Below are 72,089 nucleotides of genomic sequence, written 5' to 3'. Positions count from 1 at the left end.
CTTTTTCCATTGTCCAGTACCTCTGATCCTGTGCACATGTGATTTTTCTTATATAAACCAACAGTTTTATCTCATTCCTTTATCCAGATCCTACAACTTTACTCCTGTTTACCTCTGTGACAATGACAGGTAGGAAATGAATATTTAATGGTTATTGAACTGGACAGCATCCTAAATAAGGAATCTTTGAAATAATGTGGAATTAGTGGGAATGTACTGAATGACAAGGAAGTCTTCTACTGTAGTCTTGGCTCTGAAATTTCCTAGGTTGTGACTTAGAACTGAACAGTTACTTGCATACTCACTAAATGAACCTTTACAATCTTATTGATATAATATGCAGACTGGGCCTAGGGTTACTTAGGGTATTGTGACTTTAAGCATAGCAAAAAGAGAAGGAAACCAGAGAATTCCTGGAATTGGTTTGCATGAAACAGAAAAATCAGTGAGTGTAAAAGAAGATTTAAGGGTAAGAGATTTTTTGACAGCTGGTGCTGTTAAACACTAGTGTTGCTAACCCTCTATGAGCAGGGTTGCCTTGGCTGATCTGGCTTAATCAACAGCTGTATCCTACTTAATGGTCATTTAGGAACCCTCTTGGTACTAGAGTTTACAGTTAAAACTGGGCCTTCGAAACAGAAAAAATGAGTCTGTGTTATGTCCCTAGGACAAAAGAGCAGCTGTGTCCTCCAGACAAACACTTTAAATATAGTGATAGTGCCAGGACTGCTTGTAAAGAGTTATCACCTGTGCCCAAAGGGTCTGAGGTAGATGGGTAATCACTAGTTAATGGGTAGGATTCTCTGCTACATAATAAGTTCCTGGAAAGAATACCTTACATAGTCAAACTCTGCCCACATTTAGTAGAATATTTTCTTCATGTTAAAAGTCATTCATAAAAGTTGTCAATATATTATTTTTATTGATTATGTGGGAATTTCATTAACTTACATTACACACCTTTTCCATTGTTCCCAGGTTCAAATTCCTACCTATGTGCCACACCAATTTTTTTTTCTTTAAATACATCAATTAAAGTATGTATAGTTGATATACTCGTTGGAACATGATCAGAGTCTCAGTGTCAAGTCCCTTAAAGAAAACTAATTTCATCCTTGGTATGGCACCACCAAGAAGAAGCCATCAGTCCTGAAAAGCTCTATAATTTATCACCTTGATCACAATTTTTTTATGTATTTATTCATTATGATTTTTTCACCTTGTATACTGTCTGCTGCCCAGTCCCTCTACTCCTTCCAGCCTCACCCACCCTTCTTCTTCTACCTGTCTAACCTCTCTATATTTCCTTGATAAGTGATGTCCTCCTCACCCTTTTTTTAAATTTTATTTTTTCTTATCAGTTACATTTTATTAACTCTGTATCCCAGCCATGTCCCAATCCCTCATTCCCTTCCAATCCCTCCCTTCTCCCCTCCCTCATCTCCACAGTGACCCTTTCCAAGTCCACTGATGGGGGGGACCTCCTCCCCATTCATCTGATATATCAGGTATTTTCAGGACTGGCTGCAAAGCCCTCCTCTGTGGCCTAACAGGACTGCTCCTCTCTTGGGAGTGGGGAGGTCAAAGAGCCAGTCATTGAGTTCCTGTTAGAAATAGTCCTTGTTCCCCTCACTTTGAGAAACCAATTGGTTACTGAGCCACCACAGGCTACATCTGAGCGGAGGTTCTAGGTTATATCCATACATGGTCCTTGGTTGAATGTCAGTCTCAGAAAAGACCCTGTGCCCAGATATATTTGGTCCTTGTGGAGCTCCTATCCTTTCCCCATCATACTAACTTCCCTTCTTTCTTATGATTCCCTGTACACTGCCAATGGTTTGGTCATGAGTCTTTGCTTTGAAAACACTGCTAGTTAGAGTCTTTCAGATGCGCTCAGTAGACTCCTGTCATACTTTCAATGCACATCCCATCTGTCTTTCTAAACTTGGATTGATCATCTTACCCCATGTCTGCTCTCTTGATTATCTTTTTTAGGTGTAAAGATTTCATTATGTTTATCATATCTTATAGGTCTATATAAGTGAGTATATACCGTGTTTTTCTTTTTCCTTCTGGGATATTTCACTCAGAATGATCTTTTCTAGATCCCACCATTTGCCTGCAAATTTCATGATTTCCTCCTTTTTGATTGCTGAGTAGTAGTATTCCATTGTGCAAAAATACCACAATTTCTGTACCCATTCCTCCATTGATGGACATCTGGGTTGTCTCCAGGTTCTGGCTATTACAAATAAAGCTGCTATAAATATGGTTGAGCAAGTATCCCTTTTGTGAACTTGAGCAAACTTTGGGTATATACCTAGCAGTGGTATAGCTGGGTCTTGAGGAAGCACTATTCCTAGTTGTCTGAGAAAGCGCCAGATTGATTTCCAGAGTGGTTGTACCAGTTTACATTCCCACCAACAGTGGAGGAAGGTTCCCCTTTCTCCACAACCTCTCCAGCATGTTTTGTCACTTGAGTTTTTCATCTTGGCCATTCTGATGGGTATAAGGTGATATCTCAGGGTTGTTTTGAATTGCATTTCTCTGATGGCTAATGAGGATGAGCATTTCTTTAAGTGTTTGTCTGCCATTCGATATTACCCTGTCTAGAATTCTCTGTTTAGCTCTGTTCCCCATTTTTTAAATTGGGTTACTTGGTTTGCTGTTTTTCAGCTTCTTTAGTTCTTTGTATATACTGGATATTAGTCCTCTGTCAGATAAAGGGTTAGTGAAGATTCTTTCCCAATATGTAGGCAGTCATTTTGTTTTGATGACATTGTCCTTTGCTTTACAGAAGCTTTTCAGTTTCATGAGGTCCCATTTATTGATTGTTGCTCTTAGAGCCTGTGCTGTTGGTATTCTGTTCAGGAAGTTGTCTCCTGTGCCAATGAGTTCTAGGCTGTTCCCCACTTTTTCTTCTAAGAGATTTAGAGTATCTGGTTTTATGTTGAGGACTTTGTTCCACTTGAACTTTAGTTTTGTGCAGGGTGATAAATATAGATCTATTTTCATTTTTCTGCATGTGGACATCCAGTTGGACCAGCACCATTTGTTGAAGATGCTATTTTTTTTCATTGAATGGTTTTGGCTTCTTTGTCAAAAATCAAGTATTCATAGGTGTGTGGGTTTATTTCTTGGTCTTCTATGTGGTTCCATTGATCCTCCTTTCTGTTTTTATGCCAATACCATGCAGTTTTTATTACTATTGCTCTGTAGTACAACTTGAGATCGGGGATGGAGATACCTCCAGATGATCTGTTGTTGTACAGGATTGTTTTGGAGATTCTGGGTTTTTTGTTTCTCCATCTGAAGCTAAGAATCTTTTTTTTCGAGGTTTGTAAAGAATTGAGTTGGTATTTTGATGGGAATTGCATTTAATCTGTAGATTGCTTTTGGCAGGATGGCCATTTTCACAATGTGAATCCTACCAATCCATGAGCACCCTCCTCACCCTTTTATCTGACCCTAGCTTATCAGGTCTCACCAAGGCTGCCTGCATCATCTTTCTCTACACCCTGATTCTCAGGGCATTGTTCTCTTTGTGTCCTCAATTCTCTCTACTTTGGACACACTTCCATCCTCCTATCCTTCAGGCTTCCCAGAGCTCTGAGGGGATGGAGAATTCCATAGGGAAATTTCATTTAGAACTGTTTGGTTTGTTTTTTGGTAAATCTCTGCATAGTATCGGACGGTGGTTCTATGTATGTAATCCCATTTGATGCAGAAGGAAGCATCACTGGATCTAAGAACATGGCACTGATCTATCAGTTGAGGACAGAGTGAAACATATTTTAATAACAACAGCCTGGTTTGCTTGAAAATTTCCATAGGATGCCCTGGCTCAACAACTCAATTAACTTCCATCCGATCTCCCTATTTGTAGACTGGTACTTTTACAAGAGATGGCCTATAGGAACTTTATCCCATACTATTAGGAGACCTACTAATGAGTAAATACACACCATAATTGTCTTTTTTGGTTTTAGTTACTAAACCCAGGATGAATTTTCCTGTTTCCATTCATTTGCCTGAAATTATCATGATCTCATTTTCTTAACTGAATAATATTCTGTTATTGAAATATTCCACAATTTCCCCAAATTAGATTGTTTGTCCTGTTCTTTAGACCTTGGAAGTTGCTGGGACTTTACTCATTTTATTGAATGACAAACTATCAGGACAACTATGTTCATTTAGCCTTGAATTCCCATCATCTTCTTCCTTTTCCTAGTGATTTGAATTGTAAAGTTGCTTGAAGCTCATCTATTTACATGAGGAAATATCAGGAATAGTTATGATGTTTGGCCTTGTTAGATAAAATAATTCCTATAAGAGTTATGACTGGGAGGATATGCTTCGAATATGGTATGACAATGATAGTGAACAGACAGAGTAGACTCTCATCTCTTCTTCTCTGTCACTTTATATCTTTGTTTCTGTTGGTCTTGATCTCTCTATTTCTGAATTGGTCTTCCTAGCTCTTTCTCTCATTGTCTCTCTCTGTTTCTCTCTGTCTGCTGAATGTGGTTCAGTATGAAAAGCTCTCAGTTCTGGTAAAGGAGTATAACAAGATAATTTCTTGCTGACATGAAATCCTGGATGGTCTCTGTAAAAATATAAGAAAGGACCCAATTAAATGCTTTCTTTTTTCAAGGGATTGCCTTGGTCAGGGAACTTTTTCATAATAAGTATTTCACTGATTGAGGACATATTTGAACATTTAATGAATAATAACAGAATCTGTGATAATGTGAGAGTCACATTATTCCTACCCACGTGTCACAGTATTATTTTTTCCTTCAAAATACATTAATTTTAGTAAGTGTTGTTCATATACTCTTTGGAACATGATCAAAGTCTCAGCACCATGTCCCTTAAAGAAAACTAAGTTCTTCCATGTCCCACCCTGGCACCACCACCAAGAAGAAGCCATCAGTCCTGAAGAGCTCTATGCTTCATTACCTTGATCACACTTTTCTTATGTATTTATTTATTATGATTTTTTCACTTTGTTTCCCCTCCATTCCTACTCCCTCTTCTACTTCCAGTCCCACCCATTTCCTTCTTTTATCACTGTGCCCTCTCTCTATTTCCCTGATAAGGAAGATCCTCCTCCAAGTTCAATTTGACCTAGTTCATTAGATATCATCTAGGCTGGCTGCATCATCTTCCTCTAAGTCCTTATTCACAGGACATTGTTCTACTTGTGTCCTCAATTCCCACTGCTTATGACACTCTTCATGCCTCCTCTTCTGCAGGCTTCCCAGATCTCTGAGAAGAAGGATAATTTCAAAGTGAAATCTCAATTAGAGCTGTGAGTTAAAAGGTCTCTCTTTGCATAATATCTGATTGTAGGTCTCTGTATGCAATCCGATTTGATGCAGAAGGAAGCATCAGTTTGGATGCAAGAACATGATACTGATCTATCTTTTGAGGGCAGAGGGCAACATATTTTAATAACAGCAGCCTGGGTTGGCTGAAAATTTTAGTAGGATGCCCTTGCAAATAATTGATACCCAAAGACTGATTTGGTCACAATTGGTGACCCATTACCACTTCATCACCCACTATTAGGACCCCACCTAAGAGTGAATATATACCATAATTTTCTTTTGCTATTTTAGTTACTTCACCCAGGATGTTTTTTCCTGGTTCCATTCATTTGCCTGAAAATATCATGATGTCATTTTCTTAGATGAATAATACTCCATTATGGGAATATTCCACTTTTTCCTCAAAGGAGTTTGTCAGTCCTGTTATTTAGTTCATGGAATTTGCTGGGACTTTAATCAGTGTATTGAATAAAAAACTATCAGGATAACTCTATCCTTTTAGCCCAGAAGTCCATCTATTTTATTCTACTTCCTGGTGATTTGAATTGCACTGTCCTTTTGAAGCTCATCTATTTACATATGGAGTCCCCAGTAAGGAAATGTCTGGAAGGGTTAAAAGTTATGTCCTCGTTTGATAATATACTTCCAATTGGAATTACATTGTAGGAGAATATGTAGGAATATAATATGCCAATGAAAGTGACCTGCCATAATTGAGTCTCTATCTCTCGGTTTGTATCACTTTATATCTTTGTTTCTGTTGGTCTTGGTCTCTGTATTTCTGAATCTGTCTCTCTAGCTCCTTCTCTCTCTGTCCTCTCAGTCCCCCTTTATCTACCTGCAGCTTGTGGTTTACTATGAAAAGCTCTCATATCTGTTGTAGGAATACATCAAGATGACTGCTTGCTGACATTACATTCTGGATGGTCTCTGTAAAAATATAAGCATGTATCCAATTAAACACTTTTTGTTCAGAGAGTTGCTTTGGTCAGGGAGCATTTTCACAGTAGGTAATTCACTGACTGAGGACATATATATGCATTTAACAAATAATAATGGAATCTGTGCTATAGTGATGGACACATAACTTTATTAATGACCACTTGAAAGAAATATGTGACATTTTTCCTGAACTAAGAGTCTTAGGCAAAGGAACTGTCATCTCTTGGTTGTGTACTTTCAGCTGCCCAGGTTTAGGCATGTAGGGCTGCTCAAGCAGGCTGTCCACTTGGTCCTTTTAATAACTGAATCCTTAATCTCTTACTGGATTTTACCTGTTACATGACATCATTCTCCCTATCAGCCAATCAACACCTGAAAGGACCTTGAGGATTCATGGAGATGGGTTAACAAACTTTCCTCAGTTTCAAGTATCTTTAATACTGTTTACTTCTGTGACAATGTCAGGTAGTAAATGAAACTTTAATGTTAATTTAACTGGACAGTTTCCTAAGTAGGGAAGCTAAATTGTGATGTAGGATTGAGGAGAATGTAACAAATGACAAGATGGTCTCCTACTGTGCTCTTGGATCTGAAATTTCCTAGGTTGTGATTTTGAACTGAGGCAGTTACTGGTTTACTCAATAAATGTACCTTAACATTCTTTTTGATATAATAGGCTGGCAGGGTCTAGAGTTCCCTGGGGTATTGAGTTTTTAAGAGCAGGGAAAACAGAAGGAAAACAGACAATTCCTATGACTCATTTAGCTAAAAAAGGGAAAGATTGTGTATGTAAAATGAGAACTCAGAGGCAATATCTTATTTGATAGCTGGTGCTGTTCCACAGTAGTGTTGTCAACCCTTTATGAGCTGGATTGCCTTGGACAACCTCGCTGGACTGGCAGATGTGTCATGCTCAGTGTTCAGTGAGGTCCCTCCTGGTCCTGAGGATTCTAGTTCAAACTGTGCCTTCAGGACAGAGAAATGGGTTCGTCTTATATTAGAACACAGGAGCAACAGTGTTTCTTGCCCTGTTACTCCAGACACACACTCTAAACATAGTCCTAGTGTCAGGACTGCTTATTCACAGCTGCCACCTGACTTCAGTGGTCTGAAGTAGCTGGGTAACCACTAGTTCATGTCTAGGATTCTCTGCTACGTATTTAGTTCCTGATAAGCAAACACTGCCCTCCTTTAGTGGAACTTATTCTCCATGATGGAGTCCTCATAAAAGTTGTCAACATATCATTTTTATTGATGATGTGGGAATTTCATGTAACATACATTACACTCTTTTTCCATTGCTCCCAGATTCAAATTCCTACCTATGTGTCACACTATTTTTTTCTTTAAAGTACATTAATTGAAATATATATTGTTCATATACTCATTGAAACATGATCAGAATCTCAGTGCCATGTCCCTTAATTAAGACTGAATTCATACTTGCTGTAAGCTGGTACCACATCCAAGAAGATTCCATCAGTCCTGAGGAGCTTTATAATTCATAGTGATGTCATACCATAATCATGTTGTAATACCATTTTTATACCATAATAGCATGGAGATGTCAAAATACCACTGTGAAGTCATAATACCATTGTGATGTCATCATAGTATTGAGATGTCCTAATATAATTTTAAAGTCATACTGTTGTGAAGTCATAATAGCATTGCAATGTCATAATTGCATTGTGATATCATAACAGAATCATGTCATAAGAGCATTGTGATGTCATCATAGCTTTGTGTTGTCATAATAGCAAAGTGAATTCATAACATTGAACTGTTGTAATAATATTGTGATGTTATCATAACATTGTGATGACATAGTAGCATTGGGATGTCATAATAGCACTATAATGTGATAATAGCATTGTGAAGTCATAACACCACTGTGATACATAATAGCATTATGATGTCATCATAGCATTGTGATGTCCTAATATCATTACAATGTCAAACCTTGGTGAAGTCATAATTGCATTGTAAAGTCATAATTTCCTTGTGATGTCATAAAACAGCCATGTCATAATAGTATAGTGATGTCATCATATCATTGTTATGTCATAATACCATTGTGATGAAATAATTGAATTGTGATGTATTCATAACATTGAGATGTCATAATAGCATTGTGATGTCATAATAGCATATTGATCTCATAAAAATTGTTGTGTCTTAATAGCATTATGATGTCATAATAACCTATTGACATAATAATGTGATTGTGATGGCATGATGGATTTTGATGTGATGATGACATTCTGATGTCATAATTGCATTGAAAATTCATCATAGCATTGAGATGTCATCATTACACTGTGATATCATAATTCCATTGTAATTACATAGTAGCATTGTGATGTCATGATCCTTTTGTGAAGTCTTACCACCATTCTGTAGTCATAATAGCATTGTGAAGTTATAATAATATTGAGATGTCATATCATTGTCATGTTATAATACCATTGTAGGTCACAATAGCATTATGATATCATTATAGCACTCTGATGCCATCATAGCATTGTAATATTTTAATATCATTGTGAAGTCATACCTCTGTGATATCAAAATTCCATTATGATGTCAAAATTCCACTGTGATGTCATACCACAATCATGTCTTAATATAATATTGATATCATAATAGCGTTAGGATGTCATAATGAACTTGATGTCATGATGCCATTGTGATGTCATGATGTCATAATGATGTCATCAAAGCATTGTGATGTACTAATATTGTGAAGTCATATAGTTATAAAGTCATAAAATTGTAATATAAAGTTATTGTAACATAAAAAAGTGATAGCATTGTAATGCCATAATTTTATTGTGATGTCATTCTGACATTATGATGTCATAATAGCACTGTGATATCATAATAATATTGTGATGTCATAATTGCATTTAATGCCATTCCATTGTGATATCATAATACATTTTTGTAGTCATAATAACATTGTAATTTCATAATACCATTTTGAGGTGATATTAGGATTGTGATGTCATAATAGCATTGAGATGTCATAATAGTATTGAGATATACTATCATTGTGACATCATCACACAATCATGGCATAATAGCATTATGATATAAAAACATTGGGATGTCATGATGAATTTTGATGCTATGATGCCTTTTTGATGTCATAATAACATTGAGATGTCATCATAGCATTGCTGTGTCCTAATATCATGTGAAGTCATACTACTTTGAAGTCATAATAACATTTTGATGTCAAAATTCCATTGTTATTATCATACACCAATCAGGTCATAATACCACTGTGAATTCATAATACTATTGTGATGTCATAAGAGCCTTGTGTTGTCATAACACTATTTTGAGGTCATAATAGCATTGTGATGTCATAACATGATGTCAAAATTCAGCTGTGATGTCCTACCATAATGATTTCGTAAAAGCATTGTGATGTCAGAATAGCATTGAAATATCATGATGAATTTTGATTTCTTCATGCCATTGTGATGTCTTAATAGTATTGTGATGTCATCATAGCATTGTGATGTCCTAATATCTTTGTGGAGTTGTACTGTTGTGAAGCCATAATAGCATTTTTGATGTCAAAATTCTAACGTGATATCATACCACAAGATATCATAATACCATGGTGATGTTATAAGAGAATTGTAAAGAAAAGTAGCATTGTGAAGTCGTAAAATTGTTGTGATAGCATAATAACAGTGATTTAATCATAGCAGTGAGACATCCTAATATCATTGAAGTCATAATAGCATTGTAATATAATTCCATTGTGGTGTAATAATACCATTGTAATGCCATCAATATTCATAACACCATTGTGATTTCATAACTCCATTGAAATGTCATATAGCATGTCATAATAGCATGACATAATAGTGATGTCATAATAGCATTTATATGTCATAGCATTGTGATATCATAATGCTATCATTTGTGGTGTCATAAGAGCATTGCGAAGTAATAATACCTTTGGGATGCCATAATACCATTTTGAGGTATTAGCATTCTGATGTCATAATGGCATTATGATGTCATGATAGTATTGTGATGTTATAATAACATTATAATTTCCTAACAGCTTTGTGGTGTCATTATAGCATTATAGTGTCATACCACTGGGATGTCATAATACATTTTTGAATTTATAATTGAATTTTGATGTCATAATACAATTTTGAGATCATGATAGCATTCTGATGTCATCATAGCATTGAGATGTCTCAATATCATTATATAGTCATACTTTTGTGTAATAGTAATAGTAGAATTTTAATGTTATAATTTCATTGTGATGTCATAACACCACATTTCATAATAGCATTTTGTTGTCATCATAATATTGTGAGGTCATAATAACATTGTTATATCATAATAGCATTCAGATGAAATACCATGGAATGTCATAGTAGCGTTGTGATGTCATAATAGCATAGTGATGTCCTAATAGAATTGTGATGTCATAATAGAAGTGTGATGTTAAAATATCATTATAATGAAAATTCCAACTTCCTAATCATGTTCTAATAGCATTGTAGTGTCATAATAACATTGGAAGATCATGATGAATTGTGCTTTCATGATGCCATCGTGATGTCACCATAGCATTGTGAAGTCATAATGTTGTGAAGTCATAATAGCATTTTGATGTAATAATTTTGTTGTCAAACCACAATCCTGTCGTAATCTATTGTGATGTCATAATGTCATGGCGATATTAATACCATAATACCATTTTGAACTTGTAATACCATTGTAATGTCATAATAGCATTGTGTGCTTATACCAGCAATGTGATAGCATAATAACATTTTGAGTCCATCATATAATTATGAAGTCATAATAGCTTTGTAATGTCATAATTCAATTATGATATCATATCACAATCATATTGTAATAGCATTGTTATCTAGTGTTAATATTGTGATGTCATAATAGCATTGTCATGTCATAAAAGCATTGTCATGTCATAATAAACTTGTGAAATCATAATAAATTAGGATATTATTATATTGTGAAATCATTGAGATGTCAAAAAAGCTTTGTGATAATGTAATAGCATTATGATTTCCTATCACTATGATGTCATAATGGCATTGAGATATAATAGCATTGTGAAGAAATAATAGCATTTTGATGTCATGCTAGTATTGTGATGTCAAAATACCATTATGATGTCATATCATTTTTGTCATAATAAGTTTTAGTTGTCATACCATTGTCATGTCATATCATTGTGATGTCATAATAGTATTTAGATGTCAAACCATTGGGATGTCATAATAACATTGTGCTGTCATCATGGCATTGTGTTATCATAACAACATTGTGATGTCAGAATAATATTGAGATATCAAAATACATTTGTGATGTCATAATAGCATTGTGATGGCACATCATTGTGATGGCATAATAGCATTAGGATAGCATAATAGCACTGTGAAGTCATAATTGCACTGTCTTTTCATAATACCATTTTGATGTCATAACACCATTGTGATGTTATGTTATTGTAATGTCTAAATAGTATTGTGATGTTATAAAAGCATTGTTATGTCAAAATTCCATTGTGATATCCTACATCAATCATGTCATAATAGGATTTTGATGTCATAATAGCATTGGGATATCATGATGAATTTTGATGGCATGATGACATTGTGATGTCATGATGCCATTGTGAAGTCATAAAAGTATTCTGATGTCATCATAGCATTGTGAAGTCATACTGTTATGATGTCATAATAGAATTTGATGTTAAAATTCCACTGTGATGTCATACCACAATCATGTTGTAATATCATTGTGATGTCATAATACCATTGTGAACTCATAATAATTTTGTTTTGTCATAATACCATTGTGATTTCATAATAGTATATTGATGTCATAATAGCATTGTTATGTCATCATACCATTGTGATATCATAACACCATTTTGAATGGCATTAAACCCTTTTGAGGTCATAATAGCATTGTGATGCCATAATAGAATTATGACATCATAATAACATAATGATATCATAATAGCATTGTGATGTCATAATGCCATTTTGATATTATAGTACAATTTTACAGTAATATTAGTATTGTGATGTCATATGCCATATTGTAATGGCATAATATTTTGACGTTAAAATCTGTTGTGATGTCATACCACAATTATATTGTAATAGCATTGTAATGTCACATGTATTGGACATTGCACATGCAGATTTTACCTAATAGTTTTCATAATTTCATAATTATTATTGTATTGAAATAAAAGAAGCCATTTATTGGACATAAAGTGGGAAATGTTGGTAAAATGTTCTTTTGAAATATATGCACCTTATTCTCCTTCATCCAAATTTTGATTTCTACCCCCCGCTCTCTGGTGTCAATCTGGATACTTATTATGTGCATCATGTCTCAACTTTGTGTAAACAGGAAAAAATAAAGCAAATAGCTACAATGTTGATTGATGGGAGCAGCCAAAGTACAGGAAATGAGTGAGAGTAGCCAGAGGGCTACTGATATCATAAAAACATTGTGATGTCTTAATAGAATTTTAATGTCATAATACCATCGTGTGGTCATACCATTGTGATGTCATGATATCATTGTCATGCCCTAATGACACTGTGAAGTAAAATGTCATAAAATTATAATAGAATTGTGATGTCATAATAGGATTGAGATTATAATGTCATATAACTGATAATGTTATGAAGTCATAAGAACATTGTGACATCATAATATCAGTGTGATATTAAAAATACCATTGAGATGTCATTATAACATTGTGATTTCATAATATGACTGTGATTTCATTACAGCATTCTTAAGTCAGAATAGCATTGTGAAGTCCTAATTTCATAGGGATATCATAACACCATTGTGATATCATAACAGTATTGTGCTATCATAATAGCATTGTGATATAATAGCATTGTGATGTCATTTCCCTGTGATGTAATAATAGCATTGTGATATCATAGTACCATTGTGATGTCACAATAGCATTGTGATGTTATATTGTGAAGTCATAAAACCATTGTGATGTCATACATTGTGATATCATTATAGCATTATAGCATGATGTCATAATACCACTGTCATTTTATAAACCATTGTGATCTCAAAGAAAACATTGTGATGTCATAAAATCATTGTGATATGATAATGCTCGTGTGATGTCAGGATAGCATTGTGGTGTCATAATTGCATCATTATGTTATATTGTTACTGTGATTTTATAATTCTACTATGACATCATACCATATGATGTCTTAATAGCATTTTGATGTCATAATAGCACTGAGATGTCATGACACCATTGAGATGACATACACCATATAGATGTTATATGAAATTGTGATGTCATACTACAATTGTGCCATCATAATATAATTGAGATGTCATAAAAGTATTGTGATATCATATCATTTTGTTGTCATGATACCGTTGATATGTCATTCCATTGAAATGTCATAATAGCATTGGGATGTCATAATTACATTGTGAAATCACAATACCATTGAGATGTCATATCATTGTGTTGTCATAATAGCTTTCAGATGTCACATAATTGTGGTATCATAATACTACTGTGATGTCATAAAATTTAGGTGTTATATCATGTCACAAAATTGAGGTGTTATATTATGTCATAAAATTGAGATGTTATATCATAATAGCATTTTTATTTATTTATTTTTATTATTAGGTTCATTTTATTAATTCTGTGTCTAGAGAGCTTAGAGAAACTATCAGGACCTACAAAAATAAGCATCACCAACAGAATACAAGAGATGGAAGAGAGAATCTCTGGTGCTGAAGATAACCTTGTAGAAATCGATGCTTCTCTCAAAGAAAAAGTAAAATCAGAAAAGTCCCAAACACAAAATATCCAAGAAATCAAGGACACCATGAAAAGACGAAATCTAAGAATAATAGAAATCGATGAAAAAGAAGACTCCAGGCTCAAAGGTCCAGAAAATATTTTCAAGAAAATCATAGAAGAAAATTTTCCCAACTAAAAGAGGTGTCCATAAATATACAAGTGGCCTACAGAACACCAAATAGACTAGACCAGAAAAGAAATATACCATGTCACATCATAGTCAAAACATTAAATCTACAGAACAAAGAAAAGGCCAAGTAACATTTGAATCAGAATCACACTGGACTTCTCATCAGAAACTATGAGAGCCAGAAAAGCCTGGGCAGGAGTCATGCAGATTCTAAGAGACCCAGACTACTTTGCTCTGCAAAGCTTTCAATCAACATAGATGAAGAAATGAATGCATTTTGATGTCATAATGTTATTGTGATGTCATAATAGCATTGAGTTGTCATTATATCATTATGATGTCATAATACTATGGTCAAGTCACAATAGCAATGATGTCACAAGACCATTGTGATGTCATATCATTGCAATGTTATAATAGCATTGGAATGTCATACTATTGTGATATCATAATAGCATTATGATGTCATTATACAATTCGGATATCATGACACTGCTGTTATTAATTTATACCATGTGATGTCATAAAAGCACTGAGATGCCATGATACCATGACATAACAGCATTGAGATATCATAATAAAGCTGTGATATCACAATACAATTATGATGTGATTGTATCAATGAGATATCATAATAGTGCTGTGATGTCATATCATTGTAATGTCATAATACCATTGTGATATTATAATAACATTTTGATGTCATAATAGTATTTTTATATCATAATGCCATTGTAATGTCATAATGTCATTGTGATGACTTAATACCATTGTGATATCATCATACAATTTTAAGGTCATAATTCCATTGTGATGTCAAAATTCTATTGTTATTACATACCACATTCTTGTCAAAATACCATTGTGATGTCATAATAGCATTGTGATACCATAATATCACTGTAATGTCATAATAGAATTGGGATGTCATACCATTGAGATGTTATCATTGCATTGTAAGGTCATAATAGGTTTGTGATATCATAATACAATTGTACAGTCATAACAGCATTGTGACATCCTATAATTGTGATATTATTATAGCATTGAGATGTCAGACAATTGTAATGTCATAATATCATTGTGGTCTCATAATACCATAATACCATTGTGAAGTCATAATTATATTGTAATGTATTTTGATGTTGTAATAGCATTTTGATATCATAATTCCATAGTGATATCAAAATATCATTGTGAAGTCATAAAACCATTCTGATATCATAATACCACTTTGATGTCGTAATAGCATTTTGAGGTCATAATGCCATTGTAATGTCAAAATTCAGTTGTGATTACATACCAATATTGTGATCACCTCACCCTGATTGGGGAGCAGCTTTAAGGCTACAGAAGAAAACAATGCAATGACTCCTGATGAGATTTGATCGTGTAGGATCAAAAGGAAGGAAAGGAAGACCTCCCTATCAGTGGACTTTTGGAGCTGCATGCATGGAAGAAAGGAAGGGAAAGTAGGATCCAGAAGGGAGGAAGTAGGGGTTCATGGACAGATTCAAAATTAATAATGTATAATTCATAAAAATTAAAATAAAAAATATTGGAAAATATAATATAATTCCTTTTGGAGTTATATAACAGGAGGAAGTGCTTTGCAGTCGATATGTCAATAAAAGTTACCAGATAGAATGGAGTCTAGGTCAATCAGTCTATTTCTTTATATCTTTGTTTCTGTCTGTCTCAGTCTCAATATTTCTCAATCTGTCTCTCTAGCTCTCTCTCTGTCTCCCTCTCTCTGCCTGCCACTTGTGGTTTAGTATGAAAAGCTCTCAATTCTGCTGAAGGACTACAACAAGATGACTGCTTGGTGATATGACAATTTAACAAATAATAATGGAATCTGTGATAATGTGAAAGGCACATTCCAAAGACATATGATTTCATTAATGACCACTTGAAAGAAATATATGACACTTTTCCTGAACTAACAATCTGAGACACATGAACTGACATCTCTAGGTTGTGTGCTTTCAGCTGCCCAGATGGAGGCAAGTAGGGCTGCTTTCTCTCAAGCAGGATGTCCACTTGGCCCTTTTAATATCTGGTTCCTGAAACTCTCACGGGCTTTCACCTGTTTCATGACATCATTCTTCCTCTCAGCCAAGCATCACCTGAGAGAATCTTGAGCTTTCCTTGAAGATGAGTAAACAAACTTTTCTTAGTGTCCAGTATCTCTGATCCAGTGCACAAGTGACTTTTTATTATGAAACCCAACAAGCCTTTATTTCATCCCTTTATCCAGATCCCGATCCTTTATTCCTGTTTACCTCTGTGACAATGCCAGGTAGGAAATGAAACTTTCATGTTTATTTAAGCTTCCTAAGTAGGGAAGTTTCAAAGTGATGTGGGATTAAGAGGAATGTACCAAATGACAAGGTAGTCTCATAATGTGCTCATGGAAATAAAATTTCATAGGTTGTGACTTAGAACTGAACAGTTAGTGGTGTACACACTAAATGTACCTCCACATTGATATAATAGGTTGGCAGGGACTTGGGTTCCATGGGCTATTGAGTCTTTAAGAGCAAGGAAAACAGTAGGTAACCAGAGAATTCCTGGGACTAGTTTGGCTCAAAGAGAAAGATGGTTGAATGTAAAAGGAGAAATGAGGTGAAATAAACTCTTTGACAGCTGGGGTTCTTCCAAACTAGGGTTGGCAACCCGCTATGAGAGTATTGCATTGACTGACCTTCCCAGTTTGATAGCTGTGTCCTGCTCACTAGTCAGTGAGAAATCCTCCTGGTCCTCAGGTTTACAATTAAAACTGTGCCTTTGGAAGAGAGAAATGCTTCCTGGTTATATTCCTAGGACACCAGAAACACAAGAACCGCTGTGTTTACTGCTGTGGTCCTCCAGACAAAGCTAAAACAGAGTTTTAGTGCCAGGACTGCTCTTTCACTGTGCCACCTGAGCTCTTGGGTCTGAGGTAGCTTGGTAAAACCTAGTTAATAGTAGGAGTCTCTGCTACATAATGAGTTCCTGGAAAGGATGCCTTACATAGTCAAACTCTGCCTTCCTTTAGTGAAATCTATTCTACGTATTAAAAGTCATTGTAAAGTTGTCAACATATTATTTCATTGATTATGTGGGAATTTCATATACTATACATTACACTCCTTTTGTATTGCTCCCAGGTTCACATTCCTTTCCAATTGTCACACTAAAATATTTTTCTTTAATATACATCAATTGAAGTATGTGTTGTTCATAGATTCATTGGAATATGATCAGAGTCAACTGCCAAGTCCCTTAAAGAAATCTGAGTTCATCCTTACTGCACCCTGGCACCAACCTCAAAAAAAAAGCCATCAGTCCTGAAGAGCTCTATACTTCATCACTTTGATCAAAATTTTTCTTCTGTATTTAATAATTAAGATGTGTTTATTTTGTAACCCCTCTGCTGCCTACTCTCTCTTCTCATTCCAGTTGAACCCACTCTTCTTTTTCTACCACTATTCCCATTCTCTAGTTCCTCCTCCACCTTCAATCTGATCCTAGCTTATCAGGTCTCATGAAAGCTTGTTGCATCATCTTCCTCTGTAGCCTTATTCTCAGGGCATTGTTCTTGTATCCTCTATTCCCTCTACTTATGACACTTTTCCTGCCTCCTTTCCTGCAGGTATCCCAGAACTCTGAGGAGAGGGAGAATTTCATAGGGAAATCCCATTTAGAGATGGGTGTTTCAAGGTCTCTCTCTCTGAATAATAATTCCATTGTTAAGTCATAATAGAATGTGACATAATAATACCACTATGATGTCATAGTAGCATTTTGATGTCATAATATCCATGTGATGTCATAATAGTATATTGAGGTCATAACCCCAATGTAATATCATAATGGAATTGTTATGTCATCATAGCATTGTGATGTTGCCATACCATTGTTGGTATAATGTTTGTTTGAAATGTATACACCTTACGTTGTTTATTGAAATGCTTATTTTTTTTATCTCTCACATTCTCTTTTCAATCTGGATATTGCAGTTATACTTATTTCTAAACATCTTGTATCAACTTTGTGTAAACAGGCCAGAGTAAAGCAACTAGCCACAATGTTGAGTGATGGGAGGAGCCAGAGTGCAGGAAATGAGTGGAAAAAGAGAGAGTAAGGGAGAAGATCTTAGAGAAAAGAGGGGGGAGAGATCTTGGAACAGGATGGAGAGAATGAAACAGACCTAAAACTTCACAAAAAGCAAGTAAAATGGGTCAAATCTAAATGGTAGGAAACTATGAAGGCTTGAAGTTTTAGGAGGAAGTAACTATTGTCCAGCATTGTGTTCTAAGATAACTAAATAAACCCAGTCTCTGTGTGGTGAATTAGTTATAGAGCTGTTTAGGATTAACAGCAAGCATTAATAAAAGATAAACCAAAAGTAAATATTAATCATCACCTACAACATACCATTGTGAAGCTATTATACGATTGTGATGTCATAATATCATTGCAATGTCATATCATTGTGAATATACAATAGCATTGTGATGTTCTAATACATTGTGATGTTATAATACCATTGGGATATTATGACAACTTTGTTATGTCATCATACCATGGTGATGTCATTGTTGTTATATTATTATTGTGATATTATAATTCAATTGTGATATCATATCAATTGAGATCATAATTCCATTGTGATATCATGATATCAATGTGATGTCATAATAGCAAATTGAGATCATAACCCCCACCATAATGTCATAATAGCATGTGATGTCATCATAGCATTGTGATATCATAATAGCATTGTGATGTCAAAATTCCATTCTGCTATCATAACAGGTGATTTTATTAATGACTGATTGAAAGAAATATGTGACATTCTTCCTGAACTAAGTCTTGGATAGCAACTCTCATCTCTGGGTTGTGGGCTATCAGCTGCCCATATTGAGACATATAGGGCAGCTCACCATTTCTCTCAAGCAAGCTGTGCCCTATACAGTGGCAAGTGAGAAACCCTCCTGGTCCTGGGGTTTACAGTTATACCTGGGTCTTCAGGATGAATAAATGGGTTCAGGCAATATGCCTTGGAAACAAGATTAACTGTGTTTCCTTCACTGGTGCTTCAGACAAACTCTCTAAGATTAGTGTTAGTGCCAGGACTGCTTGTTCAGCAGAATCTTTTCTCCATTTTCACAGTTATTGTATAAGTTGTCAATATATTACTTTTACTGATTATGTGGGAATTTCATATAATACACATTATACTACTTTTCCATTTCTCCCAAGTTCAAATTCCTACACATGTGTCACACTATTTTTTCTTTAAAATACTTCAATTGAAGTATATGTGTTGTTCATATACTCATCAGAACATGACCAGAGTCTTAGTGCTAAGTCTTTAAAGAAAACTCAGTTCATCATTGCTGCACCTTGGCACCACCCCCAAAAAGAAGCCATAAGTCCTGAAGAGAACTATACTTCATCACCTTGATCACAGTTGTTCTTATGTATTTATTACATTTTGTTCACTTTGTATCTCCTCTGCTGTCCCCTCCCTCTTCTCTTCCCCATAACAACCACCTTCTTTCTCCTACCCTTAGTCCCTCTCTCTAGTTCCAAGAGAGGGTATGTCCTCCTTCCCCTTAGAGCTGATCCTAGCTTATCAGGTCTCATCAAGGCTGGCTGCATCATCTTCGTCTGTGGCCTGATTCTCAGGCCATTGTTTTCCTTGTGTCCTCAATTCCCTCCACTTATGACACTTATGACTTCTTGCCTCTTTTCCTGCAGGCTTCCCAGAGCTCTGACTGGGGGGAGGATATTTAATAGAGAAATCCCATTTAGTGCTGGGTGTTTTAAGGTCTCTTTCTGCCTAATATCAGACTGTGGGTCTCTGTATGAAATCGCATTTGATGCAGAAGGAAGCATCTCCATGGATGGAAGATGACACTAATCAATCATTTAAGGGCAGGGAGCAGCATATTTTAATAACAAGAACCTGTGTTGCTTGAAACATTCTGTAGAATGCCCAGGCCCAACAATTCAATAAACTGCCACCCAATCACCCCATAGTGGAAGACAGGTTTGGACACTATAAATGTCCTAGTGGACGTTTATCTCCCACTATTGGGAGACCTCCTAATAAGTGAATATATACCATATTTGTCTGTCTGTATTTTACTTAACCCAGGATGATTTTTCTGGTTCCATCCATTGGCATCAAAATATCATGATGTAATTTTCTTAGCTGAATAATTCTCCATTATGGAAATATTCCATATTTTTCCCAAAATAGATTGTTTTTTAGTCCTTAGAAATGGCTGGAATTTTAATCATTGTATTGAATGACAAACTATCAGGATAGTTATTTTCTTTTAGTCTAAAAGTCCCTCCATCTTCTTCCACTTCCTGGTGATTTGAATTGCATTGTCCTCTTTAAGCTCATATATTTATATGTGGAGTCCCCAGAGAGGAAATGTCTGGGAAGGGATAGGCAATATGGCCTTGTTAGATAATATAATTCCTATTGGAGTTATGTTATGGGAGGGTGTGCTTTAACTTTGATATTCCAATGAAAGTGATCAGACAGAATGGAGTATCTCTAGGTCTCTGTCATTTTATATCATTGTTTCTGTCACTCTCGGTCTCTTTCTGGATCTCTCTCTCTAGCTCTTTCTCTCTCAGTATCTCTAAGTCTCCCTCATTCAGCCTGCCACTTGTGGTTCAGTATGAAAAATTATCAGTTCTGCTGAAGGACTACAAGAAGACTGTTTGCTCAGTCATCAATATTATTCAACAATAAAAACACAAGGAAACCATTAAATTTGCAGATAAATGATGGGATCTGGAAAAAAAATCATTCTTATTGAGCTATCCCATAAACAGAAAGACACACAAGGTATATACTCACTCATATAGACATATAATATAGGATAAGCCTACTAAAATCTGCATACCTAAGGAAACTAATCAAGAAGGAGGACTCTGGCTAAAATGCTTAATGTCATCCCAAAAGGCAAAAAGGATTAATATTAGAAGAAAGAGAAAACAGTGAACAAGTTAGGAGCCTGCCAGAGAGGGCCTCTGAATGTCTCTGCCCTGCACATTATCAAAGCAGATGCAGAGACTTATGGCCAACTCTTGGGAAAAATGCAGGGAATCTAATGTACAACATAGGAAATAGTAAGATCTGGAGAGGACATGAGCTCCACAACGAGAGCAACATATCCAAAAAATCTGAGCACAGGGGTCTTTCCTGAGACTCATACTCCAGCCAAGCACCATGTATGGAGATAAATTAGAACCCCTGAACTAATGTAGCCCATGGTAGTTTAATGTCCAAGTGGGTTCCACAGAAATGGGAAGAGGGACTTCCTATGACATGAACTGATTGTCTTGCACTTTGATCACCTCACTCTTGATGAGATCTGATAGACTAAGATTAGAAGTAAGGAAAGGAATTCCTCCCCTAATAGTGGACTTGGGGAAGGCCGTGCAATGAGAAATAGGAGGGAAAGTGGGATGGGGAGTGGAGAAAGAAAGGGTTCATGGTGAGATACAAAGTGAATAAATTTTAATTAATAAAAATTAAAATAAAAATATTAATAAAATATAATTCCTTTTGGAGTTATATTATAGGCCAGTATGCTTGGAGATTGATATGCTAAAAAAAAGTGACCAGACAGAAGTCAGTCTCTGTCTCTTAATTTTTGTCATTTATATGTCTTTTTCTGTTAGACTCGGTCTCAATATTTCTGAATCTGTTTCTCTAGCTCTTTCGCTCTCGATATCTCTCTGCCTGCCACATCTGTTTCAGTATGTAAAGCTCTCAGTTCAGCTGAAAGACTACAACAACTTGACTGATAGCTGACCTGACATCAGCAACAATCTCTATAAAAATATAAGCAAGAGAGGCTGGGGCAAGATGGCGGCGCCAGGAGGACTCTCATTCTGAGCAGCAGCACAGCAGGATCAGCACAGTGACCAGCAATCAGAACTCTCGGCCATAAAACACAGTCATTGTGTTTCCCAGGTGAGAGGATACCCCACGGTGGGGGATTCAATCAGCTTTTAACTCACCTGGCTAAACCGCGGAAGAGATCCCGGTCCTGCCAGATGCTTGGCTGCCAGCCGCCAGCCCCAGCCCCAGCCCAGAGCCACAAGCCAGTGTCTCTGGTCACGGTCCCAGACTGAACCTTGGGCACCACACTATCAGAGACTGGAATTTTCAGTCAAGAGATAACCCCAGGGTACAGGAAACGATTGGGACCGGCCTTAGGTCACCCAGACATCCCCTGGAAAAGACTTGGGCGGGTTCCACGGGCACCCCAGGAGCCAGCCCGGAGCCAGAGCCGGGGACCCAGGTTCCGGCACAGAGCCCTGCCTGCCTGCGCGCCTGATTCGCCGCCAGAGATAGAAACGGCGGGTCTGATCTCAGAGCACTCAGCTCACCCCCAACCTGAAAAGGTACCCGGAAAATTACCCAGCTTAGGGAGGCACTCAGACTCCCAAAAGCCGCAAAGGCAGTCACAGGTGGTTTCTGCGCACCAGACATCTGTCAGAGACTGAGCTGCCATCACACAGCTGTGCTCCAGGCACAGGCAGTTTCTGTGGCCAGCCAGCTGGCAGACACTGAGCAGTGTGCACCAGGGCAAAAAAAGACACTGGGAGTCCATGTCTCCAGAGAATCTACGGGGAAGGAAGGAAACTACTGACCTAAATCACCCAATTCTTCCCTAGAAAAAGTCTAGGAGTCTAGTGGGGCCGAGGCGCCAGCACTCAGCTGTGCTCCAGACACAGGCACAAACATTTGAGGCGCGCCTGATGTCCAACTGGGTCACAGCAGCTGATCATTAAATTTACAACAAGAAACCCAGAAACAGGGCAGCTGCCCTCAGGACTTCCCTGGGTGAGAGGAGAACCCTCTCAACTAACAAAGACCACAGTTACCACTCAGGTCTATATCCCTGAAGTGAGCAATTCCTGAAAAAACACCAGCCATCCAGGGACTATACCCAAAAAGCTGAGAAGACATCCTTCAGGAAAAACCAGCTTTCTGCAAAGGGGATTCTCTCCACCACAGGATCCCCAGGAACCACCAGAAAATAACCCCAAACACCTAAGATAACACAATGGGTAGAGGCCAGCATAAAAGCTCAAGCAACAAAAGACAGAGCAATATGGCATCTCCAGAACCCAGTTACCCAGGGGCAAGTAGCCCTGGATACCCCACCATAACTGAAATCCAAGAAGATGACCTAACAAGTATGCTCATGAAGATGATAACAGAGGAAACAAATAAGATTCGTAAAGACATAGAGGAAGATAAACTCAAACAGAATATTGCCATCCATAAAGAAATAGAGGAAGCTGCAGCCAAACAGTTTATGGCCTTTAGAAAGGAAATGCTTCAAACACTGAATGAAATGATAGAAACAGAGTTGAAGGAACTAAAAGAAAAACAGGAAAGTACAATCAGACAGGTGAAGGAAGTAAACAAAACAACTCAAGACCTGAAGATACAATTGGAAAAATTAAAGAAAACACAAATGGAAGAAATAATGGAAAGGAAGAATCTAGGAAAGAAAACAGGAACTACAGAGATAAGCATAACGAACAGACTACAAGAGATGGAAGAAAGAATCTCAGGTGTAGAAGATACAATGGAAGAAATCGATGAATCTGTCAAAGAAAATGTTAAATCCGAAAAATTCCTGACACAGACCGTCCAAGAAATGCAAGACAATATGAAAAGACAAAACCTAAGAATAATAGGTATAGAGGAAAAAGAAGAATCCCTTCTCCAAGGCCCAGAAAATATTTTCAACAAAATCATTGAAGAAAATTTCCCCAAGCTAAAGGAGAGGCCAATTAGAATACATGAGGCCTACAGAACACCCAACAAATTTGACCAGAAAAGAAAATCCTCCCGCCACATAATAATCAAAACAGTAAGTATACAGAACAAAGAAAAAATACTAAAAGCTGCAAGGGAAAAAGGCCAAGTAACATATAATGGCAAACCCATTAGAATCACACCTGACTTTTCAACAGAGACTATGAAAGCCAGAAGGGCCTGGACAGATATCATGCAGACCCTAAGAGAACACAGATGTCAGCCCAGGATACTATACCCCGCAAAACTCTCAGTCCTCATAGATGGAGAAAACAAGATATTCAATGAAAAAAACAAATTTCAACAATACCTACAAACAAATCCAGCATTACAGAAGACACTGGAAGGGAAAATACAGCCCAAGAAAGCTAGCTACATTCAAGAAAACACAGGAAATAAATAACCTCACTTCAGTAAAACAAAAAGCAACCAAGCACACAACCTGATGACCACAGCCAACATCAAAATCAAGAGATCTAACAGCCACTGGTCATTAATCTCTCTCAACATCAATGGACTCAACTCTCCAATAAAAAGACACAGATTAACAGAATGGATATGTAAACAAAACCCAGCAATCTGTTGCATACAAGAAACACACCTAAGACACAAAGATAGGCATTACCTGAGGATAAAGGGTTGGAAGATGACTTTCCAAGCAAACGGACCCAAGAAGCAAGCAGGAGTAGCCATTCTAATATCTGATAAAATAGACTTTCAACCAAAATTAATCAAAAGAGATGGGGAAGGACACTTCATACTCATCAAGGGAAAATTCCACTAGGAAGACATCACAATCCTGAACATCTATGCCCCAAATACAAGGGCACCCACATTTGTGAAAGAAACATTGATAAAATTTAAAGCACATATAGATCCCCACACATTAATAGTTGGAGACTTCAACACCCCACTCTCAACAAAGAACAGGTCAACAAAACAGAAATCAAACAAAGAAACAATGTCTCTGACAGAGGTCATGAATCAAATGGACCTAACAGACATTTACAGAACTTTACACCCAAACACAAAAGAATTTACCTTCTTCTCAGCACCTCATGGAACCTTCTCAAAAATAGATCATATAGTGAGTCACAAAGCAAGCCTCAACAGATACAAGAAGATTGAAATAGTCCCATGTATCTTCTCTGATCACCATGGCATAAAGCTGGACCTCAACAATAACAGAAATAACAAAAAGCCTACACACACATGGAAACTGAACAACTTGTTACTAAATGACAGCTGGGTCAGGGAAGAAATAAAGAAAGAAATTAAAGTCTTTCTAGAAATCAATGAAAATGAAGACACAACATACCCGAACTTGTGGGACACAATGAAAGCAGTGCTAAGAGGAAAGTTCATAGCACTAAGTGCCTTCAAGAAGAAATTTGAGACAGCTCATTCAAGCACCCTAATGGCTCACTTAAAAACCCTAGAAAAACAAGAAGCAGACACACCAAGAAGGAGTAGACGGCTGGAAATAATCAAACTCAGGGCTGAAATCAATCAATTGGAAACAAATAAAACAATTCAAAGAATCAGTGAAACCAAGAGCTGGATCTTCGAGAAAATCAACAAGATCGACAAACCCTTAGCCAGGCTAACTAAAAGGCAGAGAGACACCACCCAAATCAACAAAATCAGAAATGAAAAGGGGGATATAACTACAGACACTGAGGAAATCCAAACAATCATTAGGGCTTACTTCAAAAGTCTATATGCCACAAAATTTGAAAATCTAAATGAAATGGACAATTTTCTTGATCGATTTGACTTACCAAAGCTGAATCAGGATCAGGTAAATCAACTAAATAGACCTATATCCCCCAAAGAAATAGAAGCAGTCATCAAAAGTCTCCCATCCAAAAAAAGCCCAGGACCAGATGGCTTCAGCGCAGAATTCTACCAGACCTTCAAAGAAGAGCTAACACCAATTCTCTTCAAACTATTCCACAAAATAGAAACAGAAAGAATATTACCAAATTCATTCTATGAAGCCAAGTCACCTTGGTACCTAAATCTCACAAAGACTCAACAAAGGAAGAGAATCTCTGGCCAATCTCCCTTATGAACATTGATGCAAAAATACTTAATAAAATACTTGCAAACCGAATCCAAGAACACATCAAAGATATTATCCACTATGACCAAGTAGGCTTCATCCCAGGTATGCAGGGGTGGTTCAATATACGGAAATCCATCAATGTGATCCACCATATTAACAAACTGAAAGAAAAAAACCACATGATAATCTCCCTAGATGCTGAAAAAGCCTTTGACAAAATCCAACATCCATTCATGTTCAAAGTATTAGAGAGATCAGGGATACAAGGCACATATCTAAACATAGTAAAGGCGATATACAGCAAGCCTATAGCCAACATCAAACTGAACGGCGAAAAACTTAAAGCAATCCCACTGAAATCAGGGACAAGACAAGGCTGCCCACTCTCTCCATATCTCTTCAACATAGTACTGGAAGTCCTTGCTAGAGCAATAAGAGAGTTGAAAGAGATCAAGGGGATACAAATTGGAAAGGAAGAAGTCAAATTATCACTATTTGCAGATGATATGATAGTATACGTGAGTGAACCCAAAAACTCTACCTGGGAACTCCTACAGCTGATAAACACCTTCAGCAAAGTGGCCAGATACAAAATTAACTCAAAAAAATCAGTAGCCCTCCTGTATACAAAAGACAAAAGGGCTGAGAAAGAAATTAGGGAAACAACACCCTTCACAATAGCCACAAATGACATAAGGTACCTCGGAGTAACCCTAACCAAGGAAGTCAAAGACTTGTATGAAAAAAATTTCAAATCTCTGAAGAAAGAACTAGAAGAAGATATGAGAAGATGGAAAGATCTCCCATGCTCATGGCTTGGTAGGATTAACATAGTAAAAATGGCCATCTTACCAAAAGCAATCTACAGATTCAATGCAATGCCCATCAAATTACCAACACAATTCTTTACAGACCTGAAAAGAAAAATTCTCAACTTCATCTGGAATAACAAGAAACCCAGAATTGCTAAAACAATCCTCTACAATAAAAGATCTTCTGGAGGTATCTCCATCCCTGATCTTAAGTTGTACTATAGAGCAACAGTTTTAAAAACTGCATGGTACTGGCATAGAAACAGAATGGTGGATCAATGGAACCCAACAGAGGACCCAGAAATAAACCCACACACTTATGGACACCTGATCTTTGACAAAGATGCCAAAACCATACAATGGAAAAAAGATATCATCTTCAACAAATGGTGCTGGTCTAACTGGATGTCTACATGTAGAAAAATGAAAATAGATCCATACTTGTCACCCTGCACAAAACTGAAATCCAAGTGGATCAAAGACCTCAACATAAAACCAGACACATTAAATCGGCTTGAAAAAAAAGTGGAAAATACCCTAGAACTCATTGGTACAGGGGAAAACTTCCTGAACAGAACACCAACAGCATAGGCTCTAAGAGCAACAGTCAATAAATGGGACCTCATGAAACTGAAAAGCTTCTGCAAAGCAAAGGACACCGTTATCAAAACAAAGCGACCACCTACAGATTGGGAAAGAATCTTCACCAACCCTTTATCTGACAGAGGACTCATATCCAGTATATATAAAGAACTGAAGAAGCTGAAAAGCAGCAAACCAAGTAATCCACTTAAAAAATGGGGAACAGAACTAAACAGAATTCTCTGTAGAGGAATGCCGAATGGCAGAGAAGCACTTAAAGAAATGCTCAACCTCACTAGCCATTAGGGAAATGCAAATCAAAACAACCCTGAGATTTCACCTTACACCCATGAGAATGGCCAAGATCAAAAACTCAAGTGACAACACATGCTGGAGAGGTTGTGGAGAAAGGAGAACCCTTCTCCACTGCTGGTGGGAATGTAAACTTGTACAACCACTCTGGAAATCAATCTGGCGGTTTCTCAGACAACTAGGAATAGCGCTTCCTCAAGATCCAGCCATACCACTCCTGGGCATATATCCAAAAGAGGCTCAAGTACACAAAAAGGACATTTGCTCAACCATGTTTGTAGCAGCTTTATTTGTAATAGCCAGAAGCTGGAAACAACCAAGATGCCCCTCAACTGAAGAATGGATGCAGAAATTGTGGTACATTTGCACAATGGGATATTACTCAGCAATGAAAAATAAGGAAATCATGAAATTCGCAGGTAAATGGTGGGATCTGGAAAGGATAATCCTGAGTGAGTTGTCCCAGAAGCAAAAAGACACACATGGTATATACTCACTCATATAGACATACAACATAGGACAAACCCACTAAAACCTGTGCATCTAAAGAAACTAAACAAGAGATAGGACCCTAACTAAAATGTCCAATCCCCATCCAGAAAGGCAAAGAGGATGGACATCAGAAGTAGAAGAAAACAGGAAACAACCTAGGAACCTACCACAGAGGGCCTCTGAAAGCCTCTGCCCTTCAGACTATCAAAGCAGATGCTGAGCCTGATGGGCAACTGTTGGGCAGTATGAATGGAATTTTAGGTAAGAACTGGGAAATAGTAAGAGCTGGAGAGGACAGGGTCTCCACAAGGAGAGCAACAGAACAAGAAAATTTGAACACAGGGAACTTCTCAGAGACTCATACTCCAACCAAGGACTATTCATGGAGATAACCCAGAACCCCTGCACAGATGTAGCCTAGGGCAGTTCAGAGTCCAATTGGGTTACATAGTAATGTGAGGAGGGACTGCCTCTGACATAATCTGATTGGCCTGCTCTTTGATCACCTCCCTCTGGGGGGGAGCAGCCTTACCAGGCCATAGTAGATGACAATGCAGCCACTTTTGATATGAACTGACAGACTAAGATCAGAAAGGAGAGGAGAACCTCCCCTATTAGTGGACTTGGGGAGTGGCATGCATGCAGAGGAAGGAGGGAGGGTGGGATTGGGAGGGGAGGAGGGAGGGGCTTATGGGGGGATGCAGAATGAATAAAGTGTAATTGATGAAAAATTTAAAAAAAATATCCATTCACAATAAAAAAAATAAAAAAAATATAAGCAAGGTCCAATTAAATGCTCTTTGGTCAAAGATTTGTCTTGGTTAGGGATCATTTTCCCAGTAAGTAATTCACTGACTGATGAGAAAACGTGCATTTGACAAATAATAATGCAATCTGTGATAATGTGAATGTCACATATCAAGGAAACGTAACTTTATTAATGTCCACTTGAAATAAATATGTGACACTTTTGCTGAACTAAGAGTTCACAATCTCTGGGTTGTGTGCTTCAGCTGCCCAGAATGAAGCATGTAGGGGTGCTCAGCCTTTCTCTCAAGCATGCTGTCCACTTGGCCCTTTTAATAACTGGCTCCTCAAACTCTTACTGGATTTCACCTTTTGGATGAAATCATTCTACCTCTCAGCCAATCAGTACCTGAGAGAATCTTGTGGTTTCCATTGAGATGAGTAATCAAACTTTCCTCAGTGTCCAGTATCTCTGATCCTGTGTACAGGTGACTTTTTCTTGTGAAACCCAAAAAGCCTTTATCTCATCCCTTTATCCAGATCCCACATCTTTACTCCTGTGCATATCTGTGAGAATGTCAGGTAAGAAATTAAACTTTAATGTTTATTTAATTGGACAGCTTCTTAAGTAGGGAAGCTTCAAAGTGATGTGGAATTAAGGGGAATGCACTAAATGACAAGGTGGTCTCCAACTCTGTTATTTGATCTGAAATTTTTTAGGTTGTGACTTTGAACTGGGCAGTTACTGGCATACTAACTAAAGGTACCTTCACATTCTTATTGATATAATAGGCTGTCAGGGTCTACAGTTGCCTGAGTTATTGGTTCTTTAAGCAAAAGGAATTGAGAAGGAAACCATATAATTCCTGAGACTGGTTTGGCTAAAAGAGACAAAGATAGGTGTCTGAAAAGGAGAATTGAAGGACAAGATATTATATGATATCTTGGATAGTGCTATCCCACACTACTGTTGGCAACCATCTGTGAGCAGGGTTGCCTTGGCTCACCTGACTAGATGGACAGCTGTGTCTTCCTCAGTGATCAGTGAGCAAGTTTCCTGGTCTGAGGGTTTATAATTAAAATTGGGCCATCAGGACAAAGAAATGTGTCAGTGTTATATGCCTAGGATTCAAGAAGAGCTGTCTAACCTGCTGTGGTACTCAAGATAAAAACTCTAAACATAGTGTTAGGGTCAGGACTGCTTGTTCAGAAGTGTCACCTCAGATCATGGGGTGTGACATAGCTGGGTAACAGGTAGCTCATGGCAAGGATTCGCTGCTATATAATGAGTTTCTGGAAAGCATGCCTTACAAAGTAAAACTCTGGCCTCTATTAGCGGAATCTTTTCTCCATATTAAAAGTCATTGTAAAAATTGTCAACATCTTATTTTTATTGATTATGTGGCAATTTCATATTGCACATATTATACTCATTTTCCATTGCTCTCAGGTTCAAATTCCTACTTAAGTGTCACACTATTTTTTTCTTTAAAATAAATCACATGAAGTAAGTGTTGTTCATATATACTCATTGGAACATAATCAGAGTCTCAGTGCCAATTCCCTTAAAGAAAACTGAGTCCATAATTGCCGCACACTGCCACCACACACAAGAAGAAACCATTGGTCCTGAAAAGATTTATACTTCATCACCTTGTTCACAGATTTTCTTATGTATTTATTTATTGTGAATTGTTCACATTTTATCCCCTCTGCTGCCCACTCTGTCTTCTACTTCCAGTACAACCCACCCTTCATCTTCTATCCCTATGCCCTTTTACAAGTTCCCTGATAAGGGAGGGCCTCCTCACTCTTATATCTGACCCTAGCTTATCAGTTCTTAGACTGATAGGCTGGGAGAATTATCTTATTCTGCTGCCTGATTCTCAGGGCATTGTTCTCCTTGTGTCCTTAATTCCCTCTATTTATGACACTCTTCCTGCCTCCTCTCCTGTAGGATTCCCAGAGAACTGAGGGAAGGTAGAATTTTATAGGGAAATTCCATTTAGAGCTGAGTGTTTTAAGATCTCTGCATAATATCGGACCATGAGTCTCTGTATGAAATCCTTTTTGATAAAGAAGGAAGCATCTTTGTGCATCCAAGAACATGGCAGTGATATTTTAGTTGAGGGCAGAGAGCAAGATATTTTAATAACAACAGCCTGTGTTGATTGACAGTTTTCATAGGATGTCCTGACTCAACCACTCAATTAACTGTCATCCAATCCCCCTAGTGGAAGACTGGTTTGGTTCCAATAGATGGCTTATTGGAACTTAATCTGCCACTATTAGGAGACCTCCTAATAAGTGAATACATACCATATTTGTCTTTCTGCATTTTAGTTACTTCACCTAGCATGAATTTTCCTGGTTCCATCCATTTGCTTGAAAATAACTTGTTGTCATTTTCTAAGCTAAATAATACTCTGTTATAGAAATATTCCAGATTTTCTGTAAAGGAGATCGTCAGTCCTGTTCTTTAGACCTTGGAAGTTGCTGGGACTTTACTCATTGTATTGAATGAGAAACTATCAGGATAATTATGTTGTTTTAGCCTCGAATCCCCTTCATCTTCTCCCACTTCTTGGTGATTTGAATTGCAATGTCTCCTTGAAGCCCATCTATTTACACGTGGAGTCCCCAGTAAGGAAATGTTTGGTTAGAGTTTGGAGGTATAGCCTTGTTAGAAAATATAATTCCTTCTATTTTCCTAATTTCTTACTCAACCTTTATATCTTTTGTATACAGTATGGCTACTTTTTTTTTTTTTAGTTAATTTTGTATCCTGCCACTTTGCTGAAGAAGTTTGTCAGCTGAAGGAGTTTCCTGGTAGAATTTTTTGAGGTCAATCAGGTATAAAATCATATCATCTGTAAGTAGTGATACTATGACTTCTTCCTTTATGATTTGTATCCCCTTGATCTCTTTCAACTGTCATATTGCTATAGCAAGGACAGCCAGAACTATGTTGAAGAGATATGAAGAGAGTGGGCAGCCTTGCCTTGTCCCTGATTTCAGTGGGATTGCTTTAAAGTTTCTCTCCATTTAGTTTGATGTTGACTATAGGCTTGCTGTATATTACCTTTACTATGCTTAAATATGTGCCTTGTATCCCTGATCTCTCCAATGCTTAAAACATGAATGGATGTTTGATTTTGTCAAATGCTTCTTCAGCATCTAAGGAGATTACCATGTATTTTTTTCTTCCATTTTTAACATGGTGGAACACATTGAGGGATTTGCATATATTGAACCACCCCTGCATACCTGGGATGAAGTCTACCTGGTCATAGTGGATGATAACTTTGATGTGTTCATGTAATCAGTCAAATATATAAAGTACCCTGGTATGACCATAAGCAAGCACGTCAAAGAACAGTATGAAAAAAATGTCAATTCTCTGAAGAAAGAATTAGAATAAAATATCAGAAGATGAAAAGATCTCCCATGCTCATGCCTTAGCAGGATTAACATAGTAAAAATGGCCATCTTACCAAAAGCAATCTACAGATTCAATGCAATTCCCCTCAAATTACCAACACAATCTTTACAAACCTTGAAAGAAAATTCTCAACTTCATAAGAAAAAACAAGAAACCCAGAATGGCAATAACAATCCTCTGCAATGAAAGATCTTCTAGCACTATCCCCATCTCTGATCTGAAGCTGTATTACAGAGAAAAACTGCATGGTATTGGCATAGAAACTGAATGGTGGAACAATGGAACCAAATAGAAGACCCAGAAAGAAACCCACCTTCTATGGATACCTGATTTTTGACAAAGATGCCAAAACAATACAATGGAAAAAAGATAGCATCTTCAATAAATGAGGCAGTTCTAACTCAATATCTACATGTAGGAAAATGCAAGTAGATCCATACTTTTTACCCTACACAAAACTAAAGTCCAAGTGGATCAAAGCCCTCAACATAAAATCAGACATGTTAAATGGGTTAGAAGAACAAGAGGGGAAGATCCTTGGACTCATTGGCACAGGAGACAACTTCTTGAACAGAACACCAACAGCACAGTCTCTAAGAGCAAAAATCAGTAAATAAGACCTCGTGAAACTAAAAAGTTTCTATAAAGCAAAGGACATTTTCATCAAAACAAAACAAATGCCTACACATTGGGAAAGAGTCTTCATTAACCCTCTATGTGACAGAGGGCTATTATCCAGTATATATAAAGAACTAAAGAAGTTGAAAAGCAATAAATCGAGTAATCCATTTTAAAAAGGGGTAACAGAGCTGAATAGAAAATTATTGATAGAATGGCGACAAACACTTAAAGAAATTTTCAACTTCATTAACCATCAGGGAAATGCAAACCAAACGACACTGAGATTTCACCTTACACCCATCAGTATGGCTGAGATAAAAAACAGCACATGCTGGAAAGATTGTGGAGAAAGAGAAACCTCCTACATGCTGGTGGAAATGTAAACTTGTATATCCACTCTGGAAATCAATCTGTTTCTTTCTCAGACAAGCAGGAAAAGTGGTTCCTCAAAATTCATCTATACCACTCCTTGGCATATATCCAAAAGAGGCTCACGTACACAAAAAGGACATTTGCACAACCATGTTTGTAGCAAGCAGCTTTATTTGTAAGAGCCAGAACCAGGAAACAACCCAAATGGCCCCATCTGAAGAATGGATGAAGAAACTGGTACATCTACACAATGGAATATTTATTACTCAGCAATAAAAAACAAGGAAATCATGAAATTTTCAGGTAAATGGTGGGAACTGGAAAAGATCATCCTGATTGAGCTCCCCCCTAAGCAGAAAGACACACAGTATATACTCACTCATATAAACATATAATATAGGATAAACCTACAAAAATTTGTATGCATAAAGAAACTAATCAAGAGGAAGGACTCTGGCTAAAATGTTCCATCCCCATCCTGGAAGGCAAAGAGGATGGACTTCAGAAGAAGGAGAAAACAAGGAACAAGTTACGAGCCTGCCACATAGGGCCTCTGAAAGTCTCTACCCTGCAGACTATCAAAGCAGATGCTGAGACTATGTCCAACTGTAGTGCAAATTGCATAGAATCTAATGAAAGAAGTGGGAAATATAAGATCAGGAGAGGACAGGAGCTCCACAAGGAGAGCAACAAAACCACAAAATTTGAGCACAGTTATCTTTCCTGAGACTCATCCTCCAACCAAGTACTATAATAGAGATAACCAAGAACCCCGGCACAGATGAAGCCCATGGAATTTCAGTGCCCAAGTGAGTTCCACAGTAATGAGAGCAGGGACTGCCTCTTTAATGAAATGTTTCTCCTGCTCTTTGATCACCTCACACTGATGGGGGAGCAGCCTTATCAGGCCACAGAAGAAGAAAACGCACACACTTCTTGAGACTTGATAGACTAATATCAGAAGTAAGGAAAGGAAGTACTCTCCTATTAGTGGATTTGGGGAGGGCCATGCATGGAAAAGGAGGAAGAAAGGTGGGATGGGGAGAGTGAAATGGGTTTATGGGGAGATACAAAGTGAATAAAGTGTAATTAATAAAAATAAATTAAAAACATATAATTATTCTTGGATTTATATTATAGGAGGGTGTGCTTGGAGGTTGATATGCCAATAAAAGTGACTAAAATTTAGGGAGTCCCTGTCTCTCAGTCTCAGTCAATTTATATCTTTGTTTTTTGTCCTTGTAGGTCTTAATATTTCTGAATCTCTTTATGTAGCTCGTTTGCTCTCTTATTCTTTCTGTCCCCCTCTTAATGCCTGCATCTTTTAGTTCACTATGCAAAGCTCTCAGTTCTGCTGAAGGACTACACCAAATTGAGAGCTTGTTTACGTGACTTCAGAGATGGTCTCTGTCAATATATAAGAAAGGTCCCAATTAAATGCCTTTTTTTCAAAAACTTGCCTTGGTCACAGAGTAAGTAATTCACTGACTGAGGACATATCTGTGCATTTAACAAATAATAATGGAATCTGTGATGATATGAAAGTCACATGTCAAGAAATGGTGACTTTATGAAAGACCAGTTGAAAGAAATACGTGACACTTCCTGAACTAAGTTTCTTGGACACAGGAACTCTCATCTCTGGGTTGTATGCTTCCAGCTGACCAGATTGAGGAATGTAGTACAGAACAACACAGCCTTTCTCTCAAGCAAGTTGTCCACTAGGCCACTTTAATAACAGGCTCCTGAAACTCTTACTGGCTTTCACCTTTTGCATGACATCATTCTCCCTCTCAGCCAATCAGCACCTTAGAGAACCTTGAGGTTTCATGGAGATGACCAAACAAACTTTCCTCATTGTCCAGTATCTCTGATCCTGTGTATAGGTGACTTTTTCTTGTGAAACCCAACAAGCCTTTATCTCATCCCTTTATCCAGATCCTACACATTTACTCCTGTTTACCTCTGTGACAATGTCAGGTAGCAGATGAAACTTTAATCTTTATTTAACTAGACAGCTTCCTAAGTAGGAAAGCTTCAAAGTGATGTGGGATTAAGGTGAATGTACCAAATGACAAGGTGGTCTCCTACCTTGGTCTAAGATTTGAAATTTCCTAGGTTGAGATTTTGAACTTAGTAGTTACTTGAATACTCATTAAATGTACCTTCACATTGTTATTGATATAAAAGTCTGACAGGGGTTAGGGTTCCCTAGAACCCTAGCAACTTTAAAAGCAGGGAAAAGAGAAGGAAACCAGACAGTTCCTTGAATGGTTTGGGTGAAACAGAAAGATCTGTGTATATAAAGAGAACTGAGGGGCAATAAACTTTTGACAGCTGGTGCACACTAGTGTTGAAAACCCTTTATGAGCAGGGTTGCCATACGTGACTTGGCTAGATCAGCATCTGTGTCCTGATACTCAATGGTCATTGAGAATTCATCCTGGTCCTGGCAATTAAAACTGGTCATTTAGAACAGAAAACTGTGTCCTTGTTATGTGCCTAGTACAAAAGAGTAGAAGTGTTACATGATGTTTTTCTCCAGACAAACCATCTAAAGTTACTGTAGTGCAAGAACTGCTTCTTCAGTAGTGCCACCTGAGTTCATGGGGTCTGATGTAGCTAGATAACCACTAGTTCATGGCTAGGATTCTCTGCTATATAATGAGTTCCTGTTAAACATGCCTTACACTGTCAAACTCTGCCCTCTTTTATTGGAATCTTTTCTACATGTTAAAAGTCATGGTAAAAGTTGTCAACATGTTACTTTTATTGAGTACTTTTATTGAGTACTTTTATTGAGTATTTTTCATATAATAAAAGTTATACTACTTTTCCATTTCTCCCAGTTTCAAATCTACTCTTAGTCACAATATTTTTTTCTTTAAAATACATTGATTCTAGTATGTGTTGTTCATATACTCATTGGAACATAATCAGAATCTCAGTGCCAATTCACTTAAAGAAAACTGTCATCCTTGACATCCTTGTCACACCCTGACACCACCCCCCAAAAAGCTATCAGTCCTGAAGAGCTTTGTACTTCATCACCTTGCTCACAGGTTTTCTTATGTATTTATTTATTACAATTTGTTCACTTTGTATCCTCTGTGCATCTCCATCCCTCTTCTTCCTGTCCTACCCATGGTTCTTCTTCTACCCCAATGCCCTCTCTCTAGTTCCCTGATAGGGGAGTTCCTCCTCCCCCTCTCTCTGACCCTAGCTTCTCATGTCTCAACAAGGCATCTTCTTCTGCAGCTTGATTCTCAGGGCATATTTCTCCTTGTTTCCTCAATTCCCTCTACATGACTCTCTTCATGCCTCCTCTCCTGCAGGCTTAGCAGAGAACTGAAGGAAGGTAGAATTTCACAGGGAAATCAAATTTAGTACTGGGTGTTTTAAGGTCTCTCTGCATAATATCGGACTGTGGGTTTCTGTATGCAATCCCATTTAATGCAGAAAGAAGCATCTCTTTGGATGCAGGACCATGATACTGATTTAACATTTGAGGGCAGAGAGCAACATATTTTAATAACAACAACCTGGGTTGCTTTAAAATTTCAATAGGATGTCCTGGTCCTACAATTCAATTAACTGCCACCAAATTGCACTAGTGGAAGACTGGTTTGGTCACAAAAGATTGCCTATTGGAACTTTATCTCCCACTATTAGGAGACTTCCTAATAAGTCAATAAATACCATATGTGTCTGTCTGCTTTTTAGTTACTTCACACAGGATGATTTCTCTTGGTTGTATACATTTGTCTTAAAGTATCATGTTATGTTATGTTCTTAGTGGAAAAATACTCCGTTATGGAAATATTCCACATTTTCCCCAAAGGAGATGATCAGTTCCCGTTTTCTAGTACTTGGAATTTTAATCATTGTATTGAACGACAAACTATCAAGATAACTATGTTCTTTTAGCCTAGAAGTCCCTCTATCTCCTTCCACTTCCTGGTGATTTGATTTTCAATATTCCATTGAAGCTCATCTATTTACATGTTGAGTCCCCACTGAGGCAATATCTGGGAAGGGTAGGTCTGGCCTTTTTAGATAATATAATTCCAGTTAGAGTTATAATAGGGGAGGGTGTGCTTTTAAGTTGATATGCCAATGAAAGTGACCAAACAGAATGAAGTCTCTGTCTCTTATTCTCTGTCACATTATATATTTGTTTATGCCAGTCTAGGTCTCTCTATCTAAATATGTCTTTCTAACTCTCTCTCTTTCTTTCTCTGTTTTGCTCTCTCTGCTTACCACTTGTGGGACAGTATGGAAAGTTCTCATTTCTCCTTAAGTACTACAACAAGATGACTGCTTGCAGATGTGTACATAGGTCTCTGTAGAAATATAAGCAAGGTCCTAGTTAAACAGTTTATGTTCAAAGATTTGCCTTTGTCAGGAAGTGTTTTCCCACTAAATAATTCACTGTCTGAGGACATATTTGTGTTATTCAGAAATAATAATGGAATTTCTGATAATGTGAAAATCACATGTCAAGGACAATTGACTTTAGTAATGAATATTTAAAAGAAATATATGACAGTTTTCCTGAACTAAAAGTCTTGGACACAAGAACTGACATCTCTGGGTTGTGTGTTTTCAGCTGCCCAGATGGAGACATGCAGGGCTGCTCAGCTTTTCTCTCAAGCAGGCTGTCTACATAGCCCTTTTAATAACTGGCTAATGAAACACTTACTGGATTAACTTGTTTCATGACATTATTCTACTTCTCAGCCAATCACCACCCAAGAGAATCTTGAAGTTTCCATGGGGATAAGTAAACAAACTTTCCTCATTGTCCAGTATCTCTGATCCTGTGCACATGGGACTTTTTTTTTTTTTTTTTTTTTGTGAAATTCAACAAGCCTTTATCTCATCCCTTTATCCAGATCCTTCACCTTTACTCCTGTTTGCCTCTGAAATGGAGATATCTCCAGATGATCTGCTGGATATTTTTGGAAATTCTGGGTTTTTTGTTTCTCCATATGAAGTTGAGTATTTTTCTTTTAATGTCCATAAAGAATTGTATTGGCATTTTGATGGAAATTGCATTGAACCTCTAGATTGCTTTTGGAAGGATGGCCATTTTTACTGTAAATTCTACCAATCCATGAGCATGGGAGATCTTTATGTCTTCTGATATCTTCTTCAATTTTTATCTTCAGAGACTTGAAGTTTTTTCAAACAGATCTTTCACTTGCTTGGTTAAAGTTACTCCAAGGTAGTTTATGTTATTGGTGGCTATTGTGAAATCGTTTCCCTGATTTCTTTCTTGGCCCTTTGTCTTGGATATACAGGACGGCTTCTGATTTTTTTTTAAAATTAATTTGGCATCCAACCACTTTGCTGAAGGTGTTTATCAGCTGAAGGGTTTTCTGGTTGAGTTTTTGTGATCACTTGTATACTATCATGTCATCTGAAAATAGTTAAACTTTGAACTCTTCCATTCTGATTTGTATCCTTTTGGTCTCCTTTACTTGTCTTACTGTTCTAGCTAGGATTTCTAGTACTATGTTGAAGAGATACAGAGAGCTGCCAACCTTGCCTTGTCTGATTTCAGTGTGATTGATTTAAGTTACTCTCCATTGATTTTGATGTTGGCTATAGGCTTGATGTATATTGCCTTTACTATATTTAGGTATGTGCCTTTTATTCCTGATCTGTCCAATACTTTAAAATGAATGAATGTTGGACTTTGTCAAATTCTTTTTTGGCATCTAAGGAGATGATCATGTGGTTTTTCTCCTTCAGTTTGTTCATATGGTGGATTACATTGATGGATTTTCATATATTCAATCAACCTTGCATAACTGGGATGAAGCCAACTTGATCATGACGAATGATATCTTTTATGTGCTCTTGGATTTCGTTTGTGAGTATTTTATAGAGTATCTTTGCATCAATATTCATAAGAAAGATAGATCTGAAGTTCTCTTTTTTTGTTGGATCTTTGTGTGGTTTAGGTATCAAGGTGACTGTATCTTCATAGAATGAACCTGGTAAAGTTCCTTCTAATTTTGTTTTGTGGAATAGTTTGAAGAGAATTAGAATTAGCCTTCTTTGAAGGTCTAGTAGTATTCTGCACTGAAACTATCTGGCCCAGGGCTTTTTTTTTTAAGGGAGACTTTTGATGACTGCTTCTATTTCCTTGAGGTATATAGGCCTATTTAATTTTCATACCTGTCCTTGACTTAATTTTTGTAGATAGAATCTTTCTTGAAAATTGTCCATTTCATTTAGATTTTCAAATTTTGTGGCAAAAATGTCTTTTGTAGTACGACCTGATGATTGTATTTCCTCAGTGTCTGTAGTTATGTCCCCCTTTTCATTTCTGATTTTGCTAATTTAGATAGCTTCTCTCTGCCTTTTAGTTAGTTTGGCTAAGGGTTTGTCTATCTTGTTGATTTTCTCAAAGAACCAGCTCATGGTTTCATTGATTCTTTGAATAGTGTTATTTGTTTCTAATTGATTAATTTCAGCCCTGAGTTTGATTATTTCCAGTTGTCTGTTCCTTTTGGATATATCTGCTTTTTTCCCCCCAGTGCTTCCAGTGGGGCCATTAAGTTTCTTCTATTCGATGTTACAAATTTGTAGGCACTCATAGGCACTCAGTGCTATGAATTTTCCTCTGAGCACTGCTTTCATTCTGTCCCATAAATTTAGGTATGGTGTATCTTCATTTTCATTGAATTCTACGCAGTCTTTAATTTCTTTTTTTCTTTCTTCCTTAACCCAGCTGGCATTGAGTAGCAAATTGTTCTTGTTCCATGTATGTGTATTTCTGTTATTTCTATTGTTGTTGAGGTCCAGCTTTAGACCATGGTGGTCAGAGAGAATGCAGGGGATTATTTCAATCTTCTTCTATCTGTTGAGGTTTGCTTTGTGACTACCTATATGGTCTATTTCAGAGAAGATTCCATGAGGTGCTGAAAGAAGGTATACTCCTTTGAGTTTGTGTAAAAAGTTCTGTAGACATCTATTGGATCCAGTTGAATTTGGAACTCTGTAAGGGCCTTTATTTCTCTGTTTGGTTTCTGTTTAGATGATCTGTACCTTGGTAGAGTGAGGTGTTAAAGTCTCCCACTATTAAGGTGTTGCCATCCATGTGTGATTTAAGCTTAATAATGTTTCCTTTATGAATGCAGGTGCTTTTGTATTTGGGTCATAGATGTTCAGAATTGTGATGTCCTCTTGGTGAATTTTTCCTTTAATGAGAATGTTGTGCCCCTCCTCATCTTTTGTGATTAAATTTGGTTGAAAGTCTATCTTAATAGATAATAGAATTGCTACTCCAGCTTGTTTTCTGGGTCCATTTGCTTGGAAAACATTTTTTCCAGCCCTTCTCTCTGAGATAGTATTTATATTTGTTGCAGAGGTGTGTTTCTTGGATGCAGCAGAATATTGGATCCTGTTTTCCCAACCATTCTGTTAGTCTGTGTCTTTTTGTTGAGATTTGAGTCCCTTGATGTGGATAGATAATAGTATCCAGTGAATATTAATTACTTTTATTGTGGTGTTGTTGGTCCTACTGTGATTCATTGCTTGTTTTTTTTTTTAATTTTTGTAGGGACATCATTTGTATCCTATGTCTTCTTGGGTATAGTTCTTTTCATTATATTGGAATTTTCCTTCTAGTATCTTCTGTAGGGTTGGTTTGCTGTGTAGAAATTACTTAAATTTAGTTTTATCATGGAATATTTTGTTTTCTCCATCTATGTCACTGAAAGCTTTGCTGGTTATAGTAGTCTGGGATGGCATCTGTGGTCCCTTAAAGCCTGCAAGAACTCTGCCCATGCCCTTCTGACTTTCATAGTTTCAGATGAGAAGTCCCGTGTGATTCTGATAGGTCTACCTTTATATGTTACATGGACTCTTGCTGCTTTTAATATCTTTTCTTTGTTTTCTATATTTAATGTTTTAACAATGATATGACATGAGGATTTTCCTTTCTTGTCTAGCCCATTTGGTGTTCTATAGTCCTCTTGTATGTTTATGGATATCTCTTTCTTTAAGTTGGGGAAATTTTCTTCTATGATTTTCCAGAAGATATTTTCTGGGCCTTGGAGACTGGAGTCTTCTTTTTCATTGATTCCAGTTATTCTTAGATTTTGCCTGTTCATGGCATTGATTTCTTGGATGTTTTGTGTTTGGGACTTTACTTATTTTGCTTTTTCTTTGAGAAAATTATCAATTTGTGAAAGTGTATCTTCAGCTCCAGAGATTCTTTGGTCTCTTGTATTCTGTTGGTGATGCTTTTGTGGTTCCTGATCTTTTCTCTAAGTTCTTCAGCTCCAGGGTTTTCTGTTTGTGTTTTCTTTATTGATTTTATTTTTATGTCTTGTACCATTTCTTTCATCTGTTTGAATGTGGTTTCCTGTCTCTGTATGATGACCTATATATTTTTGTTTGTTTCTTCTTTATATGCCACTAATTTTGCCTCTATTTGTCCTTCTATTTGCATGTCTATTTCTCTGAGAGATTTGTTTGTTTCCTTTTTATGTGACTCTAATAACTGGATAAGCATATCTTTAAGGTCATTTTCCTGTTTTTCTGAATAATTTGGGTATCCATTGATTTGGGGGGATTGCTGTGAGGCCATGAAATTTCCTGATTTTTGTTGGGTGTGTTCTTTCATCAACCTCTAGGCATTTCTTTATCTCTGACCTTCACTGTTTTTTCTTGGATTCTGCAGTTCAGATTGTTACCATCTTTCTCTGGTGTCTGGAGAATTCTTCAGGGAAATTAGAGAGGTCCAAATATTTCAACCTCTGCATTGGTGCTTTAGCTTTACCTGTGAGAGGTAAGTCCTTGTGTTCAGAAGGACAGATGCAGTCAAGTGTGTATGTATGTGTGTGCATGAAAGTTCACCTTGAAGGACAGGGTGTTAGAGCATGTAGAGGCCTTCAGTGTCAAGTACGGGTGCCTTGAGGTCACCAAAGTTTTCACAGGAGCTGAAGTTATCGCATGTGCTGGTTTGATCTTGTGTGCAAATTTCCTGGGTATGTCAGTGGCCTACAGGCTACTGGAATTGTCTCTAACTGAGCTCCAGGAGTTATTTGCCTAAACACCACTGGTGGTGCCAAAGAGCCACAGTCTCTGTGCCTCAGAATACTCTCTGTTTCCCACAGTGAATGTGTGAATGGGAGTTTTCTGATGTCTGGCTGCTAGCTTAGAAGCACCTGGATCTGTGCTCTACTAGCACTAGGGGGTACATTCACCTTCTAGCAGGTCAAATCTTAAAGCACAGGCTATCCTCCTGTTCTCTGAGCCAAACGTGTGCTCAGTGGTGTTGTAGCCCCTGTACCTAGGAGTTCAGCTGTAGGTGCAGAACTGGGGTGTTTAGCTGCCTGCCAGGAAGTCCTGTGGAGCATGTTCCCTGGCTCAGCACTTGGTACACCTGGGTGTTTTTGCAGGACTGCCACACAGCACATCACACTACTCCCTGTCTCCCACTGAGGGACGAAACAGAATCATATAGTACAGTCAGACTCTGTGGAGTCAATACAGCTGGCCACTCTTGGGAGTGGGAACCAGGCAGTCGTTTATCTAGGATCTGGGGTTCGGCAAGCAGGTTAGGCTGACTGCTGAGGGTGCGGTGCTACTGTTCCCACCTCTGCTGTCAGCAAGATCTGTGTCACTGGCACTGTGGCTCTGCTACTCCTAGGCTGAGGGAGGCCTGAGGAAGTAAAGTTCCCTTTTCCATTCACAAGAAGTCCGTGTCTGACCTGAATCAAGAGTTCTCCACTCCCCTACTGTTCCCCCTACATCAAGAAGTCACAAAGTCTATTTCCAGGCTTCAGTTGCCCCTTCACTCAAAAGTTTCAGAGTTACAAATCTTCTGTCTCTGAGAAATGATGTGATAGCCCCCATCCTGCTCCACCGCTCCAATTCATCACCTTGATCACAGTTTTTATGTATTTATTTATTAAGATTTGTTCATGTGTACGACCTCTGCAGCCTACTCTCTCTTCTCATCCCAGTCCAACCCACTCTCCTTCTTCTACCCCTATTCCCATTCTCTAGTCCTGTTATTTAGTCCTTGGAAGTTGCTGGGACTTTCATCATTGTAGTGAATGACAAATATCAGCATAGTTGTTTTCTTTTAGCCTAGAAGTCCCTCCATCTTCTTCTACTTCCTGGTGATTTGAATTGCATTTAGATGAGCTCTTGAAGCTCATCTGTTTACATGTGGAATCCTCAGTAAGGAAATAGCTAGGAACAGTTAGGAGGTATGGCTCTGTTAGATAATATAATATCTGTTGGAGTTATATTCTAAGAAGGTGTGCTTTGAGGTTGATATGCCAATGAAAGTTACCTGACAGAATTGAGTCTCTGTCTCTCAGTCTGTCCCTTTATATATTTGTTTCTGTAGGTCTTGGTCTCTCTATTTCTGAATCTGTTTTTCTAGCTCTTTCTCTCTCTGTCTCCCTCTCTCTGCCTGCCGATTGTGGTTCAGTACGAAAAGCTCTCAATTCTGTTGAAGGGCTACAACAAGATGACTGCTTGCTGACATGTCATCCTGGATCATCTCTGTAAAAATATAAACAATGTCCTAATTAAACACTTTTTATTTAAAGATTTCCCTTGGTCAGGGAGTGTTTTCCCAGTAAGTACTTCACTGACTGAGGACGTATCTGTGCATTTAACAAATGACAACAGAATCTGTGATAATGTGAATATCACATGACTTTATCAAGGAACACTTGAAAGAAATATGTGACACTTTTCCTGAACTAAGAGTCTTGGACACAGGAGCTGTCATCTCTGGTATGTGTGCTTTCAGCTGCCCAGATTGAGGCATGTTGGACTTCTTTTCTCTTTGAAAGGCCTTTTAATAACCTGTTCCTGAATACTTTCGACTGTTTCATGACATCATTTTCTGCCACACTAACTCCAGAGTTGTCTGTGTGAGCATGAAAATTTGCTGTGTAAGCATAAAATTATGCTGCCAGATGGGAGATACACTTCCTACGTTAACTTTTCAAGGAAACACATTTCTGATAGATTACTAAAAGCTTTAGCAAATAAGAGTGGAAGGAAAATAAAATTTTAGGATAGGTCAGATTCAGCATCAGGAATTGCTTGCAGAAAAAAAAACATTGTAGGTAATAAAGGGACAAGAGTTTTAGGGCTTTCTAAAGAAACTATTTAATCAGGATCTGTTAGGATAAATGCTCTGGATATTCCCACTGTAGTAAAACTACTACAAAACCATTACCAAACACAGGTGTTTATGATAAGGCAAAAAAAAGATAGGCACACTTAGGAGGTCAGAAGGTTTTATATTATACTATGAGTTTTATGGACAGACTGGCTCGAGCACATCCCCCTTGGTACTTTATATTTAAGGAAGGATTGTAAATCCTTAGCAAGACAAACAAGAGGAATTCCCCTTATGCTTATCTCTAGGGAGAATTGTAAATCTTTAGCCAACTTAGTTCAGAGGACTATTAATAGCCCCTAGCTAATAACAGTAAACTATGTAAATAAACCACAAGTTTAACAGCCCCTGGCCTTCCACTCACTAATTAGTAGCAGTAAACTAATACTAGTGGTGGATAAAGTTACAAGAGGCAATCTATTCTGATCTAACTCTGCCCTCCATTAGCAGAGTCTTTTCTCCAGGTTAAAAGTCATTAAAAAAGTTGTCAACATATTATTCTTTTCTTTTGATTATGTGGGAATTTAATATAGTATTCATTACACTCCTTTTCCATTGCTCTCAGGTTCAAATTCCTACCCATGTATCACACTATTCTTTTTTTTCCTTTGACATACATCAATTGAAGTATGTGTTATTCGTCTATTCATTGGAAAATGAACAGAATCTCAGTGCCATGACCCTGAAAGAAAACTGAGTTCATCCTTCCTGCACCTTGACAGCAACCCCGAAGAAGAAGCCATCAGTCCTGAAGAGCTCTATCCACCACTATTAGGAGACCTTCCAATCAGTGAATACATACAATATTTGTCTTTCTACCTTTTAGTTACTTCACCCAGAATGATTTTTACTGGTTCCATCAGTTTGCCTCAAAGTTTTAATGATGTCATTTTCTTAGATTAATAATACTGGGTTATGGAAATATTCCACACTTTCCCAAAATTAGATTGTCAGTCCTTTTCTTTTGTATCTGGAAGTTGCTGGGACTTTAATCATTGTATTGAATGATCATTGTATTGAATGACAAAATATAAGTATATCTATGTTCTTTTAACTTAGAAGTCCCTCCATCTTCTTTCACTTCCTGCTGATTTGAATTGCAAGGTCCTCTTAAAGTTCATCTATTTACATGTTTAGTCTCCAGGGAGGAAATGTCTGGGAAGTGTTTGGAGGTATGGACTTGTTGGATAATATAATTCCTATTGGAGTTATAATATTTAAGTGTGTGATTTGAGTTTGATATGACAATGATATTGACAAAAATTAATGGAACCTTTTTCTCTAGGTCTCTCTTACTTTATATCTTTGTTTCTGTTTGTCTTGGTCTCTATTGCTGAATCTGTCTCTCTAGCTCTTTCTCTCTCTGTCACTCTCAGTCTCCCTCTCTCTGCCTGCCACCTGTGGTTCACTATGAAAAGCTCTCATTTCTGCTTAAGAACTACCACAAGGTGACTGATTGCTGACATGACATCATGAAGATTCTCTGTAAAATTATAAACTAGGACCCAACTAAAAACTATTTATTCAAAGAATTTTCTTGCTCAAAGAGCATGTTCACAGGAATTCACTAACTGAGGACATATCTGTGCTTTTAACAATTAATAATGGAATCTGTGATAATGTAAAACCCACATGTCAAGGAACATGATTTTATTTATGACCACTTGAAAGAAATATGTGACACTTTTGTTGAACTAAGACTCTTGGGGACACAGGCACTGATATCTCTGGGTTGTGTGCTTTCAGCTACCCAGATTGTGGCATGAAGGGCTGCTCAGCCTTTCTGTAAAGCAGGGTGTCTTTTTAATAACTGCCTCCTGAATCTCTTATTGGCTTTCACCTGTTTCATGACATCATTCTCTCTCTCAGCCAATCAGAACCTGAGATAAACTTGAGATTTCCATGGAGATAAGTAAACAAACTTTCCTCAGTATCAGTATCTCTGATCCTGTGCACATGTGAATTTTTCTTATGAAAACCAACAATATTTCATCTCATCCTTTTATCCAGATCCTGCACCTTTACTCCAGTTTACCTACATGACAATCTCAGGTACGAAATGAAACTTTAATGTTTATTTAACTAGACAGCTTGCTAAGTAGGAAAGCTTCAAAGTGATGTGGGATTAAGGGGAATGTACGGAATGACAAGATGGTTTCCTACTGTAGTCTTGGACCTGAAATTTCCTAGGTTTTGACTTTGAACTGAGCAGTTACTTGCATACTGACTAAATGTACCTTCACATTCTTATTAATATAATAGGCTGGCCAGGTCTAGGGTTCCCTCCGGTAGTGAGTATTTAAGAGCAGGATAAAGAGAAGGAAACCAGACAATTCCTGGGAATGGTTTGGCTGAAACATAGAAAATTTGATGAGTGTAAAAGTAGAACATAGGTACAATATGTTATATGACAGCTGGTGATGTTCCACACTAGTTTTGCCAAACCTCTATGAGAAGGGTTGCCTTGGATGACCTGGCTAGATCAGCAGCTGTGTCCTCCTCTGTGGTCAATGATGAACCCTCCTGGTGCTGGGGTTTATAGTTAAAACTGGGCCTTCAATTCAGAGAAACATGTGCTTGTTATATGTCTAAAAGACAAGAACAAACACTTTAACTGTAGTTTTAATGCTAGAACTGCTTGTTCAGAGGTGCCAGATGACCTCATGGGGTCTTAAGTAACTGGGTAACATTAGTTCATGGCTAGCATTCTCTGCTACATAATGAAATCCTGGAAAGCATGCCTTACACAGTCAAACTCTGCCCTCCTCTTTCAGAATCTTATCTCGATGTTAAAAGTCATTGTAAAAGTTGGCAACATATAATTTTTATTGATTATGTGGGAATTTCATATAATATACTTTACACTGATTTTCCATTGCTGCCAAGTTCAAATTCCTACCCATGTGTCACACTAATTTTTTTTTCTTTAAAAGACATCAATTCAAGTAAGTGTTGTTCATATACTCATTGGAACATGATCAGAATCTCAGTGCCAAGACCCTTAAAGAAAACTGAGTTCATCCTTGCTGCACCCTGACACTACCCCCAAGAAGAAGCCATCATTTCTGAAGAGCTTTATACTTCATCACCTTGATCACAGTTTTCCTTATATATTTATTTATTATGATTTGTTTACTTTGTATCACCTCTGTTGGCCCCTCCCTCTTCTCCTTCCAGTCCCATCCACCCATGTGGGTCTCTTTATACAATCCCATTTGATGCTGAAGGAAGCATCTCTGTGGATCCAACAACATAATACTGATCTATCAGTAGAGGGCAGAGAGCAACATATTGTAATAACAACAGCCTGGGCTGATTGACAATTTCCGTAGGATGCCCTCGCCCAACAACTCATTTAACTGCCACCCAATTCCCCTAGTGAAAGACGGGTTTGGTCACAATAGATGGCCTATTGGAACTTTATTCTCCACTATTAGGAGACCACCTAATAAGTGATTACATACCATATTTGTTTTTCTGAATTTTAGTCAGTTAACCCAGGATTATTTTTTCTAGTTCCATCCATTTGCCTGATGTCATTTTTGCCATAATGTCAATATTATGATGTCATTTTCTTACATGAATAATACTTCGTTATGGAAATATTCCACATTTTCCCCAAAGGAGATTGTCAGTCCTGTTCTTCATATCATGGAAGTAATTGGGTCTTTAAACATTGTATTGAATGACAAAATTTCAAGACAATTGTGTTCTTTTAGCCTAGAAATCACTCTATCTTCTACTTCCTGATGATTTGAATTGCAATATCCTCATATATTTGAAGCTCATATATTTACATGTTTAGTACCCAGTGAGGAAATGTCTAGTTAGGGTTAAGATGTGTGGCCTTGTTAGATAATATAATTTTTTGTTTCTCTAATTTCTTTCTCAGTCATTTAGCCCTATTTATACATGAGGGCTACTGATTTTTTTTTTTTAGTTAATTTTATATCCACCCACTGAGCCTAAGGTGTTTATCAGCTGTAGGAGTTCTGTGGTACAATTTTTGGGGGCACATCTTTACATTCATAGTTTTAGAACTATATAATGTTTGTGAGAAATTATATGCTTGCAGAACCAAAGAACTAGACACCAGAGATGTGGGATCCAACCTGACAGAATCATTCTTTAGTGGGCTGAGACATTGACACATCTGTTTCAGCATCTTGCATGTTCCAGCATTCTGCTTGTTCCTGCTTCAATTGTTCAATTGTTGTTTTTCATCAAAGCCTGTTCCCAAAAGAACTTTGAAGAAAGCTACTAATTTTAATTGGTCCAGCATTTTAGACTATTTCATAACAGACTTTTATTAAGCCTGAAATTTCTCAACATTCAAAGACTGGACCACAAATGTTATTGCTTGCTTAATTAACCAGATTTCCCATTTTTATTTGGCCCCATACAGGTTTTCTATATGTCCAAAATGTCAGCTAGAAGAAATTCATGAGAACGTCATATAATTTTCCTTAAAGAGGGTTGGGTGTGTTTTCGGTTGTTTGCTATGGCTATTAAATGTTATTGTCTTCGGGAGATGTTTATTATTAATGGTCTTATTCAAAGTGAAACAAGCAATATACAGGGATATCTTATAGGAATATGAAAAAGATAGATTATTGAATCTACTCAACTTAGGGTTTATTTCCTATTCTCAGAGTTAATTTTAACTCTGGTATAGGATTTTGCATATTGATGCAAAAATAGGTCTATTTTTTATACATTGGTGTAAACTTTAGTATATTGAAACAATTTCAAGGTTACTTCCAATACTTTTAAACTACTATTAAAAACTGATTAGGGTATTAAGTAATGTAAGTTATTTGGCAGTTATTGAACTCATAGTCATGTCAGACACTAGTCTATTTTATCACAGGAGTATATATCCTAGATTTAACAGATAGATATAATTTTATAGACAGATCTATTTTTTTGTTTTTTTTTTTCAATGCAGTTTATTCAGAAACCTTGAACAATCCTTGGACCCTGGGGAAAGCCAGCCCACAGCTTAAATAGCCTCTGGGTAGCCAACCCAGGTGTGCCACGTGGGCAATGCAGATAGGTCCACATACATGGAAGCAAGCCAGATCCTCAGCCTTAGCCAAATGTGGCATTGTTCGTGACAGAGAGCACTCACCATCGGGAAGGTGGAAGGCGGAAACCAGCTCCATCTTTAAGGCATAGCATTCCGCAGCTCTCTACAGTTCCCCCTTTTTGTTTTAGATGCATCAGGCAAGAGTAGAGGTCTGATCTCTGATATTAGAAATAAATTGGGACTTTGTACTGATGTTCGTTTAGGTGTCATCCACCCAAAGAGCATCAGACCCGTCTGATACCTTTTTCTCAGAGGCGGGACCTGGGGCATCAACCCGCATGCAACCAGACATGCTCTTTTCTGGGTCCAAAGCGGCTAACCCTGAGTGCAGTGCTTAGCCTCGCATCCTGAGCGTAACATTTTAGCTTTTTATGGTATCCAACCATGCTTGGGGAGAATGTCCTGCTTCAATGGCTGTAAAGGCAGATCTATTTATTTTATTAAGATACATAGTCTTCAAAAACTTCAGTGACCTACAGATTATGGCATTTAAATATATTTTCATTATTTTGAAGATTCTTTGACAATGAGACAGGTTATCTCCTGGCAGCCTATATGCCTGAAAGAAGATAATGAGCATCAAAGTACTTCAATATGGAGATGGCCACTTGGGTAAAGAAAATATCCTCACTTCTTTACTGACAAAATCTGTCAAAAATGGGCAAGCTAATGCAGAACAAGTCAATTGTAATGCTCTGCCAAGACAGGGTAAGCAAGTCCTAAATAGTTCCTGCTTCACTTATATGTCTGTCAAATATTCTGAGCCAGAAAGCTGAAGATGATGCTCCAACTTTATAGAGAGTTGTGGGTGACTGTTCAGGCAGCAAACTGTTTCTGATAATTTTTATTTATTTATTTTTTGGAAGCTGCTAAAATGTAATTCCTATATACTCAAGTAACCAATTTTACTCCTTCTCAAGTCTTTGATGGGGTTAAAGACCAAATATTTATAGTGCCACATTTAGGATTAAGTTGTTTAAAAGTTAAGAAATCCTTTCATATAGGTAATACCAATAAGGATAAAAGTTAATTTAGGTATAGAACTTTTAACTTGTCAAGATAGATACGATAATCAGATATTTTCTCCTAAGTTCCTAAATACACATGGAGTAGACATTGCTCATGTAGATTTTACCTAACAGTTTTTATAATTTCATAATTATTATTGTATTGAAGGAAAAGGAGCATTTTGTTGGACTTAAAGGGGAAAATGTTGATATATTGTTCTTTTGAAATGTATACACCTTACCCATGTTCACTCAATGCTGATTTTTATCCCCCAACCTTTAAAATCAATAGTTATTGCACTTGATAAACAAACAAAAATAATAAAAAAATAGCCACATGTGCAAGGGGAGGAGCCAGAGGACAGAAAAGAGGGGAAGAGCCAGAGTGCAGGAAATGAGTGGGAGGAAAAGAGGGTGAGGGCAGAGCTAGGAGCACAGAGCTGGGAGGGGAACTAGGAACTATATGGAGAATGAAAAAGACCTAAGATTTCACAAATAGCAAGTATAATGGGTAAAATCTAAATGTTAGGAAACTATGAGGGCTTGGAGGTTTAGCAGGGAGTAATTATTGGCTAGCATTGTGTTCTAGGTTAACTAAATAAACCCAGTCTCTGTGTGGTGATTTGTTTATACACCTTTTTTAATATTTACAGCAAGCTTTACTAAAGATAATTATTAGTAAATATTAATCTCCCATACAACACTTTCAAGCAGCTTGAAGGATGGGTCAGTTAATGCCCTAACAAGGGACATCTAAAATGAGGAGTAACATGAGAAAGGCTTGTTTTTGGAGCTCTGGATGCCTAAGGAAAAAAAAGGAGTGCTTCCTGATGACTATTAAATAATAATGCCTTTGTGATGTCATACCATTGTGATGTGGTTACATCATTGTGATGTCATAATAGTATTGTTATGTCATAATAGTATTGTTATGCCATAATACAATTGTGATGTCATAATATAATTGTACTGTCATAATAGCATTGAGATGTCATATGAGCAATGTGATACCATAATAACATTATTCAGGTCATAATGCTATTGTGATGTTAAAGTTCCCTTGTAATATCACATCAAAATCAAATCCTAATAGCATTATGGTGTCATAATAAAATTGTGATGTCACAATAGCATTGCAATGTCATATCATTGTGATGTCTAATAACTTTGTGAATCCAGTCAATTGTGGAATCATAATAGAATTGTGATGTCATAATAACTTTGTGATGATATATCATTGTGTATTATTAATAACATAGTCTAACAATTGAGATGTCATAATAGCATTGTGATGTCATATCATTGTGATGTCATCAGCCAATTGTGATGTTATAACACTATTGTGATGTCTCAATAGCATTGTGATGTCATATAATTGTGAACTCATAACACAATTGTGTAGTCTTATTAGCATTGTGCTGTCATGCTAGAATTGTGATGTCATGATAGTACTGTCATGTTATAATAGCACTGGCATGTCATAATACCATTGTGATGGTATAACACCTTGTAATATCATAATAGCTTTGTGAAACCATCATAGACTTGTGACATCATACCATTTTGATATCAAAATTCCATTGTGATGTCATAACTACATTGTGCTATCATAACACAATCATGTCATAATATCATTGTGAGTTCATATCACATTTGTGATGTTATAATATCATTTTGAAGTCACAATAGCAATCTGATGTCATAAATCATTGTGATGTCATAACAGAACTTTTTGTTCATAATGACATTTTATTGTCATAGCATTGTGAACTCATAACACCATTGGAAAGTCATAATAGCATTATGATTTCATAATTCCCTTGTGATGTCATAAAACTATCTTATTGTGATGTTGTTATAGAATTGTGATGTCAAAATTCAATTTTGATGTCATATCAAAAGCTTGTTATAATAGCATTGAGGTGTCATATATTTGTGATGTCATAATAGCATTGTGACATCACAATGTCATGGTGATTTCAAAATTCCATTTGATGTCATGCCACAATCATGTTGTAATAACATTGGGATGTTATAATAACATGGTGATGTCATAATACCATTGTGAATTTATAATACCATTGTGGGGTCATAATAGCATTGTGAAGTCATAATAGCATTGTGATGTTGTTGTAATACCATTGTTAGGTTGTGTCACTGTGGTGTCATAATAGCATTTAGATGTTATATGATTGTGATGTCTTAATACAATTTTTTTAAGTCACAATACCATGTGGTGTGATAATGGCCTTGGATGTCATAATATTATGATGTCATAGCATTGTGATGTCATATAGCATTGTGAAGTCATTGTGTTGTCACAATAGCATTTTGATGTTCTGATAGCATTGTGATGTCATAACATCATTATGATGTCAAAATTCTATTGTGATGTCTTACTACAATCATGTTGCTATGCCATTGTGATGTCATAATTGCATGGTGATGTCATAATAGCTTTGTGTTGTCATAATAGTTTTGTGATGTCATAATGGTAGTGTGTAGTCATAGTAGCATTATGATTTCATATCATTGTGATATCCTAATAACAATGTGAACTCATATCGTTATGAAGTCATATTAGCATCGAGATGTCTTAATACCATTCTGATGTCAAAATACTATTGTGATATCATAATAGCATTTTCAGGTCATAATGCCAGTGATATGTCAAAATTCCATTGTGATGTCATACATGCTCCTGTTGTAATGGCTTGTGATATCATAGTGGATTGTGATATCATAGTAGCTTTGTGATGTCATGTCATTTTGATGTAATTATAGCATTGTGATGTTATATTACAATTGTGATGTCACATTGGCATTGGGATGCTCTAACATTGTGAAGCCATAAAACCATTATGATTTCTTAATATTGTGATGTCTTAATAGCATGGAGGTGACATCAAAGGTGATGTTATTATAGCATTTTGATGTCATAATACCACTGTAATGTTATAATACCATTGTAATGTCAAAACAGAATTGTGATGTCATAATACCATTGTGTAATGATAATACTCATGTGATGCCAGGATATCATTGTGATGTCATAATTGCATTGTTGTTACATTATTATTGTGATGTTATAATTATATTGGGATATCATATCATATGATGACATAATAGCAGATGTCCTAATAGCATTGTGAAGTCATAATAACACTGAAATGTCATGACACCATTCAGAAGACATAACACCATTGAGATGTCATAATAAAATTGTGATATTATAATATAATTAAGATGTCATAAAAGTATTGTTATGTCATATCATTGTGTTAACAGGATCCTGTTGATATGTAATACCTTTGTCATGTCAAAATACCATTGAGATGTCATAACTCCATTGGGATGTCATTCCATAATTATGTTGTAATAGCATTGAGATGTCATATTACCATTGTGACTTCATAATAGCATTTTGAGATCATAATGCCATTGTGCTATTATAACACAATCATGTCATAATAGCATTTCAATATCATACTATTGTGATATCATAATATCATTGTTATGCCATAATAACATTGTGATGCCTTCATAGCATTGTGAAGTCTTAATACCACTATGATGTCATAATAGCACTGAGAAATAATACCTTTCTGACGTCCTACCATTGTCATGTCATTATAGCATTGTGATGTCATAATTGAATTGTTATGTCATAATAGCATTGTAATGCCATATGAGCAATGTGATGTCATAATAGCATTGTGATGTCATCATAGCATTGTATAGTTGTCATACTATTGTTGGTATAATAATTGTTTGACTTGTATACACTTCACCCTTGTTCATTCAAATGCTTATTTCTACTACCCCGCTCTCTGGTTTCAATCTGGTTATTGCATTGTGACACTTTTTCTAAGCATCCTGTCTCAACTTTGTATAAACAAGCCAAACAAACCAACTAGCCACAATGTTAAATGATGGGAAGAGCCAGAGGGCAGGAAATGAATGAGAGGAGAGAGGGCAAGGGAGTAGAGCTTGGCGAGCACAACTGGAGGAGAGAGATCTTGGAACAGAGTGGAGAGAATAAACCAGACCTAAGGCTTCACAAAAAACAAGCATAATGGGTAAAATCTAAATGTTAGGAAAATATGAGGGCTTAAAGCTTTAGAAGGGAGTAACCATTGACCAGCATTGTGTTCTAATTAACTAAATAAACCCAATCTCTATGTAGTGAATTGGTTATACAGCTGTTTAGAACTAAGAGCAAGCATTAATATAAGATAGACCAATAGTATCTATTATTCATCAACTTCAATAATCATCACCTACAACATACCATTGTGAAGCCTTTATACCTTTGTGATGTCATAACATCATTGCAATATCATATTAGTGTGAAGATACAATAGTATTGTAATATCATAATAACATTGTTTTTATTTATTATTTAACTTTTATTAATTATACTTTATTCACTTTGTATCTCCCATAAACCGCTCCCTGCTGCCCTCCTAATTCTACCTTCCCTCCCTGTTCTTCACCAATGTCCCACCCCAAGGCTACTGATAGGAGAGGTCCGCTCTCCTTCCTACTGATCCTAGTCTAAAAGATCTCTTCAGGAGTAGCTGCATTGTCGTCTTCTGCGGTCTGGTAAGACTGCTCCACCCCTCATGGAGAGGTGATCCAAGAACATGCCAATCAATTCATGTCAGAGGCAGTCCCTCTTCCCATTACTATGGAACCCAATTGGAGACTGTACTGCACGGGCTACATGTGTACAGGGGTTCTATGTTATCTACATGCATGGTATTTGGTTGGAGTATGAGTCTCTGGAAAGACCCATGTGTTCAAATTTTCTGGTTCTTTTGCTCTCCTTGTTGAGTACTCTCAGATATTACTATTTCCCCCTTCTTTCCTAAGATTCCTTGCACTTTGCCTAACAAATGGCTGTAAGTCTCAGCATCTGCTTTGATAGTCTGCAGGGCAGAGCCTTTCAGAGACACTCTGTGGCAGGTTCCTAATGTGTTTCCTGTTTTCTCCAAATTCTGATATCCATCTTCTTTGCCTGTCCAGGTGGGGATTGAACATTTTAGTCAGAGTCATCCCACTTCATTAGTTTCTTTAGATGTACCAATTTTAATAGGTTTATCCTATATTATATGTCTATATGAGTGAGTCATAAAATCATTGTGATGTCACAATAGTATTAGGATTTCATAATACCATTGAAATATCTTGGCAACATTGTTATGCCATCATACCATGGTGATGTCCTAATACCACTGGGAGCTCATCATAGCATTGTGATGTCATACTATTGTGATGTCATAATACCATTGTGATATCATGATACCCTTGTTATATGATAAAATGATTATGATGATATAATAGTATTTTGAGGTCATAATGCCACTGAGAATTTAAAATACCATTGTGATGTCATATCACAATGATGTTGCAATAGCATTGTGATATAATAATACAATTGTGACATGATAACAATAATGTGATGTCATGATAGCATTGTGATGTCAAAATTGCATTATGATATATTATTATTGCAATGTTATAATTCCATTGTGATATCATATCATACGATGACCTAGTAGCATTGTGATATCATATAGCATTATGATGTCATAATTCCATTGTGATGTCCTAATATCAATGTGATGTCATACTAGCATATTGTGGTCATAACCCCATTGTGATGTTATAACATCTTTGTGATGTCAAAATTCTATTCTGCTGTCATACCATTTTGTATCCCCTCTGCTGCCCTCTCTGTCTTCTACTTCCAATCTCACCCACCCTCATTCTTCTATCCCTATGTCCTTTATCTAGTTCCCTGATAAGGGAGGGCCTCCTCAGCCTTATACCTGACCCTAGTTTATCAGTTCTTATACAGTCCGGGGGCATCATCATATCCTGCTGCCTGATTCTCAGGACATTGTTTTCCTTGTGTCCTCAATTCCCTCTAATTATGACACTCTTCCTGCCTCCTCTCCTGCATGATTCTAGGAGCTCTGAGGGGAGGGAGAATTCCCTAGGGAAATGCCATTAAGGGCTGAGTGTTTAAGGTCTCTCTCTGCATAATATCAGACTGTGGTTCTCTGCATGTAATCTCATGGATGGAGAAGGAAGCATCTCGGTGGATGCAAGAACATGGCAATGAACTATCAGTTGAGGGCAGAGAGCAACATATTTTTTAACAACAGCATGTTTTGCTTGAAAATTTCCATAGGGTGCCCTGTCCCAACAACTCAATTAACTGCCATCAGTCCTCACAGTGGAAGAATGGTTTGGTCACAATACATGCCCTATTGGAATGTTTTACCCCCACTAAAGGAGACATCCTAATAAATGAATATATACCATATTTGTATTTCTACATTTATTTACTTTACCCAGGATGATTTTCCCTTACACCATCTATTTGCTTGAAAATATCATGATGTTAGCTGAAAACTATTCTGTTCTCAAAATATTACACAATTTCCCCAACTTAGTTTGTCAGTCCTGTTCTTGAGAACTTGAAAGTTGCTGGGACTTTGATCATTGTATTGAATGACAATCTATCTGGATAACTATCATCTTTTAGTTTATAAGTCCTTCCATCTACTTCCACTTCCTGGTGATTTGAATTGCAATATCTCCTTGAAGTTCTCTATTTCTGAATCTGTCACTCCAGCACTTCTTCTCTCTGTCTGTCTCAGTCTTCCTCTCTTAGCCTGCTGCTTCTGGTTTAGTATGAAAAGTTCTCAGTTTTGCTGAAGGGCAAGATGACTGCTCAATGACATGATATCATGGATGGAATCTTTAAAAATATAAGCAAGATTCCAATTAAATGCTTTGTTTCAAAGAGTTGGCTTGGTGAGGAAACATTTTCAAAGTAAGTAATTCACTGACTGAGGACATATCTGTGCATTTAACAAATATTAATGGCTTCCATTTAACAAAAACTAACAGTTTCCTTGATAATAGGAAACTCACATGTCAAGGACATGTGATTTTATTAGTGATCACTTGAAAGAAATATGTGACCCTTTTCCTGAACTAAAAGTCTTGGGTTTTGTGCTTTCAGCTGCCCATGTTGAGGCATATAGGGTGGCTCAGCCTTTCTCTCAAGCAAGCTGTCCACTTGGTCTTTTCAATAACTGGCTCCTGAAACTCTTACTGGCTTTCACCTATTTCGTGACATCATCCTGCCTGTCATCCAATCAGTGCCTGAGAGAATCTTGAGGTTTTCATGGAAATGGGTAAATAACCTTTTCTCACTGTCCAGTATATCTGATCCTGTGCAAACTTGATTCATTTTTGTGAAACCCAACAAGCTTTTATCCTCATCTTTTAATCCAGATCCCACACATTTACTCCTGTGTACCTCTGGGAAAATGTCATGTAGGAAATAAATGTTTAATGTTTATTGAATTGGATGGTTCCCTAAGTGGGGAAGGATCAAACTGATGTGGAATTAAGGGGATCATACCTGATGAGAAAGTGGTCTCATTGTCTTGTGTCTGAATTTCTTAGGGTTATGACTTTGAACGGAGCAGTTAGGGGCATACTGACCAAATGTACCTTCACATTCTTATTGATATAATTGGCTGGCAGGGTCTGTGGTTCCCTGGGATATTGAGACTTTAAGAGCAGACAAAAGAGAAGGTAAGCTGACAGTCCTTTTGGATAGTCTAACAGGGTTCCCCTGAAAGAGGTAGTGTAAATGGGGGGACAGAGACTGGTTGAATGACAGATGAAAGACATATTCTTGTTTAAGTCTCAGTATATTGAACGTACAAATAACACTTATAAAGCAACTGAATAAGCAATATATTTTTTCACAGAAGCAACACATCTCTGCCACCTGGCAAGGCATCCAGGAATTCACTCCATGTTACATTAAGTTTTCTGTCTGGTTCTCAAGGTTGTAGAAAGCTTGCAATATACTTCTCAGGCTTAGAACAGCCCACTTGCTGTCAAGGACAGTCTCTGAGACATGGACGTTAGATAAATACAGCATCTAGCAATTTCAGGAGGCAGAATTCCAATTATCGGACTCCTTCAGTTCCCCCTTCTTTGTTTTATAGAGCGCCTGTCTTAGGTTGGCGAAATATGCACTTTTTCTTACTCATCCTCAAGGTATTCAATGTGATTTTTACACACCTCTGTCTTACTTTGGAATAACCACAATTTTACACTTACATGTCAATGAATTACCTCCATATCAAAAACTTTTATTAGACACCTTTAATTTAAATTCACGCAACTGCACTTGCATGCATTGAAGTTGTTGAAGAAGGAACCGTAACACACAAGGAAGAAATGCACAGGAGAACAAACCTTTACCCACCAGCCTGCAAGTGTCATTCCCCACTAAAGCACAGATCCAACTGATGGAAAGGACCTCCTGAGGCTAGGTATTATATCCCAGGCCAATTCTAACCTAGGTTTCTTGGCAGATTCTATGTCGTGGACCTTATTTCTATAGTTTAACATATCCAATGAGAAAGTTTTTGCTAGACCAAATAACAGCAAAGTGATTCTGAATCTAATTCCAATTAAATTCTGTTTCATCATACCAAGAATCAGAAATCCTAACCAGAATCATAACAAAAGCAGGTTGCTGAAAGAGCATTATTATCAGCACTAACACAGTAAGATTGTAATACACACATTCAATTGAATAAGTATCATTGTTCTTAAAATGTCTTACTACAATGTTTGCAATTAGCAGTAAATAAGGAGGATTAAAACATGCCAAAACACAAGTATACTTGATGAATTTAGCAAAGCTACTTGTATTCCCAGAGAGAATGCTTATATATCCCAACCCAGCCCCACTTTCCACATATACATTTGAAAAGTTTTATTTTGAAGTCCTCCAAAATCCAGCACTAATAGCTTTCTCTAAAAGAAAGGAATTTTTATTTCCTTTGCCAGAAGCTAAGTTCTTAATGTCCTTAATGATAGACCAGTCCAGTCCATGAATGTAAATGCAGTGTCAGTGTCCGAGGAGTAGATGGTGTGCATTTCTCAGATGCATCTTGTCCAAGGAACCATCAGTTGAGGACAAGTGTGTTGATCCCCATTCTCACAGGGTAGGTAAATCATTGGAGATTTTGGAGTGTCATTCTTAACTCCCATAGGAAGGGTCAATTGTTTATCTCCAATGTTCCACTTTGCCTGGTCCCAGTGTGAGGCTTTTGCTGTCACCCCAACTTTAGAGTAGTAGGCATTCAAACCTATGACCTGGACAGGGGAGACTGGGAATCCATACTGATGAATATTCTCTCTTCCTAGTCCTGAAGAATCTGTTTTACTTATGTTCCTTCCAAAGCAGGAAAACGCAGCAACCAAGTGTTGTTGTCATAAACAAGGACTTCTGGATCACCCCAAGAAACTGTATACAGTAGATGTAGATTAGGAACATATGTCCAATAAACAGTCATCTTGACCATAGGAGTCTTCATTGACATCATTATCATTGTCATGAGAAAACTCCTCAATCACTTGTGGCACCAAAAATTCCAATAGCCATCGAGCAGCATCAATTTCCTACTGAAAAACACAGACAGATCCTCATCCCCATATGAGTACAGGGTTGGGTACATGCCATTAATTTCTTAAAGGATCCCTATATTTTACTTTAGCAAAAGTTTTCTTGGTTTCTGTATGCTCAATATATATCTGCTGCAGATTTACCATGCTTATCCAAATTTTAAAAATTCAGAATGAAAGAACATGATTAAGAGGATTCTTATTTGTCCAGGGGATTAGCTCCCCCTTTTTTATTTTTGTAAATAATTCTTAAATGTTTAGTGGGCATGCTTTACCATTCCTTGTCCTTGTGGATTGTAAGGTAGTTTATTTATATGAGAAACTTGAAACTGTTGACAAAATCTTTTAAAAGATTTGCTGGTATATCCTTTTCCACTTTTAAATTGCTTAGGAACTCCTAGAACATTTAAAGCCTGTAGACAATGGGCAAAAACATTCTTTGTAGCTTTTGCCAGTTGAGGAGTGACAAAAATAAATCCAGAATAGGTATCTATGCAAACATGTACTTATTTGAATTATTTAAATTCAGGAATATGAGACATATCTATTTGCCAAATCTGATTTGGAGCCAGTCCTTTAGGATTGACTTCCACATGAGGAACAGGCTGAAACTGAGGACAAGTACTGCAAGCCTTGACTATACTATGGGTCTGTTTCTTAGTCAATACCTACTAAAGTCTCAAGGTTTGACTATTAAGATGATGCATACTATGGGCATCCTGGGCTCTTTTTAACTGTGAACAGTAAAATTTAGTGATTTTTATCTGCCAATGTATTTCCTTTAGACAGGGGTCCTCGCCAATGAAAATGAGCACTCAAATATCCAATAAAAAAGAAAAAAATATTTTGTATCAACATTTGAATTTGTAAAAATAAAATTCCAGCATGGAGAAGATGTCTGAATATGACCTGCAGTCTGTAACCTAGGCAAAGACTGAGCTACATATGTACTATCTGTAAAAATATTCAAAGATTGCTTATTAAAACTTTGAAACACAGCCAATATTGCAGATAACTCTGCTGTTTGTGCAGATGTTAGACACTTGAAAAGATATTGTTTTTCTTTTATATGTGTAGGAAGCAAAAACAGTTAATGAACCATCAATAAACACTGTTAAAATATCAAAAATTCAATTGGACTAACTGATATTTTAAATAAACAGTAGAGGTTATATTTGTAAAAACTAAATTAATTTGTTTTTTTTGTGTCCCAATAGGTTGTACTCTGTCACAATAAGCTTACATATGTTAAAATGCCACACTTATGAGATTTCTGACAAGTCTGAGGGTCAGCATATTTGAGTTACTCTTTGTCTACCTTTATCATCTGCTCTAAACTTGATCCTATAAAAAAGGATGTTATAATCTCAATTTTGACATATTTTTCAAATCTATGTTTTAGAACCAAATTTTAGGTAGATCTATGTAGGCAAACTTCATGGATACCAATTTTAGATTTAACCTTAAAATAATAAACAACCTAAACAAAGAGACTAGGTAAAACTCAATTTTGTACTCAACTATAATCTTTTTTTCTTTATCCATTCTTTTTTTATTTTTATTTTTTTAATTTTTCATCAATTACACTTTATTCATTCTGCATGCCCCCCCATAAGCCCCTCCCTCCTCCCCTCCCAGTCCCACCCTCCCTTCTCTCTCCTCCCTATGTTTGCATGCCACTCCCCAAGTCCACTAATAGGGGAGGCTCTCCTCTCCTTTCTGATCTTAGTCCATCAGTTCACATCAAAAGTGGCTGTATTGTCCTCTACTATGGGCTGGTAAGGCTGCTCCCCCCCAAGAGGGAGGTGATCAAAGAGCAGGCCAATCAGATTATGTCAGAGGCAGTCCCTCTTCACATTACTATGTAACCCAATTGGACTCTGAACTACCCTGGGCTACATCTGTGCAGGGGTTCTGGGTTATCTCTATGAATAGTCCTTGGTTGGAGTATGAGTCTCTGGGAAGTTCCCTGTGTTCAAATTTTCTGGTTCTGTTGCTCGCCTTGTGGAGACCCTGTCCTCTCCAGCTCTTACTATTTCCCAGTTCTTACATAAAATTCCCTTCACACTGCCCAACAGTTGCCCATCAGGCTCAGCATCTGCATTGATAGTCTGTAGGGCAGAGGCTTTCAGAGGCCCTCTGTGGTAGGTTCCTAGGTTGTTTCCTGTTTTCTTCTTCTTCTGATGTCCCTCCTCTTTGCCTTTCCTGATGGGGATTGGACATTTTAGTTAGGGTCCTCTCTCTTGCTTAGTTTCTTTAGATGCACAGGTTTTAGTGGGTTTGTCCTATGTTGTATGTCTATATGAGTGAGTATATACCGTGTGTGTCTTTTTGCTTCTGAGACAACTCACTCAGGATGATCCTTTCCAGATCCCACCATTTACCTGCGAATTTCATGATTTCCTTATTTTTCATTGCTGAGTAATATTCCATTGTGTAGATATACCACAATTTCTGCATCCATTCTTCAATTGAGGGGCATCTGGGTTGTTTCCAGCTTCTGGCTATTACAAATAAAGCTGCTACAAACATGGTAGAGCAAATGTCCTTTTTGTGTACTTGAGCCTCTTTTGGATATATACCCAGGAGTGGTATGGCTGGATCTTGAGGAAGCACTATTCCTAGTTGTCTGAGAAAGTGCCAGATTGATTTCCAGAGTGGTTGTACAAGTTTACATTCCCACCAGCAGTGGAGGAGGGTTTCCCTTTCTCCACAACCTCTCCAGCATGTGTTGTCACTTGAGTTTTTGATCTTGGCCATTCTCATGGGTGTAAGGTGAAATCTCAGGGTTGTTTTGATTTGCATTTCCCTAATGGCTAGTGAGGTTGAGCATTTCTTTAAGTGCTTCTCTGCCATTCGGCATTCCTCTACAGAGAATTCTCTGTTTAGCTCTGTTCCCCATTTTTTAAGTAGATTACTTGGTTTGCTGCTTTTCAGCTTCTTTAGTTCTTTATATATACTGGATATGAGTCCTCTGTCAGATAAAGGGTTGGTGAAGATTCTTTCCCAATCTGTAGGTGGTCGCTTTGTTTTGATGATGGTGTCCTTTGCTTTGCAGAAGCTCTTCAGTTTCATGAGGTCTCATTTATTGTTGTTGCTCTTAGAGCCTGTGCTGTTGGTGTTCTGTTCAGGAAGTTTTCTCCTGTACCAATGAGTTCTAGGGTATTTCCCACTTTTTTTTCAAGCCGATTTATTGTATCTGGATTTATGTTGAGATCTTTGATCCACTTGGACTTCAGCTTTGTGCAGAGTGATAAGTATGGATCTATTTTCATTTTTCTACATGTAGACATCCAGTTGGACCAGCGCCATTTGTTGAAGATGCTATCTTTTTTCTATTGAATGGTTTTGGCGTCTTTGTCAAAGATCAGGTGTCCATAAGTGTGGGTTTATTTCTGGGTCCTCTGTTCCATTCCATTGATCCACCATTCCATTTCTATGCCAGTACCATGCAGTTTTCTTAACTGTTGCCTATAGTATAGCTCAAGATCAGGGATGGAGATACCTCCAGAAGATCTTTTATTGTAGAGGATTGTTTTAGCAATTCTGGGTTTCTTGTTATTCCATATGAAGTTGAGACTTTTTCTTTCCACGTCTGTAAAGAATTGTGTTGGTAGTTTGATGGGCATTGCATTGAATCTGTAGATTGCTTTTGGTAAGATGGCCATTTTTACTATGTTAATCTTGCCAAGCCATGAGCATGGGAGATCTTTCCATCTTCTCATATCTTCTTCTAATTCTTTCTTCAGAGATTTGAAATTTTTTTTTCATACAAGTCTTTGACTTCCTTGGTTAGGGTTACCTTATGTCATTTGTGGCTATTGTGAAGGGTATTGTTTCCCTAATTTCTTTCTCAGCCCTTTTGTCTTTTGTATACAGGAGGGCTACTGATTTTTTTGAGTTAATTTTGTATCTGGCCACTTTGCTGAAGGTGTTTATCAGCTGTAGGAGTTCCCTGGTAGAGTTTTTGGGGTCACTCACGTATACTATTATATCATCTGCAAATAGTGATAATTTGATTTCTTCCTTTCCAATTTGTATCCCCTTGATCTCCTTCAACTGTCTTATTGCTCTAGCAAGGACTTCCAGCACTAAGTTGAAGAGATGTGGAGAGAGTGGGCAGCCTTGTCTTGTCCCTGATTTCAGTGGGATTTCTTTAAGTTTCTCTCTGTTCAGTTTGATGTTGGCTATAGGCTTCCTGTATATCGCCTTTACTGTTTAGATATGTGCCTTGTATCCCTATTCTCTCCAATACTTTAAACATGAATGGATGTTGGATTTTGTCAAATGCTTTTTCAGCATCTAGGGAGATTATCATGTGGTTTTTTTCTTTCAGTTTGTTAATATGGTGGATCACATTGATGGATTTCCATATATTAAACCTCCCCTACATACCTGGGATGAAGCCTACTTGGTCATAGTGGATAATATCTTTGATGTGTTCTTGGATTCAGTTTGCAAGTATTTTGTTAGATATTTTTGCATAAATGTTCATAAGGGAGATTGGCCAGAAATTCTCTTTCTTTGTTGAGTCTTTGTGAGGTTTAGGTACCAAGGTGACTGTGGCTTCATAGAATGAGTTTGGTAATGTTCCTTCTGTTTCTATTTTGTGGAATAGTTTGAAGAGAATTGGTGTTAGCTCTTCTTTGAAGGTCTGGTAGAATTCTTCGCTGAAGCCATCTGGTCCTGGGCTTTTTTTTGGATGGGAGACTTTTGATGACCGCTTCTATTTCTTTGGGGGATATAGGTCTATTTAGTTGATTTACCTGGTCCTGATTCAGCTTTGGTAAGTCAAATCGATCAAGAAAATTGTCCATTTCATTTAAATTTTCAAATTTTGTGGAATATAGACTTTTGAAGTAAGTCCTAATGATTGTTTGGATTTCCTCAGTGTCTGTAGTTATATCCCCCTTTTCATTTCTGATTTTGTTGATTTGGGTGGTGTCTCTCTGCCTTTTAGTTAGCTTGGCTAAGGGTTTGTTGATCTTGTTGATTTTCTCAAAGAACCAGCTCTTGGTTTCATTGATTCTTTGAATTGTTTTATTTGTTTCCAATTGATTGATTTCAGCCCTGAGTTTGATTATTTCCAGCCGTCTACTCCTTCTTGGTGTGTCTGCTTCTTGTTTTTCTAGGGTTTTTAAGTTAGCCATTAAGGTGCTTGAATGAGCTGTCTCGAATTTCTTCTTGAAGGCATTTAGTGCTATGAACTTTCCTCTTAGCACTGCTTTCATTGTGTCCCACAAGTTTGGGTATGTTGTGTCTTCATTTTCATTGATTTCTAGAAAGACTTTAATTTCTTTCTTTATTTCTTCCCTGACCCAGCTGTCATTTAGTATCAAGTTGTTCAGTTTCCATATGTATATAGGCTTTTTGCTATTTCTGTTATTGTTGAGGTCCAGCTTTATGCCATGGTGATCAGACAAGATACATGGGATTATTTCAATCTTCTTGTATCTGTTGAGGCTTGCTTTGTGACCCACTATATGGTCTATTTTGGAGAAGGTTCCATGAGGTGCTGAGAAGAAGGTAAATTCTTTTGTGTTTGGGTGTAAAGTTCTGTAAATGTCTGTTAGGTCCATCTGATTCATGACCTCTGTCAGAGACAGTGTTCCTTTGTTTAATTTCTGTTTTGTTGAACTGTCCTTTGTTGAGAGTGGGGTGTTGAAGTTTCCCACTATTAATGTGTGGGGATCTATATGTGCTTTAAATGTTATCAATGTTTCTTTCACAAATGTGGGTGCCCTTGTATTTGGGGCATAGATGTTCAGGATTGTGATGTCTTCCTAGTGGAATTTTCCCTTGATGAGTATGAAGTGTCCTTCCCCATCTCTTTTGATTAATTTTGGTTGAAAGTCTATTTTATCAGATATTAGAATGGCTACTCCTGCTTGTTTCTTGGGTCCGTTTGCTTGGAAAGTTGTCTTTCAACCCTTTACCCTCAGGTAATGTCTATCTTTGTGTCTTAGGTGTGTTTCTTGTATGCAACAGATTGCTGGGTTTAGTTCATGTATCCATTCTGTTAATCTGTGTCTTTTTATTGGAGAGTTGAGTCCATTGATGTTGAGAGAGATTAATGACCAGTGGCTGTTAGATCTCTTGATTTTGATATTGGCTGTGGTCATCAGGTTGTGTGCTTGGTTGCTTTTTGTTTTACTGAAGTGAGGTTATTTATTTCCTGTGTTTTCTTGAATGTAGCTAGTTTTCCTGGTTTGTATTTTCCCTTCTAGTGTCTTCTGTAATGCTGGATTTGTTTGTAGGTATTCTTATATACATATATATATTTGTCATTGAATATCTTGTTTTCTCCATCTATGAGGACTGAGAGTTTTGCGGGGTATAGTATCCTGGGCTGACATCTGTGTTCTCTTAGGGTCTGCATGATATCTATCCAGGCCCTTCTGGCTTTTATAGTCTCTGTTGAAAAGTCAGTTGTGATTCTAATGGGATTGCCATTATATGTTACTTGTCCTTTTTCCCTTGCAGCTTTTAGTATTTTTTCTTTGTTCTGTATACTTACTGTTTTGATTATTATGTGGCAGGAGGATTTTCTTTTCTGGTCAAATTTGTTGGGTGTTCTGTAGGCCTCATGTATTCTAATTGGCCTCTCCTTTAGCTTGGGGAAATTTTCTTCAATGATTTTGTTGAAAATATTTTCTGGGCCTTGAAGAAGGGAGTCTTCTTTTTCCTCTATCCCTATTATTCTTAGGTTTTCTCTTTTCATATTGTCTTGGATTTCTTGGACAGTCTGTGTCAGGAATTTTTCAGATTTAACATTTTCTTTGACAGATACATCAATTTCTTCCATTGTATCTTCTACACCTGAGATTCTTTCTTCCATCTCTTGTAGTCTGTTGGTTAAGCTTACCTCTGTAGTTCCTGTTTTTTTCCCTAGATTCTTCCTTTCCATTATTTCTTCCATTTGTGTTTTCTTTAATTTTTCCAATTGTATCTTCAGGTCTTGAGTTGTTTTGTTTACTTCCTTCACCTGTCTGATTGTACTTTCCTGTTTTTCTTTTAGTTCCTTCAACTCTGTTTCTTTTATTTCATTCAGTGCTTTAAGCATTTCCTTTCTAAAGGCTATAAATTGTTTGGCTGCAGCTTCCTCTATTTCTTTATGGATGGCAATATTCTGTTTGAGTTTATCTTCCTCTATGTCTTTACGTATCTTATTTGTTTCCTCTGTTATCATCTTCATGAGCATAGTTGTTAGGTCATCTTCTTGGATTTCAGTTATTCTGGGGTGTCCAGTGCTACTTGCCCCTGGGTAACTGGGTTCTGGAGATGCCATATTGCTCTGTCTTCTGTTGCTTGAGCTTTTACACTGGCCTCTACCCATTGTGCTATCTTAGGTGTTTGGGGTTATTTTCTGGTGGTTCCTGGGGATCCTGTGGTGGAGAGAGTCCTCTTTGCAGAAAGCTGGTTTTTCCTGCAGGATGTCTTCTCAGCTTTTTGGTATAGTCCCTGGTTGGCTGGTGTTTTTTCAGGAATTGCTCACTTCAGGGATATAGACCTGAGTGGTAACTGTGGTCTTTGTTAGTCGAGAGGATTCTCCTCTCACCCAGGGAAATCCTGAGGGCAGCTGCCCTGTTTCTGGGTTTCTTGTTGTAAATTTAATGATCAGCTGCTGTGACCCAGTTGGACAGCAGGCACGCAGCAACTGTTTGTGCCTGTGCCTGGAGCACAGCTGAGTGATTGTGTCTCGGCCCCACTGGTCTGCTAGACTTTTTCTAGGGAAGGATTGGGTGATTTAAGTCAGTATAGTTTCCTTCCTTCCCTGTGGATTCTCTGGAGACATGGACTCCCAGTGTCTTTTTTTGCTGGGGTGCACACTGCTCAGTGTCCACCAGCTGGCTGGCCGCAGAAACTGCTTGTTCCTGGAGCACAGCTGTGTGATGGCGGCTCAGTCTCTGCCAGCTGTCTGGTGTGCAGAAACTGCTTGTGTCTGCCTTTGTGGCCTTTGGGAGCCTGGGTGCCTCCCTAAGCTGGGTAATTTTCCAGGAACCTTTTCAGGCTGGGGGTGTTGGCTGAATGATCTGACATCAGACCAGCCGTTTCCCTCCCTGTGTGTTTGTACCGGACAGTGAATCTCATTCGCTGGTGCCCTGGTGCCCACAGTTCTATCTCAGGCAGCGAATCAGGCGTGCAGGCAGGCAGAGTTCTGTGGTGCAGGAGCCTGGGTCCTCAGCTCCGGCTCTGGTGTAGCTCCTGGGGTGCCTGTGGAACCCGAGTCTTTTCTAGTGGATATCTGGGTGACCTAATGCTGGTCCCAATTGTTTCCTGTACCCTAGGGTTATCTCTTGACTGAAAATTCCAGTCTCTGATAGTGTGGTGCACATGGTTCAGTCTGGGACTGTGACCAGAGACACTGGCTTGTGGCTCTGGGCTGGGGCTGGGGCTGGCGGCTGGCAGCCAAGTGTCTGGCAGAACCGGGATCTCTTCCTCGGTTATGTGGGTGAGTTAAAAGCTGATTGAATCCCCCACTATGGGGTATCCTCTCACCTGGGAAACATAATGACTGTGTTTTATGGCCGGGAGTTCTGATTACTGGTCACTGTGCTGATCCTGCTGCTGCTGCTCCAAATGAGGGTCCTCCCGGCGCTGCCATCTTGCCCCCCTCCCTCAACTATAATCTTTAGCATAACATTAAAGCTGCTATTTTCTAACTGAAATCAAAGCAAAGCCTTTAATTAAACATAACTTACAAAGTGGCTAAAAAATCTTATTAATCTTATCAAATTGTATTAAAAATTAACATCTCAAAATTAAAGGACAAATATTTTATTTAACATTGAACAGAGAATTTAAACAGCCTATAGCCCTCAGCAAAAATGGACTATTCTGGACGTACCAAATCTATAGGCCAGAAAGAAACAGCATTAAATCATTTATTTGGGTACTGGCAGCCAGGCATACATTTTATATAATGGTTATCAATGATCTGAGTATAACCCTGCATAATCCTGGGCTAACTTTGAACTGTAGTCCTTTTTTCCTGCAAAAGAGCATAAACAAACCTTTTGCACTGAAGAATCTCCAGTGTTTTAAAATGAAGAATAACATATTTTATAGGTTTTTTTTTACATGATATATTGTAATAGCTGCAGTTTTTTGTTTAATTGGCTTAAACAGCATGGCTTGGTTTTACTTTGTAAAATTAATAAAATGAATACCAAGGTTCTTAGTTTACCCCAAAAGGTTAAGAAACTGTTTTAAGTTCTTTGTTACACTGCCCAGGGTTACTATTTTAAAATATCTGATAAATTTTAAAATGTTTCATTGAATTTAACTCCAATGGTCCAGGACCAAACTCAGAGGTGTTGACTCAAATTGTCTCATGTTTAAAAATATCCAAGTCTACAGATAAACATATACACAGAGAGTGATATATAAGGAACATAGAAATCACCTTGGAGTAACCAGATTACCCAAATACTTGACCAGCTCCTCCTGGACACAAATCCCACAGATTCCAGAAGGAGTGGACCAACTCATGGGTCCCCTCCACACACATAGATTCCAGAAGGAGCAGAGGCTCCATCGCCCTCTCCACAACTTCCAGATTAAGAGCAGGCCCCAGCAGCCCTCTTAATCACACAGAATAGGGTTCCTGAAACAGTTTCTCCTGGTCTTAAAAGGAATAGACCTTTTAGGGGCCTTTTCCAGGGAATTGGAGCAGCCTCCAGATTCCCTTGACTAGATTGGAAACTCTCCATGTTTTCCAAACCTCGGGAGCAAACCAAAAACAGAAACCAAAACAGAAGCCAGCAGACAAAAACAAAATCAAAACAGAGACAAAGACAAAAAACAACCACTCCATTTCATCCTCACTGTCTAGCTCCTATATTATTTTCTACTCTTAAATTACACAAATATGTTTTGAGCTACTTTATGACCATTTGAAATAACCTGAGAAGTATTTTTTTCTGCCTGTTTAGCTGCTGTAATTTTCCCAAGTAACTCTTTAGCTTGTATGTTTCCTTTTCCCAAGTTTCCAGATTGATGGTACCTTCAACTGAGAACCAGGGACAAACTTCATTTACAAACTAAAGGGGATAAGGGCATGTTTCCCAATTCAGCCCCTTTATTAGCATTGAATTTAAAGTCCTCCTCCCTGCTATTTCTCTCTTTGATCCATGATTTTGCTGACTGCCTACTTTGTCTTCTTTCCTGTTTTGGGTGGACATCAGGAAGCAGGTTTTTTTTTTCCTTAGGTGTCCAGAGCTCCAACAACCAGCCTTTCTCATCTTGCCCCTCATTTTCAAAGTCCCTTTTTCAGGCGTTAACTGACCCATCCTTCGGGCTTGTTGAAAAGTATAAAGGAGAAATGAGGGGAAATAAACTATTTGACAGCTGGTTCTCTTCCACACTAATGTTGCCAACACTCTATGAGCAGGGTTGCTTTGGCTTACCAGGCTGGATGGGCAGCGATGTCCTACTAAGTGGCCACTGTGGGACCCTCATGTCCCTGGTGTTTACATTTAAAACGGGCCTTCAGGACAGTTAAGTGGGTCAATATTATATGCCTAGGACACAAGAGCAGCTGTGTTTTCTGCTGTGGTCCTCTAGATAAACCCTCTAAATGTTGTGTTAGTGCCAGTACTGCTTGTTCAGAGTTACCAGCTGAGCTCTTGTGGCATGAGGTAGCTGGATAACCACTAGTTCATGGTTAGGATTCTCTGCTACATAATGAGTTCCAGGAAAGAATGCCTTACAAAGTCAAACTCTGCCCTCCTTTAGCGGAATCTTTTATCCATGTTACAAGTCATTGTAAAATTTGTAAACATATTATTTTTATTGATTATGTGGGATTATATTATACATAATGTATAGAATAGTATATACAGTATAGAAAAGGAGTTTAATGTATATTATACATAATGTATAATTTAATGTATATTATACATAATGGATTCTTCCTGTTGACGATGATCCGAAGAATGATTAATTATTTAGAAATCAGGACATCATCTCAGCTCATGCTGATGGTCTCCTAAAGTATACTATAATATACATTAAACTCCTTTTCTATTTCTCCCAGGTTCAAATCAAATTCCTACCCATGTGTCACAGTGTTTTGTTTTTGTTTTATTTTCTTTAAAATACATCCATTCAAGTATGCATTCGTTGTTCATATACTCATTGGAACATGATCAGAACCTCAGTTCCAATTCCCTTAAAGAAAACTGAGTTCCTCCTAAAGGAGTCTGCCAGTGACCTGATTCTAGATGGACTCAGTTCATAGTTAGTTTCTTTTTTCCTGGAAGTCTACATAGCTCTTTTCTGGGTTTATGAGCCCTTTCACTCATCAACTTTGGCGTTGCAGATGTTTTGCCCCTCAGCTAAGGTGCACACTAGCTTCTGACGTCTTCATTCCTGTCGTGTTCACTTATTTACTCACAGATTCAATACAATTCCCATCAAAATACCCAACATAATTCTTCATAGATCTTTTTTTTCCATAATTTTATTTTTCTCATTAGTTACATTTTGTTAATTCTGTATCCCAGCTGTATCCCTCATTCCCTCCCCAATCCCACCTTCCCTCCCTCATCTCCTCCCTGCCCCTTTCCAAGTCCACTAATAGGGGAGGACCTCCTCCCCTTTCATATGACTCGCTTTTGTCAAGTATTTCTTCATAGAACTTGACAGAAAAATTATCAACTTCATATGGAGAAACAAAAATCCAGAATTTCCAAAATGATCCTGTACA

Source organism: Meriones unguiculatus (genome assembly GCF_030254825.1).
Source record: "Meriones unguiculatus strain TT.TT164.6M chromosome Y unlocalized genomic scaffold, Bangor_MerUng_6.1 ChrY_unordered_Scaffold_23, whole genome shotgun sequence".
NCBI classification, from domain to species: domain Eukaryota; kingdom Metazoa; phylum Chordata; class Mammalia; order Rodentia; family Muridae; genus Meriones; species Meriones unguiculatus.
This window is presented reverse-complemented; position numbering follows the sequence as displayed.